The sequence below is a fragment of the Macaca nemestrina genome, chromosome 9, assembly GCF_043159975.1.
Source record: "Macaca nemestrina isolate mMacNem1 chromosome 9, mMacNem.hap1, whole genome shotgun sequence".
Lineage (NCBI taxonomy): Eukaryota > Metazoa > Chordata > Mammalia > Primates > Cercopithecidae > Macaca > Macaca nemestrina.
This window is the reverse complement of record NC_092133.1, coordinates 61,326,670-61,398,758: the sequence shown is the minus strand read 5'-3', so window position 1 is coordinate 61,398,758 and position 72,089 is coordinate 61,326,670. Positions and strand designations below refer to the sequence as shown.

Below are 72,089 nucleotides of genomic sequence, written 5' to 3'. Positions count from 1 at the left end.
GGAGAGGAAAGCACAGAATAGTAACATCAATGAATAAATTATGCCTTGAAGAATATCCTTAGGGTTCTTAGAGATACTAAGAAATCCAACAGTCTGTGCTTTGTGAACCTTGTTCTCTCTTGTTCACTTTATCACATGGAGAATGAATCACGGTTACATGTCACTGGGGCCAATCTTTTATTTTCCCCATTTGGGGGCTCTCTGGTAGGATGCTTTGGTCACACACAAGTAGGGTGTGACCAGAGTTGTTCTTAGCAAGGGAGTCAGGGGATAAAAAAATCTGATATAGCACTGATATATATTTCCATGGATAGACGGATAATTTATCATTTTTTAATTTAATGAGGCTTTTTAATTTTTTAATTTTTTTTTTTTTTTTTTTTTTTTGAGACAGGGCCTTGCTCTGTCACCCAGGCTGGAGTGCAGTGGCACAACCCTGGCTTGCTGCAGCCTTGACTTGCTGGGCTCAAGCAGTCCTCCCACCCTAACTTCCTGAGCACGCCTGGGCGTGCGCCATCATGCCCAGCTAGTTTTTATATTTTTTGTAGAGACAGGGTTTCGTCATGTTGCAGGCTGATCTTGAACTCCTGAGCTCAAGTTAACCGCCCGCATTGGCCTCCTAAAGTGCTGAGATTACAGGCACATACCACTGTGCCTGACCTAATTTTTGCACTTAAAAAACAGCATGACTGTATTTCTTATTTATTGTACCTTATCATATGTCTGTCATGTTTTACGATCTGTCATAATTACTAGAATTGTGTGAAGCTTTCAAGTTATATTAGGAGGTGAAGTTGGTGCACAGACACATCAGCTGCTTGTACATTCCAATCCCCCTGCTGTACACTTAGGGCGGGCATTGTGCTGAGCTCTGTGGATATGTAAATGACATAGCTCTTGAGAAAAATAATGTCACCTAACAAAGAGAAAGAAAGTGTGTTCACTTTGCCAAACATGGAAAAGACAAAGCACTCAATCAAGCCTCATGTTTCTCATGCTGCAATCGGGCTTATAAGTAACACTGGAAGCAATCCTTCAGGAGCTGGTATTATTCACCATTAGTATAAGAACAATAAAGGACTATCTATTGTTAAGAAAACATGCAACTGGGCAATAAAATGTTAATAGGATAAAGGACATGTAAAGCATACATAACAACTAAGTAATGATAGTTGAACGGAGAGGAAGAAGTCATCACAGGATGAAGTACAATATATCTTGACTGCCATTGACAATGAAACTACTGATCCCTTTGGGTATTTTATTCAGTTTTTCTAAAATTAGAGAAGTGTCTGTCATAATCTATTCTTATTCTTTATCACTTAATTTTTATGATGCATATTTGTGCATATCAACTTAGTTTCTAGAATATAAATTGTGCTCCTATAATAGAATATTTACTAGACCACCAGGAAATATAAAATACTTTTTCTACATTATACGGGACTGAATTAACTAACATAATCATGTTCATCATGAGATTCTGACCTCTTGATTCACTTGGTCATATGTAGACACAGGTGTTTTTTGTTCTTGTTGTTGTTCTTTTTTTTTTTTTTTTTTTTTTTTGAGACGGAGTTTGGCTCTTGTTGCCCAGGCGGGGGTGCAATGGCACAATCTCGGCTCACTGCAACCTCTGTCTCCCGGATTCAAGTGATTCTCCTACCTCAGCCTCCCTAGTAGCTGGGATTACAGGCATGCGGCACCACGCCCAGTTAATTTTTGTATTTTTAGTAGAGATGGGGTTTTACCATGTTGGCCAGGATGGTCTCAGTCTCTTGACCTCGTGATCCGCCTACCTCAGCCTCCCAAAGTGGACATAGGTGTTTTATCTTGAATGCAGTGTAAAGTATGTTCTGACAGGATATCACACTAACTAAACTCAAGGAAAAAAAAAAGCAAAGTAACTAGAAAAGTTTCCTTAGAATTGTGTGTCAAACTTGAATTTCACTCCTTTTACATCCCAGAAATTGGATAAGGAATAAACAGTCCCACCTTTCTCATCTATGTCTCTCTGCTTTTACTTTAAAACAGATGAAAAATTAAAATTAGTGGAAGGAAAATAGCGTTTTGTATCAGTGTCAATTGGAAGAACATGGAGTAGAAAGGAGCTTTCTATATACTTTTAAAAACACGTAATTCACACATTGAAAATGATCTGAAACCAGAGCTCTAACTACGATTTAATCCAGAGAATAATTTATAACAGAAAATGGTGTAATGATATATATCTCAATTTTTAATGTAATATAATATGGGTGCAATTCTGACAGGTAAATTTTCTTTTAATAAATGATAATTTAAAAGTTTTAACAATTCTGTTTTCTGTATTTATCTTTGTGTTTTTTTCCCTCCTTTCAGTCAGTCCCAGTTACTAAGTTGAAGACACCTCCAAAGGGATATCACTATACTGTAAATTATTGCATTATGCATGTTATACCAGCTTATAAAAAGCCACATATTAGACCCACACAAATATAGACAACTAACTGATCTTTGACTTAGGAGCAAAGGCAATATAATGGAGCAAAGAAAGTTTACCAACAAGTAGTCCTGGAACAACTGGACATCTACATGTAAAAAAAATGTGAATCTAGACAAGACCTTACACCTTTCTTGGAAATTAATGGAAAATGTATTACAGAACTAAATATAAAAGGCAAAACTATAAAAACTTCTAAAAGGTAACAAGAGAAAAATCTATATAAACTTCAGTTTGTTGGTGATTTTTTAGATATAATACTGAAGGTATGATCCATGTAAGAAATAATTGATAAGTTACGCTTCATTAAAATTAAAAACACCTGCTCTGTGAAGGACACCGTCAAGGGAATGAAAAGCCCAGCCATGGAACGGTTTACATTATTTGCAAAACACACATCAGAAAAAGCACTGTTATTTCAAACATGCAAAAAAAGTCTTAAAACAACCTGATTAAAAAGCAGGCAGATGATCTATAGATAATCAAATAAAAATGTTCAACATCATATGTCATTAGAAAGTTTCAAATTAAAACAATGAGACATCACTACACATTCATTAGAATGACTGAAATTCAAAACACTGACATCATCAAGTTCTGGTGAAGATACGGAGTAACAGGAAGACTCACTATTGCTGGTGGAAGTGGACCATGGTTCGGCCACTTTGGAAGACAGTGGGCCGTTTCTTACAAAACTAAACATCAGCTTATCATAGGATCCAGCAATTCTGTTCCTAAGTATTTACCCAAATGAGTTGAAAACTTATGTCTACACAAAAACTTGCACACAGATATTTATAGAAGCTTCATAATTATGAAAACTTGAAAGCAACCACGATTTCCTTCAGTTGGTAAAAGGATAAACTGGTACATCCAGACAATGGAATTTTATTCAGTGCTAACGGATATGACTGCATAGTACATTATTTATTTGTATGTGCCTCTTAGATATCACTAATATAAAATAGTGAGCTTAAACCTCTGTTCCACCTCCCTTACTTTAGACATTTTCTCTAAAGTTTCCTCAATTTAAGATGAAAATTTAGAACACCTGCATTATCCTACAAATTATCCTTCCATCATTTGTCTTTGCAACATTTGTTGCCTGTGCCTTTACTTGATGCTATTTACATTCCCTTCTGTGATGTAAGTCTTCTAGCTAATTAGTATGTTCGGATTACTTTTTCTCTCTTTAGACCCAACTTCACAAATCTTGTGCCACTTAAAGAAAATATTTCTAGTGTCAAAGCAAAATAAAATGTTGGCTTACTCTCCACCATTTACTTTAAATTGAAATCTATTGAATGTGTATTTTACATATAGATGATGATGCTCTTGTACATCTTTTGTTTCCTGGGACTTTTAATTGCCTTCTTTTCAAATGGCAAAATAAAATTTTCCTCATATCACAATACATCTGCCCTATCTGAAACCTCATTTGTTCCTCCAGTCGATTTCTCAGAGAAAATGCTTCCTAGACTTTCCTAGCTGGTATATGCTCTACTAAGATCTGTTTTCATTCTAAGGCCACAGCACAGCTTTCATTCTAAAATCTCCCTTCACCAGACTTCTGTCCTTAATTCATTCTTTTCTGAATCCCAGGTTATTTTCCTTTGTGATTTTTCTTTCTTGCTCTGAAGAAATAACTAAGAAACATTGTCTTTTAATTCCTTATTACATTTTAATTCTAATTAGATGTTGCTTTTTTTTCTTTGTAACTTCTATTTTCAAGAATTTATTTGTTCTATATTCTTAATTATGTTTCTACCTCTATTATGGAGTCAACATTTTCCCTTAGTTTTTCTTTAAATTTCTCTCTCGTGGTGTTACTTGATTGAGTGTTCATGGCAAAAATAAAGGATGCAGTTGATGTTTTTCCCATTATTGTGGTTTTCCTCTCCCCTTATGTAGTAATGCCAGAGTGAAGAGCACTTAACTCAAAGGTGTTAACTCCCATACTAGGAACCAAACATTTCACTGCATTTCTTCAAAGAGAGCCCCTTTATTTTTTTCAGTAGGATATTAAAAACTGGCTGCTCTGCTCTCATGTTCAGAAAGGAGTATAGAATGATTGAACTGTGTAGCCCTTCCAGAGTTCAACATCTAATCAGTCTTCCTTCTTTCAGCCCCACTTGCCTAGCCCATTTCCTGCATTGGGGCAGAGCACAAAATGTCTTTCTCAGTTGTATCTATCCTGGGCAGTGGCTTATTCCTCTCATTTTTATCCATCAACTTACTTTACATATTCTTCTTCCCAGAAATGTATTGAGAGTTCTCATCTGCTGATAACCACATCATATAGTTTCTGTTTTGTTTTATGAGTTTATTCCTTTTTGTGCTTTTTGCTAAATAACAATGGAATTTTATAAGAGAAAGAAGACAAATGCCTGCTCTCTCCAGCCATGATTTAAATAGGAAATTTTACATTCAGCTTTTATATTCTTATTTTGAATAGGAATAATATCAACATGCATACATCCAATATATACATTACATTTGTTATTATGAAAAGCAAAGTTTTACCCATTAACTTCACTCACCCCCTAAATTATTTGCATCAAAATATATTATTTTTAATGTGATGTTTTAAACTTAATGTGGGCTACTTTTCAACTAGAAGAGATGAGTAAGGATTCTGTTGGTAATCAATTTACTTGGCAAAATACAGCACTTCTGAAGTGATGCATTAAATTTGCATATTATTGTGCAATATAGTAAAATATCTCTTGCTAAAAATTATTTTAAAATATTTCCCCAGAAGAATGTTGGTTATTTCAGGGCATTACATGAAATTTGATGGGGTTTTTTTTTCTTTCTAAACAACAGAGTTCATAGATCAAGTTGATGGACCATCAAACAAACATTAATTAGTTATTATATAAACACATTTGGCAGCTACATTTATTCTATAAACAAAGGCAGGTCAAATATGTCATCACAAAAACGGATCTAAATTAGCTATACATAGCCTGCAATTTATTATGCAGATATGAAAAATGATTTTTGGTAATGAATTTCTCATATAACTAATCAAGTTTATTTTCTAAACTCTGAAGAAATCATTAATTTGCCTTGTTATAATAATCTATTTTAATGGGCCATTTCAGAACTCCCTATATAGCTATTAATGACTTTGAATATAAAAGTCATCTCATGTTTCATGTATTCCTAGTTTTATTTTCATTAATCATTATGGACTCATTGAAGCACTGACTATATATTTTTTTTACACAAATCAGCAACTGAGCACATTTATGAAGAATGACTTCTGTGAAGCGAAAGAGCCCTTTCCAGAGAGGAAAGAAAAGGCGGCTCCCCAGGCTGGTCACTCTTTGTCAAGGAGAACTTTAAGATAAACCTTCCAAATGTCATTTACTTGTTAGGTATTCTTAGTTCTCTGAAACTTTAGAGCTCAAAAACACTATGAATCCTCATTGGGAAGAAGGGTATAGAAGGAGGCTAGCTGTCAGTGTGCCATTTGTTATGGTACCATTTGGCCCATGATACTGTGGTGCTAACAAACATGACATCACCAATTCCCAACAATAAGCCTCCTGCTCAACTTCCTGGGTTACGCTGGTCTGTCTATTTTCTTTTGTCAGGGTGACTATGGTTTAATAAAAAATACATATTTTATTGCCATTATGCCACTTGAGCTTGATTATGGTCCTGCATCATTTATCTAGGACCGATTTCTGTATTTATGAAAGTTCCGTTGCTCTCCCAGATGTGCTTTTCTCAATAATGGATAAACTTGCCATACTTATTATTAAAATGTTGGTGATATACATTACATTTCAAACTTTCCTTTGTTTGAGATACTACCTCCATAATTTTATCTGTTTTACAAAATGAATTTTCAGGAAATAAAAACTAGGGTGAGTGTGTAAGTTTGAAAGAATTATTGTTTTCAAATTATACTCAATGAAGACAATATAATGTTAATATAATTTAGCATAGTATCCTTGCAGTGACCATTTTCCTTTACACATATAACAACTAACAATTTTGTTCGTGGATTATAATACTAAATCTAGTGTTATATGTCTTGTGTGCCCAGTGCCATTCTGCAGTGAGCCAGCTTCTCTTTTAGGCCCTGGAGATACAGGGATGCACAAATCAGACAAGGTTCCTGTCCTCATGGAGCTTATGTCAGTGAAGCTATATATTTATTGGTTGATGTCATGCTTTAAGACCCATCTTAAATTTCACTTTTTCTATAAAATATTCTTGAGATGATTTCTCCTTAACCTTAAACTTTCCTTAATAAATTTTATACAGCATTATATATTTCAATTGAGATGTAGTACAGTGTAATTTCAAGGGAGGGTCCTGGAACTATGGTACTCTAATTAGATTACTATCTCTGCCACTTACTAGTTGCATGTTCTTTTGTTTTTGCTTTTTTTTTTTTTTTCAAGAGAGGACCTTGCTCTCTCGCCCAGGCTGGGGTCCAGTGGTGTGGTTGTAGCTCACTGCAAGACTTGAACACACAACCAGACCTGGGTAATTGTTTTTTTGTTTTGTTTTGGTTTGGTTTTTATTTCTTATCCAGACAGGGTCTTGCTCTGTCGCCTAGTCTGGGGTTGGATACACTTCGCCAATATTTTATTTAACCACTTGGTGACTCAGGTATCTTACAAATGACATGAGGGAAATAAGAATACTTGCTTTATAAGAACTCGTGAGGATAAAATGAGTTATGCGTGCAGATAATGTACAAAAATGATATTACCGAAACACTAAAGAATGTGAGTTATATTTACTTTTACCATTACTGTTAATAGCATTATAATTGTATCACATTGTGGAAAGGTTTTATTCTCCAGGGAAAACAGATAGTTTGAAAAAAGAAGTAATGTTTTATTCATTTTTCTACTACCAATGCTTATCAGTGTTCTTGGCACCAAGTGATGCTCAAGAAAAAAGTTATTTATTTGGATTTAACTCTTACACATATTAAATTCAATCTATGCAATTAACAACACAAGAGGTAAGCTGTTACACAAGAAGACAGAGAAATGTGTATTTAAAAATGACGTATGAGTCCTTTACTTTGCAAGTAGAGTCTGAAAATAAGAAATGAAAGTGGTGGAAATTAAGAGGGTTTTGATTTAAGACTGGCTTCTCTGTGCCTGATACATTAGGCAAAGTCACTAAACTCTCTCACCTACCAGTGAGAGTTTTAATAGAAATAAATTTCATTATAAAATTGTTTTCCACAGAAACACAAACAATATAACACAAACAAACATTGCAACAGAAATCTATGTAACTTAAAAAGGTAAAGAATGCAATTTCATTCACTTAGCATATATTTCTTAAGAATGCATCATACATAAAACACAGAGTATTGTGCATCATGGGCTTTGGAGGCAGATTTATCCATGACACAAAACTACACATATGTCTTTGAAACGATTGACCATTTACTCCTGATATAGGAGATGCCAAAACCACCTAAACTCATTATGATTAGGGAGTCTACTTCTTCCATGTTGTCAAGGCACAGATCTGCCTAGACAACACTAATCCTACCAAATGTTCTTTTACCACTAGAGAAATAACATTTCAAATGTACTGATTTACCTCTTTGTATAATCAAGCTGAGGAAAAGTCTGCAAAAATGTAAAGGATTGAATGAGGCTTTTATCAACTAACAATGAGATCAAATCCCATAACATCACAGAAACTAGATGATCAATATAAATCAGAAGTGAATCACTGAGGGCAGTCTGTTTAGTTTATTGAAAACACTGCAGTAACTTAGTGGTAGCCAGGTCATTATCTCTGTTCCCTTTGAGTGAGTCTACCAATAAATCAATGATCTAAATATTTTGATATCTATTCACCTAATTTGGAATCCAATTGTTCATTTGCTCATTTGAAATTACATATTACTTCTGCAGCACCTGAGATCAAATTCAATATCCTAGGTATATCAAAACATTACTATTCAATTTTTGTCTAATCCTATTGCCACAGTGAAAGCTCATCAGCTTTTCCTAGACACCATAAGAGTAAACCCAAATAAGCTGAAGGTGTAAACACTGAATACATCACATCATCTCTTTTATAGATTTTTGTTCTTCTACCAGATGATCTCTGTAAAATTACCAGCACAGGAAGACTAAACTGCATTATATCCACGGGCGATATTGAAATAAAGAAAATTTCGCATCTTACATGCAAAACCTATGCTTTTATTTTAAAACCAAAACCAACACCAAACCAAACAAAAATACCTTCCATACATCTGCTGTGGAAATTACCTCTAAATATTACTCAACATTAATAAAAAAGTATAAGACAAATATATAAACTGCTAAGGAATTATCTGTTTTGTTTTGAAAGTCAATACGTAGAAATAATGATGATTGATGATGATGATGATATTGAGGCTGATGATGATAAAGATAATGATGTTGACAAAAAATTCCTGGTTAAAGGTAGAAACTTAAGAAGAAAAACCCAGAAGTTATCTGTTTCTGTACCCTGTGTTGACTAAAATGGTAATGTTTTAATAACAAGAGCAACAGTGATTATAGTTGGTGCAGTTTCTAAATTGCTCCTAAATTATTTTTTAATTTGGTTTATAATATGGCTATCCATTGGGATTTTATATATTAAGTAACATAATAAGAATGGAATTTATTCTTACTATTATTAAAGTTAGATATTTTGATTCTGAATATTAACCTTTTGTTTTCATATTTATTATTATTTTATTGTTTAGTTTCTTTTAAAATATTTATGGTTTGTATAAATACTCTGAAATTCCATATTTTATGAATTCAAAATGAAAAATTTTTCTGGCATTTCTTCCATCATTCATCATCCTTAGGAATTTCTTTGTCAGCAGATTCCTTTGAAATCTGAGAAATAACTATTTTCCAGCCTTTCCTAGCCAAATAATTTACCAGTATTTCCAAAATCCTGACTGGCTCCAAAATGATTGAACTATCATCCTTTATTTAGCATACAGACAGTTTTTGGCAAAAACTGAGTAGTAGTGTATTTATATACCTAGGATACTTGGATTTGCACTCAGGTACTGCAGAAGTAATATGTAATTTCAAATGAACAAATGAACAATTGGATTCAAAATATTCCCAATCTTGGAAGATTTATTATGAACAATGTTTCTGCTTGCTAAAACTTGCTAGCAGTATTCCTCTCTTAGAGGTTTATATTATATATTTCTATATTTGACAATGTAAAATGCTTGTGTTTATCTAGAATTTTCCAGAATCACTTGGATTTAGAGCTTTTATCACAATCCAACCCTCTTCTGAAGAATAATAAAAGCCTTTCTACTGAAGTCTCAAAGAACACACTTAGTCTGTTGAACTAGGTTTCATTTTAGGGCTAAGTCTGCATCTCCACTGATTGCTCTGTGAATTATTTTGTCAGTACCACCCTGCTCACTCAGTTTTAATTGCTATAGCTGTAAAAAGAAAATATTATCTTAAGAAGTTTGTCTGAAATCATTGATCTTTCATTTTTAATTTGCTTAGAGTTTTTCCGGTTTATTGAAAATTCCAAATTAATTTAAGAAACAAGTTTTTGCATTCCAGTGAAATGTCATCAGAATTTTAATAGAAATTCTACTAAGTTTTAATTAAACTTTGTAGAATTGTTATGTTTATACTATTTTGTCTTCCTTTACCATAGCATAGTATACTGTGGTATTCTAGTTATTAAAATCTACTTTTATATCTCTCAGTAAACTTTTAGTTTTCTTGATTTAGTTCCTACACATTTCTTGTAAGATACTTAAGAATATTTCACATTTTTCATTAATGTTGTAAATGGAATATTACTTCCTTCCTATTCCACCTTCTACTGGTTATTACTAGGATGTAAGAAAGTCATTAATTTGTGCATATTTTTCTTGCATCTAGGTGTTAACTAGACTTATTTTTAATAACTTATTTTCAGAATCTAAGATTCTTTCAGGACTGAGTATCTAATCATGATGACTGAAAAATGATAACTTTTTCTCCCTCTAATCATTTTAACTTTCCTATTTGTTTAATTTCTTACTGCTAGAAACTTTTAAAATAAATAGGAAATCATAGTGTTAGGTGACATAATTCTCATCCAAGTTTTAAAAATACTTTCTCTAGTGTGTCATTCTTAAAGATAGTTTCCCCACCAAAAGTTTATTAATGGTTTTCAGAAACTCTTTGAATGCATAAAATTATTTGCAACATTTCACATAATATATGCATTTATTTGGGAAGAAAATTCTTTGCTGTAATAGAATTTTAAAGGGGTTTATACACAAAAAGGAGATTAAGAACCTACATTAAGAATATGTTACTAAATATAAAGAATATTTTTTCTTAGTTTTGAATTAATTTTGATTGACAAAAATGTATATATTTACCCTGTACAACATGATGTTTTGGCTATCAAGCTAATTGCCATGTGCATTGACTCACATACTGTTTTGGGTGAGATTTAAAATTTGCTGTCTTTGCAATTTTCAAGAATACACTACATTATCAACGGTAGTCACCATTTTGTATAGTAGAACTTTTCAACTTATTCCTTCTGACTGGAATTTTGTGTCCTCATTCCTTATTAATTTTAACTTTTATAAACATGTTTATTATATTTATTTATTTTTTATTTAGAGATGGAATCTTACTCTGTTGCCCAGGCAGGAATACAGTGATGCTAGTATTGCTCACTGTAGCCTTGATCTCCTGGTCTCAAGCAATACTCTTGCCTCAGTCTCCTGAGGACCTGGGATCACGGGCATGTATCCCCAGACCAGACCAATGAAATTTCTTTTATGTAGAAATGCGGGTCTTACTATTTTGCCCAGGCTGATCTTGAACTCCTACCCTCAAGTAATCCTCTAGCATTGGTCTCCACAAGTGCTGGGATTATAGGTGTGCACTTGGCCAACATGTTTAAAATATATATAAAGTAGGATCAGTTTTCCTCCTTTGAACTTTGGTGATATTTAACAGAATGCATTACATCAATAGCTATATTATTCTTAATTCATTGGTTAATTGCTTGAATTACAAATACCTAGGTTGGTGGTTTGAAAATGAGAGTATGATTTGACTCAATTGGCATATAATTTAATTTTTCATGTTTTCATTATCAATTAAAGTTTTTAATTTTGATTTTTAAATTTAACCCTTTGTCTCAAATTTTTTATTTAATTGAATTTTACACTAAATGTTATAGATTTCTACATTCAAATTTTTAATAAAAGATTTATAAAAGATTATAACACCTGTTTTGAATTATAGTGCCCATTTCAAATTTTGTTTGTTTTTGGTTTTCAATTTAATTTCTTTGATGAGAACATTTAATTTCTTTGGTGACAAACAGATGTTTGTCGATTGAATTATTTTAATTCACCTGTCTTTTGATATACTCACGGTTTTATTATTTTTTCCAACTTACGACTCCTTATTTCTTTATGCTTTCCTCATGTGAGAATTTTTCTTCTGTCTAAATTTTTAAGATGAATGATAAATTATTTTTTCTTTCATATTAAACATTGAAATGGTTTGGGATTATACATTTTTCCCAAAGTACAGCCTTCAGTGCATTTCATAAATTTAGATACTTCATGTTTCCATTTTAGTTATTTTATTTGTACACTCTGTCATGAACATTTTCTGTTTACCCTCTCATATCCACTCTCACCTTTTTTCTGCTCTGTGCCCCAGTGTGAACGATCAGTGAGCATCCTTACCTTCCAGCTGCAGGTGAGTTCAGCCAGTGAGGATCAACAGCAGATAGAAAAGAGGGCAGAAAGTGAGAATGAGAAAGATGTCTCTGGATTTTTTTCTATAGGGTCATGATGAGCTGACTGTAGCTCTCAATCAAAAATCACAGCTCTTTTCTGGAAGTTCTTTCCCAAAAACCCTTCTGTGTCTGGTTTCTGATCACGTCTCTTCCCTTGCACTTTCAGGACAGGAGGGATCACAGTACTCTTGATGTGCTAGCCAGGGGCTGCCATATCTTATAGTTTTCCTACATTTTGCCCTCACTTTAAAAATAATTACCTAGGAAAACTCTTCTTAGATTATCCCAATTTGAGTGTGTAACAGTTTACATTCTGTAACAGTTTTAGCACTATTTTAATTTAAACTATTTTTTAATCATTGATTTTCTTCTTAAATCTGAAGGTACGTTTGGTTGTTTGGGTATGGTTTTGTATGATGATGTATTTTATTTATTCTCAATGGACTCAAATGTTCTGAGTCTTAATTTTTATGAACAGTAGCTTCTTTTCATTGTGATTAGAATGAATCACAGTCTGTTCAATTATTGTGTTTTCTTTCTTTTAATTTTTCTTTTAATTACTTAATTATAACCCTTTTGATTGAAAGCCCAAAGGATCCTTGTAAAGAGATCTGCTGCAGTTGAGTCCCTGGCCATTATCATTGAGACTTGTCATGGTCTCCACTTGAGAACTGAGACCATCTGTGTCAACATGCCTCCGGCTAGAACATTCATCACTTTGTGCCAAGCTAATTTGTTTCCGGCAAGTTTTGTCTCAGAAAGATGAAACTTTATACCATTAAGTAACTGCTTTTTGCTTCAGGATATTCTTACAAATTGATTTATTGCAGATAGCATTCTGCTTACCTGATGAAGGAGCTCATATACCAAGTCACTTTTACTTATCAAGGCTAGTTTCAAGATGCCACTTAGCTGTGCCTACTTATAGTAAACTATCATATCATGTGCTTTGCCCAATCCCAATCATTTATCTACCTTAACAAACCAACTTCTAACCACTTCACTTAAGCTTCAAAGTCCTATAACTACCTTACATCTGATTTCTCTCTTTGGAGATGCCATGATGATCACTAAAGCTGAAATTTTCCCTCATTGCAATTAATGAAAATAACCATTGTTTTATCTAATCAGCACATTGGTGATATTTGTGGGAGTTCAGCACAATTAGTCTTGGGAATTTAAAGAAAAGTAGAAGAACATCAGTAAGCCTGAATACAGAGACCGAGGGGTATCTTTGCCACCCTCAACATATGAAGCATGTGGAGAGAACTGAGACCTCCTTCCATGACTGAGTCAATCTGAAAGTAAATCCCCTCACTTCAGACAAGCCTTCAGGTGACTGAAGCTCTAGCTGACATTTGATGGCAACCTCAAGGAAGAACAGCCAAGCTTCTCTGGAATTTCTGAACCTACAGAAACTATGAAAGATAATAGATATTGTTGCTGTTAGCCAATGAATTTGGAGATAATTTGTCACACAGCAAAAGATAATACATACACTACATGTATTCTTCTATATTTTTTATCTGAGTTTTATTGTTGCCAATAGTGGTTCCCACTTTTCTACATCATACTCCATTATAACTAAAATTTGATTTTCCTTCTTGAGTTGGTCATTCAGATCTAGAACCATCATACCTTGAGTTTTTGAGTCAGTTAATTCCATGGTTTGAGTGTTCAAGTTGTCATTGATTTCAGTTGTCATGAAAAGGCAAGCAGATAGAAGTCCAGGATTCCAGATTCTAGATGATTCCATTGTATTTTTCCTTCCTTCCTTCCTTCCTTCCTTCCTTCCTTCCTTCCTTCCTTCCTTCCTTCCTTCCTTCCTTTCTTCCTTCCTTCCTTCTGTCCCTCCCTCCCTCCCTCCTTCCTTTCTTTCTCTCTTTCTCTCTTTCTCTCTCTCTTTCTCTCTTTCTCTCTTTCTCTCTTTCTCTCTTTCTCTCTTTCTCTCTTTCTTTCTTTCTTTCTTTCTTTCTTTCTTTCTTTCTTTCTTTCTTTCTTTCTTTCTTTCTTTCTTTCTTTCCTTCCTTCCTTCCTTCCTTCCTTCCTTCTTCCTTCCTTCCTTCTTCCTTCCTTCCTTCCTTCCTTCCTTCCTTCCTTCCTTCCTTCCTCCCTCCCTCCCTCCCTCCCTCCCTCCCTCCCTCCCTTCCTCCCTCCCTCCCTTCCTCCCTCCCTCCCTTCCTTCCTTTATTTTCTTTTCTTTCACAGGGTCTCACTCTGTCACCCAAGTTGGCTCACTGCAATCTCTAGTCCCTAAACTCAAGAAGCAATCCTCCCATCTCAGCCTTCCAAGTAGCTGGGACTACAGGCTCACGCCACCACACCTAGCTAATTTTTGTATTTTTTCTAGAGGTAGGGTTTTGTCATGTTACCTGGGCTGATTTTGAACTCCTTGGCTCAAGCAATCTTTGTGCTTCAGCCTCCTAAAGTGTTGGAATTACAGGCGTGAGCTGCTGCACCTGGCCAGAAATTGTTTTTGATAACTGAGCATAACAAGGTTTTTAATAATTCATAAGTATATCTGAGAGACAGAAAACCACTCAGAAAACTTTCTTACCTTTCAGTTCCAACATTTCAGACTCCATTTCCTGAAAAATGTTGATATTCTCCACTATTTGAACTAATTATGAATTGGGTCTAATTAAAGGCCTCCTGTGGTCTCTGAATCACCTCTACTGTCTTCATGAGAACAGCACATAGAGGAATGAATATTTACATATATTCACACACATATAAAAAAAACAAAAATTCATATTATGGCTGAAAACTGACTGAATGTAAAACTATCTTTAAACTAGTAAAACTTTCATGTATTATTCAACTATGTACAAACATAATGCCAGTTATTTAAAATTCAGTCATTTTCCAGTTTTATTCACTTTTGATCCTACTACACATATAGTATCATTTTAAAAGAGCAGATAAAGATAAAGAAAACTAAGATCTAAATTAGGTATGCTTGTTAAAGGCTTATTTTTGAAAGTAATCATTTTGTCTATAACAGTCAAAAAGATTTAAGTCATTAAATAGAATATTCTACTTGAAGTGCTTTTTTGTTTTGAAGAATTTGAGAGGTAACTGAGAAATTGTTATTACTAAAAATGTATAAGCAATTATTTTGGAAGAGACAAACAGAAAAAGTGTAGTCTGAAGGTGAATTCTTCATAAAAGTCTTGTGTGCTAAAATATTCATTTTGACCTGTTTAAAATTGGTTTCCTAAACACAATATTTGCCCAGATTCCACTACACACACACAAAGATTCCCGCATATTTTATAAATATTTATGATGACTGAAGGAAGCTATTCTGAAAGGACAAAAAGCATGAATTAAATAGCAATATGAAAAAAAAAAGATCTTTTTTCTTTCAATTCTATTCAGAAACTTGAACTGAGCTAATAAAGTGCTGTTTAATAAAATTCTATAGGGAATCTCTTTTACAAAAAGGTGTTTGAAAACAGTGTTTATTTTACCTTAAATGAATTAAGCATCTCTACATGCAAACTTGTGTATTCTATTTATTTGCTTAAGAACAAGATGGGTTTTCTGTGGCAAGATAAATGGGAAATTTTAGCCTATGCTTCCTGAATTTTTATAGCTTTAATAGTAGTAGAATCCTAATGAATCACATTCTAGGATTCTATTTAATATACAGAGGCTGACAAATGTACTGGTTAGGGATTTACTCTGAGTGTTAACTTGTACTGAAGCCAAATTGACTCAAAGAAATAGAGTAGATCTCTTCTCTGAGGTCCTTATCTGTTCCAGGTTAATACTATTTCCAGAATTTCACTACCCTCATTCCAGAGAAGCTTAAATGATTAAAAAATGGAAAATATAACTGTATAATTTGAGATGCATTATTTTGGTTGTTTCATACCCATTGTAAGATATAATTTATGGAGCATATAATCTACTTGCAGAGTGAGTTTAAATAATTTAAATAATAATTTGTTATTCAACCATACATATAAACAGCAAAGACTCATCATAAGTACTGTTACTAGGAAATTGCCATGACATTGCTGTAAGTGTCCAGTACAAAGGGCTACAATGACAGCACCAGCCAATCACTCACAGACTCTAGATCAAGCTTGCCCAAGTGGTTTTGAATGCAGCCCAACACAAATCACAACTTTCTTTTTTTTTTTTTTTCAGACGGAGTCTCACTCTGTCACCAGGCTGGAGTGCAGTGGTGCAGTCCTCAGCTCACTGCAATCTCTGCCTCCCAGGTTCAAGCGATTCTCCTGCCTCAGCCTCCTGAGTAGCTGGGACTACAAGCACGCATTACCATGCCCGATTACATTTTGTAGTTTTAATAGAGATGGTGTTTCACCATGTTGGCCAGGATGCTCTCGATCTCCTGACCTCGTGATCCACCTGCCTCGACCTCCCAAAGTGCTGGGATTACAGGTGTGAGCCACCGTGTCTGGTCTGTAAATTTTCTTAAAACATGATGAGATGTTTTTGTGATTTTCTTTTTTAGCTCACCAGCTATTCTTAGTGTTCATGAATTTTTTGTGTGGCCCAAGACAATTCTACTTCTTCCAGTGTGGCACAGGGAAGACAAAAGATTGGACACCCCTGCTCTAGATTTTCACTTTATTTTGCACCATGTTTAATTATCACCAGCGGCTTGTTGGATTTCTAAAAGATTTTTTTAAAATGCATAATCATATATCTTTTTTCCATCTAGTATTCATAAATAAACCTCTACTGGAGGTGGATACTTAATAAATCTCTGTTTTGGGGGTCAATTATGGTTGCTTGGCAAGAGAGGAGGCTTGGCACAGTGGCTCACACCTGCAGTCTCAGGACCTTGGGAGCATGAGACAGGTGGAGAGCTTGAGGCCAGGAGTTTGAACTAGCCTGGCCAAGTAGTGAGACCCCATCTCTAAAAAAAATAAAAAAATAAAATCATAGAAATAAAATAAAAGAAACCTTAAAAATAAGAAATCCTGTCATTTGTGACAATGAGGATGAAATTGGAGGAAAGTGAAAAGTCAGGCACAGAAAGACAAATCCCACTGATCTTATATGTGGAATCTGAAAAACTCAAACTCAGGAACAGCAAATAGAATAATGGTTACAAAAGAGTCTGGAGGAGGTGGGGTGGGAGGATTGCGGAGATGATGGTCAAAGGACACGAAATTTCAGTTAGATCAGAGGAATAAGTTCAAGAGATCTATTGTACATCATGATGACTATAGTTAATGACTCTATATTATGCACTAAGAAGTTGCTAAGAAAGTAGATTATTAACTATTCTCACCACAAAAGATGTGTGTGAAGTAATGCATATGTTAAATAGATTAATTTAGTGATTTCACAGTGAATACACATATTGAAACATCATATATAACAGAAATATATACATTTTTTACTTGTCCACTTAAAACAATTTAAAAATTGTGCTGTTTTTGTCCACTGTGATAATTTGTTATCATAGCAACAGGAGTTAATACAGAAACTAAGGCCTAAATTGGTTATGTAGCTTGTGCAAAGTCATGCAGACAGCAATTGGTATAGTCGGCTTTGAAGAGCAAGTGTCTGGCTTTAATGAATATATTCTGAACATCAAACTCTATTTAGTCTGATCCCTGTTTGATATACATAATATTCTAACAAAAAATAATATAGCACGTATGCCTCTCTGTGTGTGCATTTGTATGTGTGTTTCACAAACTTACATACTACTATGTTTCTTAAAATTCTCACCCAATAACCCAACAAGGATAAAGACCTGCACCGGAATCCTTTGCCAACTAAAACCAAAAGTAAGAGCTTAGCTACAATGACCTCATCTGCCAACAGGCCTCTGTAGGCCTTAGTGGCTGTTTAACTCATGAGAGATAGAAAGGTCAGGGCAGGTAAAGTAGTGAAATACAAGAGCCTTCTGGACAGTTCAACACCTTCTCAGGTTATCCTCTTAGTGAATTTTGAAAATACTCTCATGGTATATGTATGTGCAATAAAAAATTTGGAAATAGAAAAAATCTATTTAAACAATATTAGTCTATTATTATAAGTTAAATAGGGTTAACTTTAGAATATTTAAAATTGTTGTAAGCAGAAACTTATTCAAATGACAGTGATACTGTCTACATGTACTAATGAAAAAGTCATTCATCTAAACTTTTATTTATTCATTTATTCAATAAATACATATTGAGTGCTCCAGTCAGTGGAGATACCAGTGATGTTACATTCAATGGGAAAGATATTCATAAATGAAAAACATGTGCCATGTATTAAGTTTTATGAATAAATGGAGTTATCTGGGGATTCAGGTCATGCTAGTTTATAAAGGGTAATTAGAAAATACCTCTTTGTTAAGGAGAAATTTTAATGAGTTGTGAAGCAAATGAGGGAAAGAGCAATGTGGCTATGTGGTGAAAGATACTCCCAGCCAAGGGAATAGGATGCACACAAGCCCTGAGTTGGCAGCCTGCCAAGTTATTATATTACGTATATTAGACACCAAGTGTCTATTTTAATAGCATACAGTATTTCAATTGTAGATATATTTTATATACCCTGCATTATAATCATATATTGTAATTACATATCAAAGATATATATGGTCAATACTACCAGAGAGGTTGATCCGATTACTAGAAGGTACTCCCCGCCATCAGCATTCCCAATCTGATAATGTGGATGCCTTTAGCTCGATTATGACTTTTATTAACTAATATTAAGATTTTATTAAGATAATTCTTCTGCAATTAATTTTCTATGGAAATTTCATCCTCCTTCCATGATGACTCTTCTGAGTTTTAGGTTAGAGCTAACTTCAGGGATGCCAGAGCTGTGGTGTACGCTTATGTTCTGTAGGCAGTAATCAAAGAGAACTAATTACAACTAGTAACCTATACCCTTATTGCATTAACTAGTTTCAATGAAATAAACTACTAAAATGGGTTGTCCTGTATTACGACTAATATGTGTTCAATCGCATCACTAGCAGCCAATTGTATTATTTATTTTTGATTTTTTAAACAAGAAATATATTTCAATATCTAGTTTCATTTTTAGATTAGAGGTGTTGGACAATGTTTTGTAATTTAAAATTTATTATCAGAGGTGCAGAAAAAATTAACAAGCTGTTAAATACCAACAGTGAATAAAATTATGGGACTATGCATTTATAAATCCATGTTTGATTTTACAGAATTCCAGTTATACCACTGAACTGAAAGAAATGTCCTTTAACTCTTTACTTCTAATTATAGCACATATTCATTTTGATATAATTTATACTTTTAATTAATGACTATTTTCAACAAAATGTTTTCAATTTTAAATATTTCTTTACCACTTATGAAGTATGACTTAACTGTTACTCTTTAAGAGTTCAGTAAAAGAAATTTGAAATATTAATTTTCATTTTGAACCAGTTTGACCAAAAGTATCGTACATCACTACCACATGAGTTAAAACGAAGAACGGAATATAAAGAAAAATTGGTACCTATATAATGAGCAAATGATCTGATAAGACATTTTGATTATTTCATAGTTCTATCTAGCATAAGAATAAACTGGTTCCAAGGTACCAGAGTGTTTGCCATTTTTACTGGAAGCTATAAATTATAATGTTATTCTTCTCAACCAGTCATCTCTAAGGAAATGGCAGTAAGTAAAAAATTGTTATATCCAATAGGTGGTCTTCTACATAGTCAAGATAAGGTAATTTTTTATAAAATTAGGTTTTAAAAAATGCAGACTATCTTGATAATTTTCAGTGGTCTCAAATGCTAAAGTCAGAAAAATTTAGCAAATAGAAATACTCATTATTATTATTATTATTTTGTTTTGAGAAGGCCAGAAATGATTTCAGTCTAAGAAATAAGCAATAATGATAAAACATGCAATTAGTATAGTGCATCTCTTTCAAGTCAAAGCACACTTTTCACCTCAGGAGAGGACAAATCTGACTTTTACAATCTTAATTTTCTTTGTCCAGAACATGACCCCATTTTAGATGGAATTTATTTGAATAGAGTTAACAACCTAAAGTCATTTTTCTCCACAGGATGGCAAATGGCTAAGTCAGTTTATAAAGAATTTGTATCATAATAAATGCTAATTGACAGTAATTATCAGTAGATACCAACAAACTTCTATACCCAAGTCTAAAAGTTACTGCAGTATTGAGGTTAGAACTAACATGATTCTTCCTGTTGGTCAAATCTCATCTACTCAACATGACTGCCAAGAAATCCAAAGAAGAAACCTCCGTGGGTCCCTCCAAAGCTGCGTGATTTTTTTAAATGATTTTCCTCTGACTAAAGAGCCTGTTCATTCCTTCAACCATTTTGTAGTCGTTAGCTATATCTTCTTAACATTTTTGTGTCTTTTTTGTTGTTGTCCCTACTTCCTGTCCTCAATCATTTTGGCCAATTTCAAGACGGTACAGCACTTGGTAGGTACAATGGAATGGGGGCAAAAAGGACTCTTGCAAGGAAGCCATACATCGGTCCTTTGCAGCTGATTCCACCAGATACTTCAAACCTTTGTATCAAACACCTTCCTGGCCCATAGCAGTGTGAAAACGTGATTTGCTGAAAATGTCACAGCCTCAAAATATGATTGGACCACTGAAATGGAAAACATAGCTGTCTGAAAATGTGATCGGCTAACTAAAAATACCAGGACCGAGTTAGAGATCACTACTAAAGCTTTTCTATTACATTTTCAGATGCCCCTTGATTGCTTGTCTTCTTTAGTTCTACCACACTTCTGACATAAGGTTTCAATTTTCAACGCGGCCATAAAAGCAGGGGAGCCATGTTCACGCCTGCCCCCTCTGCCTAGGCAAAACACAGGCCCTGGGCAGGACTCGCAAATCTAGGGTTCCCAGGGAATCCGGGCGGGGTCCTCCCACGCCTTGCGCAGCCTGCACTGCAGCAGCCTCTGCTGGGCACAGGGACAAAATCATGCAGTAACCGCCACCAGCCTCCAGGGATTAGGACCCTACTTCAACTCACCACGAGACTGGAAACTGGCCTACTGTATTTAATTATCCAGACTCGAGTTAGAGCCCATACTTAAAATAACAAGGGTAGAGGATTTGCAGAATTACAATAGTAATGGTGTTTGCAACACTATTTCTCTCATCATCATTATGTGAGGCATATTTGGTAGAGTGAAACTAGGAATGGGAGGATCATTTACACTCTAAGTTACAGAGTTTTTTACAATTTTTGTAATCAACATGTATTTGTTAATTAAGGAGATCATACATTGGGAGGTTGGATTAACTTTTTACAAATATCATACAATCCTGACTATTCTATTCTCAAGACTGGAGACCACCATCAGGGGCGTGACTGTACCTGGAATCACGCAGAATCACTGTTCTAGGGGTTAAGATGTTAAGTAGAAGGCTTGCACCATAAGCACAGTCAACTCAATTCACGAATGGGTCTTTCTTTTGCCAAAGGCTTTCTTCAATCATCCGATATCTGAGAGGGAGATTGAGGACTGCATTTATATTTCATTCTCTTTTGATTTCCATCTTATTTACCTATATAAAGTACAAGTAGTACAATGGAAAATAATTGGACCACATCATGTCACCTCCCCACAGAAATATCTTTAATATTTTAATATTATTTTTATTAATAGTTTAATAATATTTTAATATATACATTACCAGCTAAGAGCCAATAAAGACAGTGCTCATTGAAAGAACTCATCTGCATTTTTTTCCAAACATTATGACTGAATGTATTGTCTACTATTTATGCAAACCTGACATGACACCTCCTGAAATTTTACTGTATTACAGTCTTATTAATAAATGCATATGAAGCAAAAGGAGACAGGTAGGAAGTGAAAATGAAATTATGTCTTAAAATCTCAGTTCTACTGATAAATACATAAATTGTTCAGTGAGATATTACTGTATTTAAAAATAAAACTGTATTTATATAATTTTCCAATCTCTGCATATACTAATATGGGAACACCATTATAAAAATACAGTGTAAGGTACATAACCTATAAATAATTCTAATGAAAAAATTATTTTACTGTGAAGAGGGCATCTATAATAAATACTAGCTGTAGGAACAAATGTTCCTCTTAGCCTCAGGTTATCAAAATTTAAAATAACCATGCAATACACTGTAAAGCAATGTCTCAACCAGATGTAACTGTGAGTAACATAGTTACAAACACCTGAGTAATTATTTTAAGCCGCAGAGAGTAAAATACGAGGTAATCATGCAGGCTGTGTTTCCTCGTAGAAAACAGGCTCAGTGGCCCTTCTATGTGAATGCCCTCCTCACCAAGCTCTCTATGACATCAAGATGGAGGCCCTCCTTATCCTGTGATAAGGATACCCAACCCATGCTACTCACCCACTCTAGGGACACCATCCTCCTCCTGCTAAAACTCCAACATGTCACTCTTGACCACCAAAACTACTATTTTCACTGATACTTATTTTTCTGGACCTCACCTAAAGACTTCTTGACTAAATTCATCTGGAAGCAAAGAGAAGCAAAGAGGAAGGAGAAGAGAATAAGAGTTATAATAATTTTTAATTTTTATTTTTTTGAATTATGATAATTTTTAACATTCTATAAAGCAAAGTAAGAGGGAGTTTTGTGAAGTTAGGAAGTCTATTTCAACAAAGCCTTCTACAAATTCAGAAAATTAAAATGTATGTAAAAAATTACATAGAATTAGTACAGTCAACTCCCTATACAAGTTAATATAGGAAAGAAAAAAATAAGGAATAGAATATGTCTGCACACAAATAAAGCATGAAAGAAAGGTATGTTCAAAACCAGAAAACCTCAGAAGCAAGGTTTCAGAACTCAGGAGAAAATCGGCAATAAAAGGGGATCACAAGCTTGAAAGTATATTAAGATAAATCACATTTTGTGTTTTGTGTTCAAACTCTTTATAAAATAATAAGCACTAGTAGAAAAGGGTAGAATCACGGGTGCAACAAGAAATAAGTTAGACAAAACAATGGCAAAATAATATTGACTCAATAGCATAAAGACACTAATAAAATAGTTATAAGAGAAAAGGATCTCAACATCCTTTCATAAACAGGAAAATGCAGTTAATTATGAGTCTAGTAGAACAAATAGCATTCTATTTAAGAAGGTATATACAATTACACAGAAGTTGGAAAGAGACTAAAATGCATGTAATACTTTAGAAATCTATTCAGTTCAAAGATTATGAGAATGTTCAATTGATGAGAATTATTAAAATGAAGATAAACTCTACAATGAAAGTAAATTAATGAAACTAATGAAATAATTAAAACAGGCAACATGGTTGGTGTAATACCCAATTCTACTATAAATAAATTCTCAATAAGAAGCCCTATTGTTAATCACTATTAAGAAAATAAGAATTTAAAGATGAATTTGGTATTGAATTTTAGTTTTGGGGAAGAAAATGAATTAGATTGGTAAAAGTTAAAGACAATAAATAAGTGTAATATAGAATTTTTTTTTGTTTTTATTTTTTTAAACAACAATCCCAGACCACAATAGGATGTTCTTTAAACATTTACTTAGTTCTTAATGTATTTTCTTATTTGGGAAATAAGTAATCAAGATGACTTTATCTGAAATGACAAAAAGTCAATTAAATGCCAATTTTCTGAAATGACATAATTTTTTAAAATGTATTTTCTCAGATTAGTCTAATCTCAAGGGCAAGAGTGAAAGTTCCTCTCTCCAGGGTCCCCTTTGTTCTTACTTGGTTACAGGGGACCCAGTGAGTACATTGATGGAGAAACTAGGCAAGGGGAGGGAAGACTGGCTCAGGCATGGGCTGTTAGGCATCCATCCCCTCTGGACCTGTCTGGTAAGGTATCTCCTGGGACACAAAAGGAGAAGACAGTTTTCCATGCAGAGTAGATAGACCAGCACAGGCATGAGATAAAGGTTTTGTGAAACTGCATTGGGTTATGTGATGTGAGTGTTTCGCTGCTCAGGGCTTCTGGCTTCTGGGCTATCCACTTTGCTGCCAGCTTCCTTGGGTTTTTGCTCTGCCTTTTTTGTGCTTCCTCATGACACTCCTGTCATTTCTAACCACCCAAACCATCTTCTTGGGCCATTTAAGATGTACTACATATAACTTAGTAAGATGTGAACCCAAACCCACCAGGGTTGAAAACAGATAATCATCCCCCTAGGGAAAGCTTATGAAGCATGGTGGTACTTGAACTCCATGCTGGGGAAAGTCTTTTATCCATAAAATGAGCAAAGAAAACCCGAACAAGTTAAATTGTCCAAATCAAAACAGGTAAGCATTTACGTTCTGCCATAGACATATTAAAGCAATTAAGAGAAGGTTTAAAAAATAATAATAAAATGTAAGTAGCAACATGTAATTATAGAGAAGTTCTTTGACATTTATACCCATTTATTTAAGAGAATTATATTTCATTTGCATAGGACTTTATGATTCATAAAAATTTGACATATTTTAGCCTTGTGAATATTTGGGAGTTAGAGGAGACAAGTGCTATTTACATATCCATGAGTAGCACTGGAGTGCTAATTGTTCCCAGTTGAACAGATTTACCCCCCTATTCTGTCACCACATAGCTATGTGATCTTAGGTAATAATACTGGCTAATATTTCTACTATGTTTAATAAATATCTGGTACTTTTCTTGTCTGTCACATGTCTTTACTCATTTGATTCCAAACCAGTGAAGTAGGTATTTTTTTCTTTCTTTCTTTCTTTTCTTTTTTTGGAGAGAATAAGTCTTGCTCTGCTGCCCAAGCTGGAGTGCAGTGGCACAATCTTGGATCACTTTAACCTCCTCCTCCCGGGTTCAAGTGATTCTCTTGCCTCAGCTTCCCAAGTAGCTGGGACTACAGGCATGCACCACCATGCCCGACTAATTTTTGTATTTTTTAGTAGAGACAGGGTTTCACTATATGTTGGCCAGGCTGACCTCAGGTGATCCGCTGACCTCAGGTGATCCACCCACCTCGGCCTCCTAAAGTGCTGGGATTATAGGCGTGAGCCACTTCACCTGGCTAGTATTATTATTTTCATATCCCTTTACTGATAAAGCAACTGAGGCACAGAGAGATGAAGAACTTTTCGAAATTCACATAGTCTTTATTTGCTGAGCTGATTTTGAACCTAGGCATCCTGATTGTAAAACTCCCATTTATGAGTGCATATTCTGCTTACCTTCCTGATTGGTTACCTCCTTTCTGATCTATTTTTCTCTTCTATACAAAAAAAAAAATAGGCTTGTGAGGAAAAATGATAAGAGACATCATGTAAGGCAATTTACACTATGTCTGGTATATGATACACTATTATTAAATCATTGATCTAGCATTCTTTGGGAATCTAAAGAAATTACAACTCAGAAATTTGTTTTAAAGTAAATTTAAGGAAGTTACATAGGTGAAAGTGGAGTAGCTTAATCTAAAATTTTAGTTATATAGATTAAAACCTAGTTCTCCAAAACACATTGAATTTTAATGCTGATTGCAGTTTTGTTGTAAGAGCAGTAACATGTTAGCAGATAGATGTGTTTTAAAGGATAACCCCAGGCTGAGAACCTCAGTGCTGGAAAATAGTGGATGAATGCCAGAAGTATGATGTTTCTTGTGAAACCTCACAAGTGAAGACCTACACGTATATACAGGTAAAACCTTAAGCGTTAGTGGTCAAACAGAATGAAATGCCTTGAGGCATCATTTCTTTAGGTCTCTGCCGCTTTAGTTCACTGCTGGGGCACTTACTCCCTTTGATGTAAAATGTCTTTGAGTTCTGCCTGGAAACTTGGCCAGGGATGCTTTAGTATGGAAATCAGTTAGTTTTTCTGAGGAAGCAAGACACACCAGAAATGAGTACTTGGTTGCTTAGTCTTTTATGTTATTCTATTATTTCTTATCAGGGGACAAACGTAATTTTTTAGATGTAAAGCAAAAAACAAAAAGCAAAACAAACAAAAAGAAGAAAGAAAGAAAAATATAAAAGAACCAGGTTTCTATAAGATTGTATGTATATTTCCTTTCTGAGAAAATTGAGTTGGTGGCTTCTCAGTAAAGAGAGTCAGGAGTCAGAACCAGAAAAGTAATATAATTAACTGATCATTAACTTCCTTGACAGCAGTGAAAAGATGTAAAGCTCCTAGTGATGATAACAGAAAAAAGAACAGGCCTTCTTCCAAATGTTACATCAACTAGTTTCTTGAAGAAAATTAATGAACAACCCGTGGGTCAACATAAATCCACACTGTAAATGCACCATATAGAGAACTTTGGATTTTCATTTACATGATGACCTTCAATGTAATACAAGTTTATTCTGGAGTTTTTGGCGAAACCTTAAAATTAGATACTAACAGGCATCCTTTAATTTTCATATGTATGTAGATTCATTTGGGATCCAGTACTTAAACTTGCTATGATTAATAAAGGAAAAACCTAGACAGGCTCAATAACTAAGTAATATGTTGGAGGTCAAAAGAAATTATTGATTAATATATGATACTGTACACCTGATTCCTAATACAAATAGAAATAATGTTAATAAGATTATGGGATTAAAGGGAATGAGATGCTCTATCAGGCCATGACCTCTTTGTTGGTTTCGTTTTGTGGAGAGAATTTGGTGGTTTAAGAAATTATAAAATAAAGCTGTTACTATAGGTTCATTTTATAGTTGTATGTAAAAATCCATTCAGAATTTTACTTCTATGTTCTAAATCCAATGTGTTGCAAATTTTATTTATAATACATTTGTGTGGGTTATGTTATTATCAGACAAGAATATTTTAAAAATTGCTGTCTCAAATGGAGAATCCTAGTAAGATTAATTTGTTAAAATTTGATTAAACTAATCTACTTATTAAGTATATTTCTTATATGAGGCTAATTTTGTTTAGAGACACTTAAATTTACAATGTAGAAAAGGCAAAATAAATAACTGGAATTATTACTTGCTTCCAAAAGCAGAAAATTAGCAGTGACAGCAAGAAATAGGTGTGTCATAAGCAATTTATGAGAACAAGAGATGAATAAATCTCAGTGATTGAGTCGCCTCAAAAATATACTGAAATATCTAATATTGGTTTGAGTATGAAAACTACCCCAGGATTGTTTTCTCACTTAAAGTTGCTAAGCAAACAAAAATATCTAACGGCAAATTAACTGATCGGGGAAAAAAAGAATGAGAGAGACAGAGACTGAAACAACTCAAATCTGCCTAGAGCAACAGACAGATGTTTTATTTAAGGTGCTGCACTTTGCTGCCTGTCTCTGATGACTGATGTGATAAAGATTGCTACTGAATCCTAAACTCCAAGTTTTAATAATGACAGTTGTCTTTGTCAGCAAAAAAAGGATTCTTTCCCTGATATTCTTCACTTTTAGTTTCTGCCAGGTGAGGGCTGAGGGTGCTTACAGTTAGTACTAGTTATCATGATTAATTTTATGTCCAGATATTTAATCTGGAGTGCCCAGATATTACATTAAATATTGTTCTGGGTGTGTCTATGAGGGTGTTTCTGGACAAGTTCAACACTTAAAATGGTAGGCTAAGTAAAGCAGATTACCCTTCTCACTGTGGGCTGGCCTCAACCAGTTGAGTGAAGGCTTGAATAGAACAAAGGCTAAGCAAGAGAGAATGAGCTCTCTCTGCCCAGTGTTCTTCAGGCTGGGATATCAATCTTCCCTTTGTATTTGAACAAGAACTTATGCTACCATTTTCTTTTTTTTTTTTTTTTTTGAGACGGAGTCTCGCTCTGTCGCCCAGGCTGGAGTGTGCAGTGGCGCGATCTCGGCTCACTGCAAGCTCCGCCTCCTGGGTTTACGCCATTCTCCTGCCTCAGCCTCCTGAGTAGCTGGGACTACAGGCGCCCGCCACCGCGCCCGGCTAATTTTTTGTATTTTTAGTAGAGACGGGGTTTCACCGTGGTCTCGATCTCCTGACCTTGTGATCCGCCCGCCTCGGCCTCCCAAAGTGCTGGGATTACAGGCGTGAGCCACCGCGCCCGGCCATTATGCTACCATTTTCTTCTCAGGCCTTTGAACTCAAGATCTTGGGACTTCTCATGAGTCCTAATCACGTGTCAATTTCTTATAATACATCTCTTCATGTATGTTTTTTCCTCACAATATAACAATATTAAATCTTTCTTTTAATTTCTTAAAATTAGTCTATATATAGAGGGAGAAAGGAAGGGATCACTATCTATCTATCTATCTATCTATCTATCTATCTATCTATCTATCTCCATCTACCTTTTTTTTTTTTTTTGAGATGGAGTCTTGCTCTGTCACCCAGGCTGGAGTGCAGTGACGCGATCTCAGCTCACTGCAACCTCCGCCTCCTGGCTTCAAGTAATTCTCCTGCCTCAGCCTCCTGAGTAACTAGGATTACAGGCACACACCACCATGCCCGGCTAATTTTTTTTTTTTTTTTTTGCATTTTTAATAGAAACAGGGTTTCGTCATGTTGGTCAGGTTGGTCTCGATCTCCTGACCTCATGACCTGCCAGCCTCAGTCTCCCAAAGTGCTGGGATTACAGTTTTGAGCCACCGCGCACGGCCTTATCTATCTATTTCTATCTATCTATTATCTATCTCTCTCTTAATGGTTTTTTATCTGGAGAACCTTGACTAATATACTAGTGTTACTTAATCTATTTGAACTCCTGTACTTTTCTACGATGAAAATCTGGGAGATACAAGATAGCTTATTCACTGTAACTTTATACATACACACATGCACTCATTTGTGTGTAACATATGATATAGATATGTGTTTATAAATGTGCATATATGAATATATGTGTATATAAATACCCTAATTTGGCCAGGAAAAGGAACTCCTCACTAGATAATTCAATTGAGATAATTTTATATGGGGACTTATTTACAAACGTATTTAGAACAGTGGAGAGAACGAAAAAAGAATATGAGGCAAAATCAATTTTGTTAGGCCACTACCCTCCTTAGTTATAGATGGGCAAATGGAAGAGGATACTGGAACCTAGGAGCCTGGGTTACCAGGTAGGAGGAAAAAACTCAGTGGGGCCACCTAATGGGACACGGAAACAACCGCAGAGGTGAGACCACTGCTGATGACGCTACTCAAAGCAGATAAATAAAATTAAAAATACCTTGGCTTCTCCCATTGGTTAAACCTAGCATCGAAGCCTGAGAAACAAAATTAGCCGAGTTCAGTTTCTGTGACTCAGAGCAAACAAGGGAATGGGTAAAAAATGATTCTGAAAACAAGCACATGGTTAGCATATATAAATGTATATGCATTAGTATGTTTACATATCATATATATGCATAATATATATAATATGTGCAGGTATATAAAATATGCATGCGTATATTTGTATATACACACATACTCCAAAATTTTATAATGGGGAGAGTTTTTAAGAAACACTCAGATACTATTTTCAGAGTTCCTTTTGCTCAGAAGCTTTGCTTTCTCCAGAAATGAGAAATATCTGGGCATCACGGGTCAGGACAGAAAAAAATGATGGATCAAATTCCTAAGGCTATTAGGACCTGGACATTGAGACTACTCAATGGGACTGCCAGTTACTCTAGCCAAAGTAGTTAGAAAGAACAAGTATGCATAAAACTGAAGTTGAGTTTCTTTAGGGAATGATTTATTCCTTACCACCAATTAATAAACTGTTATTATTCTCTTTTTTTTTTTGTTAAAAACTGAGGCTTAGAGAATCTAAGGTACTAAAATAAAGTACTTAATGTTACAGCATCAACTTGAGTTCACTACAAACCTTTCACTGTAACAGTCTAAATCTGTGAGAAATTACTCTGGAGTGTAAGGGCAGGTCTGGCTTTGTGGGTGTTCAACCTGTGCATTGCACAGAGGCACATGCTCAAAATAGCCCCATCCCGATTCAATGTTTTGCTATTGCCCCCTTGTAATACTGTTATCTATAAACTGTCTATAGGCTATAAAACTATTTTACAGTTTACAAACTTTTGTAAGTGAATTCTGATGAAACAATGGAGTGTGCATAAACAGAGGTGATATAAACAGTAGGTGCATCTACTACCATTTCTTGCATATAGTCTTCATGCTACCTCCTGAGCACAGAATTCTGTTGAACTCATGATAGCAAGACTCAAAGTGGGCAGTATTACATCTGCGACTGAAACGGGGCACTGACAGTCCTAAAATGCCACACTCTTTATTCAAACAAAAACATGTTTAGGACACAAAAAGAAGGTAGTGCATGGCTTTCTGAAATGCAAGAATGGACCAGGCGCAGTGGCTCGTGCCTGTAATCTCAGCAATTTGGGAGGCCGAGGTGGGTAGATCTTCTGAGGTCAGGAGTTCGAGACCAGCCTGGCCAATATAGTGAAACTCCATCTCTACTAAAAATACAAAAATTAGCTGGGTTTGGTGGTGCGTGCCAGTAATCCCAGCCAGTAAGGAGGCTGAGGCAGGAGAATCACTTGAACCTGGGAGGCAGATGTTGCAGTGAGTCGAGATGGGGTCACTGCATTCTAGCCTGGGCGACAGAGTGATACTCCATTTCAAAATAAATAAATAATATCAGGCGTGGTGGCTTACGCCTGTAATCCCACCGCTTTGGGAGGCCGAGGCAGGCATTCGAGATCGGCCTGGCCAATATGGTGAAATTTCATCTCTACTAAAAATACAAAAATTAGCCGGGTTTGGTAGTGCACAGCTGTAATCCCAGCTACTCAGGAGGCTGAGGCAGGAGAATCGCTTAAACCCGGGAGGCAGAGGTTGCAGTGAGCCAAGATCACGCCACTGCACTCCAGTCTAGGCGACAGAGCAAGATTCTGTCTCAAAAAATAATAATAAAAAATAACTATACATGGGGTAGCTTCTGCCTGCTACTTCAATTCAAGCAGAATCTGAAGAAAAGTTCAAGAGTTCACTAGTAAAAAATGCGGTTATTTGCTTGTAAAAATAGCATGTTTAATTGTTAAATTGAATTATTAATTTGCCTAGCCATAAAGAAAATAAATTGGCATTTCCATGTTTTATTATTTTTAATTCCTAATTAAATAATTCAGGTGTTGAAAGTTTGATTCAAGCTTCTCTTGACAAAAATTTTTAAGCAGATTCAAGAGCTGTTTAGACTCACAGTTGACAGAAAAGATGGTGTTTTTGTTCCTGCGTATATATCTCCTGCCTGTCTCTAGAGCTTCTTGATATGGATTTTGTTTCTCTTCCCTGTTATTTGTGGAGGACGAAAAGTTAACAAGATGCAGCTATGTAGAAATTTAAGAGACGTTTATACATTAAAAAGAAAGAGTAACCCATTTACAAAAATCCAGGGAATTCTTGGAGTTTATTTTTAAAACAGTTAAAAAATTTTTAATCTTTTTAATGACATTAATTTCCTAAAATGAACATTCAACCCCATAAATATCATAAGGGTGACTATCTCCCTTATTAATAATATGCTTATTCTTTATTTCAGAGAAGAGCCATTAAAAATGAATCTTTTAAAAAGTTTAATTATACACAATGTCTCTTACTATACAAAAGTTAATAATAGATATGAAAAATAGATGTCCTATAGGCAAACAAGTGTGGGGAACATTTAAACAGGGTTCTATTTGGTTTTGATTTATTTATTTTTCCCTGTAGGCTTTTTCATAGCCTATAATGTGCAAATATGCATTCAGCATCTCCAAGACACTTTTGGAGCGAGTACCAGGAGTATCCTTTCTTCTCTCTGGTGATTACTTCCCACTGAAGAAGTGGCCAGTTCAGTTGGATCACATATCTACTGAATGCTCCAAATGTAAAACAGATATTATTACGTCTCTTCTCTAGCCTCTTGAATATGCCTGCAGCCAGGCCTATGGTCTCATCTCAGTTTGTGATTCAGAGGGTAAGTCAGGTAGGTACCAACACATATTTTCGGTTCCAGGGATATGATGGAAGAAGAATCCCTCTTTGGGCTTCAGATTTAAAGCCAGATTTAGATCTAGGTCCCCACCAAATCTCATGTCAGATTGTAATCCCCAGTGTTGGAGACGGGGCCTGGTGGGAGGTGGTTGAATCATGGGGGCGGATTTCTCATGAATGGTTTAGCACAATTCCCCCTTGGTACTGTCCTTGCAACAATGAGTGAGTTCTCAGGAGACCTAGTTGTTTAAAAGTGCATGGCACCTCCCCCCTCACTCTCTCTTGCTCCTTCTCTGGCCATGCAACATTTCTGCTCCCCCTTTGCCTTCCACCATGATTGGGAATGCTCTGAGGCCTCTCCAGAAACCAAGTAGATGCTGCCATGTTTCCTGGACAGCCCGCAGAACTGTGAGCCAATTAAACCTCTTCTTTATAAATTATCCAGTCAGTTGTTTCTTTGTAGCCATGAGAGAATAAACTAATACAGAAAATCATTCTCTAATTTATTTTGTCAAAATTATAAAACCAATATTTGACTCTTGCCTGCATAGTAGGTGTTCCTAGACTGTAGTTCCTTCTATTCAGCTCAGACAACTTATTGAATAAAGCCTAGGAAAAAATACCCATTGTATTTGAATGAGTATTTTTAAGGAACATCTTGGTTATTAGTTATAATGTGTACTGATACATGCATCATGAACTAAATTAAATTATTCTTTGAGAAAATAACTAATGTTCTTAAACATTTTAGATCTTTTGATATAAATTTTCAAGATTACATAGCAAAATAAACAAATTTATAGTTTTTGTTTTCCATCTTTTTAAAGCAATTTCAAATAGTGCATGCTCATTATCGAACATTTAAAAGTGCTGAAATCAGGAATGGACGATGAAAATTCTCCGTTATTACTATTCCCATAGATGACAAGTTGAGGTAAATACTTCCAGAGAGGTTACAATTATACACATTGCACATATGTATGTGTGTACATGTGCATATATATTAGTAAGGGTTCTCTAGAGGGTCAGGACTAATAGGATATATATATATATATGTATATATATGTATATATATATGAAACTAATATATATATAACTAATATACATAAACTAATAAACTCCTTTTCATATATATATGTACACAGAGATTGCATTGAATCTGTAGATTGTTTTGGGCAGTAGGATTATTTTAATTAATTAATGCTTCCAATCTATGAGAATGAGATATTTTTTCTATTTGTTTGTGTCATCTACAATTTGTTTTACAGTTTTCCTTGTAGAGATCTTTCACTTCCTTGGTTAAATATATCCCTGGATATATTAATTTTTTGTAGTTATTGTAAATGAGATTGCCTTCCATATTTGGTTCTCATCTTAATCATTATTGATATACAGAAATGCCTCATGTAAAATTTGTTTTTAAAAAATGCTTAAACATTTAAAACATACAAAGATTGTTTTTATTAAATCTATAAACTTTGTTCATTTATGTTCTTTAGGATGACTTACTTATAAAACAAAATATTCAGTTGACATATTTAAAATAAACAGGAATATGTAATGTAATACATATACATTTGTATATATGTAAATATATACAAATATCTTTTGGTATCCTCAAAGGATTAGTTTCCAGACCCCTGTGGGTTCCATAATCCAAGGATGTTCAAGCACCTAATATAAAATGGCATAGTAGTTGCATATAACTTATGCATGTCCTCCCATATACTTAATATCATATCTACATTACTTATAATGTTTAATACAATGTGAATGCCATCCAAATGGTTGTTACACTTTTTTTCATCTTATTTTTTACTGTTGTGTTGCTATTTTAAAAATACTTTTCATTTGCAGTTGGTTCAATTCATGGATGCAGAACCCATCGATAATAAATGGAGCTGGTTTATTACTCCAAAATAGGCTGAATAAAATCCTGTTTAGAAGAAAGTTAGTGCAATGAGTTATGCTTAAAAAAACAGTACTGGATATGTGGCTGGCAGAAAGAATCTTCTGATTATACAGCTGCAGCAACTCTACTGGACTGAACAAAAGGATTAGAGCTGATAGCATGGGGAATCTAAGCCAAAATTGGGATTCCTTATTAGCAAAAGTTGCCACATGGCAATTTAGGTAATTTAAACCACTAGTGCCAAGCAAAGTGTTAACAGAGCCATCCGGGGAAATGAAGAATCAAAGAATATCTGGCAATGAGATGTCTCTGAGACTGAGGCAAAGTACTGTACACTTTAACAAATGGTCAATTGCAACATTTCATTTAAACCAGAAGAAAAATACAGCTTACTCTTATAATATATAGAGTACTATGTGGTAAGGTTGATATATAGGGCCTTAAGAGACTCATTTAATTGAATAGGTTTTCCCTTCCTGAAAGCAAATCCCAATAAAATTCATTTATTTATTTAAACATAACAGGCTACATTTACAATAAGTATAAGTTAGGGCATGTGAAAGACAATGCATGGATGCTTTTCATCTCAAAGAAATTTGGGGCCAAAAGTCAGGGTAAATATAAACATATAGTCCTCCAGGATACTCCTGAGATTACTCTGGACAACCCTGCTCTATCTACCCAGATTGATGCTCTTCAAGATGATTCCTATTGATTAAGAAATACATTTTGAATTAAATGCTCACGCTGTCATACAGCAGAGCAGAAAGTCTACAGAGAATGAAGCAGCAGTGATAAATCAGCTTTCTGTCATAGACTGAGTATCTGTGTATTTTCTCTACTCTCTTTCTAAATAAAATTGATGTCCTTGCAAACAGACATGAATTTTGAATTATAACTCTTGAACCAACTACTAAAGAAGCTGACTTTTGTTTTTATGAAAGTATTTGCTCTCATTTTTATTGCAGGTATTCTAAAATACACAAACAATAGCTAAGCAATGAGAATGATGTCTACATTCTATAAGAAACATGAAGGACAATACATTTTTAATTATTTTTTCATTACTTTTTGAATACATTCTCATGACCCAGTGGTATTTTACACTTACTATATCATGCACATGTTGAAAACAATGCTAAAATGATGCAGAATGAATGTTAAGCATTTGTTGAGAAATGGAATTAAGAGTTTCTAGCATCTTGGCATAGTGCCTTCACATAATAGGAAAACAAAATAGAATTCAGCAGTTTAATTCAACAAATATTTATCTAAACTCCTACAGTATGCCAGATAATGTGTAAGGTTAAGGAAGCAAAAATGAATAAGGCATAGTTATGCTCCTCCAGGGGTTAGGACATGAAACCTAAAGGTGGGTGTAATGATAAGGAGTACTTAAAAATTTCTTATGAGAAGGAAAATTCACCTGAGCTCTGTCCTGATTGAGGAGAACATATTTCCTCTGTCTGATGAGTACATATTTTCACTCAAGTCTAACAATGAACTCCTTCCAAAACATACTAAGTTTACTCCATTTCATGTTTGTCATCCCTCTATTCTTTCAGACCTGTATTAATGAGCTCAGGTTGCCATGATAAAATACCATAGACTTGGTGGCGTACACAACATGCACAGTTTTGAAGACTGAAAATCTGAGGTCATGATGCCCCCAGAATGGTGGGATTCTGGAGAAGTCTCTTCCTGACTTGCAGATGGCCTTTTTGCAGTGTCTTACGTGGCAGACAGAGGGGGCTGCAGTGAGAGAGAGAAAAACTTTTCGGAGTTTCTTCTTACAGGGGCACTACTTCCATCATGAAGGCCAACCCCCATGACCACTATTAATCCAATTATCTCCCAAAGACCGTCTCCAGATGCCATTACATTAAGAGTTAGGACTTCAACATATAAACTTTGGGGGAGAACAAAACTCATTTCATGACAATACCTCTCTCTTTATGGTGTCTCTGACATTCTGAGTGCCAACTAGAGTGTTGGCAGTATTTTCATTGTTCAAAATCCCTTGAGTTTTGCTTTTGTTTTTGCAAACAGTTGAGTAAACAAGAAATAAAACTTGAGGCCAGGCGCGGTGGTTCACGCCTGTAATCCCAGCAATTTGGAAGGCCGAGGTGGGCGGATCACAAGGTCAGGAGATCGAGACCATCCTGGCTAACATGGTGAAATCCCGTCTCTACTAAAAATACAAAACAATTAGCTGGGTGTGGTGGCAGGTACCTGTAGTCCCAGCTACTCCGGAGGCTGAGACAGGAGAATGGTGTGAACCCAGGAGGTGGAGCTTGCAATGACCACCCCTCATATTATGTATGCAGCATCAGAAGCCTAGGAATATTAAGCAACTTTTCTAAATTCACCCATTTTTAACTGCAAAGCAAGGACTGAGTCCTTTAAGTTCCAACTTAGACTGCTGGCCACTTGACTCATTTACTTCCAAGTGCAGGGAAAACGATTAAGAACATAATTCCGAAGAACTGAATTGGGAAACTATTCAGTGTTACAGTTTTAAGCATTCAGAGCCTGAATTCAGCATCTCACATACAATGATTGTTCCCATCAACAAATAAAAGACAGCATACTACCACTTCTCCCTTTTTCTTTGTTTCTGTTTTCTCTTGTGTGCTGTTAGTAGGTTTTTACTAGAAACAAACCGGAATAACTCCTGTTGGACTTCATTTCCAGCTTTTAAGTACTGGCTTACAGGGCAGGCAATACTTCAAAGGGAGTCAGTCTATAGAAATATCAATCAACCAGAGAAAAAGTCCACTCACTACATAGAGAGAGGAAATTGTTCCAATCAGCAAGCAGTGTTCAGCACAATAAAAAGAAGTGAGTCTAAGCAGAACACCCCGACTTACATTACCTTAATTTAACTATTGGAGAATCGAAATAGGAAAAATGAATGGTACATCTAAACTGTGATAAGACTGAATAAGCTGGACCAAAGTGTTTGAATATACTTCTACTTCTAAGTGATGTAGAAGTAGAGAGATGACTACCACCTAAGTGCTATGTGAAACAATATCAAATTATTTTTGTTAGGTAACTGTTACCCTGAGGCTTGAACAATCCTGAGAGATTTCATAATGAATTTGAAGTTCTGAGTAAATTTGGATATTTTAAAAGCATTTTTTCACTAACATCAAAGTGAATTTAGAGTTTCCCTCAAATATGAATGTTGGCAACAAACCATGACTATTAGCAGTTATCTGTTAATTTTCACCAGCCACAATTACAGGTATTTCTCAATCACATCATAGCTGCTGCAAGTATCTTGACATATCATTAGGTAATTACAGTAGCAATTAAGTCCACAATTAGATCTTATTAATTAGTTAATCAAAAAGCAACATATTTTAACATATTATATTTATTAAAATACAGTAAGAACTATATTTCAATGTATTGGTTTTCTTTTACATTTGGTTTACTTCCAATCTATATAATTATTTTATGCATTTTAAAACATTATTTTGAATTTTAGGAGGGTACTAGCAGGACACTTTTAGTTTTCAAAGACAATTAAACACATTCACACACATAGATTTGAGGACTGCCTTTCAAAACCAGACATAACCAATTTCACACTTGCATCTGACGTCCTGGGGCCTCAGTAATGCAGACAAGTCCGTTGGAAGGAGTAGGAAACCGAATGCAGAGCAGAAGTTGGTGTTGGCTTACCCCCCGAGGGCACCTCTGTATGTATGGCACAGTCTGCGCATCCACCTGGCAAACTTAAATGTGGTTCAGGGTGGATTTGTTATGTGAAGATGTCCAATCCAATGAGTAGATTACAACAACAGGAATAAGGTCAGCAGAAAATGTTTGAAATATTGTGTCATCAACAGCATCTTAGCTCTGGGTAATCATTCCACTCAAGCAAATGACTCCAGCCAATGTCTGTGGGATACTTGGATCAAGGTCCAGTCACCATGACACCAGAAGGACAATAAAAATATTTTACATGACCTACCCTAAATAAATACTATTTATAATAATTATAAGGTATAATTCAGATTCTAAGAGGGAGCCACGGTAATACTTATTGAGTGTGAACCATGTGTACATACTGCCCTTTGTCTGTATTATCTCATTTAGTCAAAATAATCACTTGAGGAAGATTTTCTTCTTTATCCTCATTTAATGGGTGAGGGATTTGAAACCGGAGAGATAAGTAGATTAACCAAGGTAATAAAATTGTAAGTGGAGTTGCCAGAACTAGAGTTTAAATCTCTCAGATTCCAGAATTCATGGACTTACCGCTCTAACAGATCCTTTTCCTGGACCATAGCCAAAGGATTCTTAGGCAATCCCAGGTTCAGTGGGCAGCTGAAATGCTAAGCATAAGAAATCAAGGAGAAGCACAAACTGTGCAATGTCAGGATGGCCAGATAGCCCTCCACCACAACATGGGACTAATTCCATGGGTCTCATCCAGTTACTATTTTATCCCTCACCTATAGGAACATTTGACACTATTTGGATACTTTTTTGGATACAAATAAATTGAAAGTATGGTGCTACCAGCATCTGGGGGTAAATTTGCTAAACCATTCTACATCACCCTGAAGAGTGTCCCCTGCTCCCTGAGAATTACTGACCCTACCAGTGCTGAGGCTGAGGCTGAGAAACTCTCGGTTGATCTCATTTACTTCAGGCACTCCCTAGAAGCTGGTCATATTTTGACTCCTGCCTGCTGAGCGTGGGTCTGAGTCATGACAAGAAAAGCCTTGGCATGTGGAGCCAGGCTGTGCCCACACAACATATGCAGCATGCGTGACTCTACTTTGGAGGGCCTGAATGAGGAAGACTCTAGTGCCAAGTGATGAAATGAGAACAATTAGTAGAGAGCTCACTAAATTTAGCTGCTTTTCCAAAGCTTACAAGAATTTTAAAGGTTTTCCATAAAAAAACAGAAGTCTTACAATATATATTGTTAGATTTTCAAGTGTATCAGCCTTTAATACTTTCAGATGTCTTAGGATTCATCTGTAATTATTATGCTTTATTACCTAGTCTTATTTTCATGAACCCCTTCTCACAACATGGCAAGTTACAATATTCTATGGAAGTAAATGTAAAGCATGTTTTATTTGCTATTCTTGTGCATCAGTATGATATGGAATTAGCTACTAATAAATTCATGGCTTTCACAGGAAAATAATTAGGCAATGAAATTCCACACTTTAAAAAATTTATTCTGTGTGCATAGCATTATATTGTTACTTTATATTAATGTTAGTATTTTGAGTTAAGCTCGTCTCATTAATTATAATCTTCAAGAGAGTGTGGACTAGGTCTTTCTCATACCTTATACAAACCCACATAGATACAAGTAGAAAAAAGGCTGGTTAAATACTGGTCAAGTTGTAATCTAAGCATTGAAATACATTTAATTTCTGTTCAGTAATTTTCGTCAATGATAAAGAACAGGCAATGATGTTGTGATGTTATATTCATTTGATACTATAAAAACACTGCCTCAAGTCAGTGAGCTTTCCAGGGCCTTACTTAAATAAGTGACATAAAAATATATGTTTACTCCAGAATACCAAAAGAGCACTTAACAATGAAAATTAATTACTTTAATTACATTTCAATAATTATAGTACCTAACTTCATTAATTATTAATACAGTGTTTCCAAATACATCACATTTTTCTTTGCTTACCAAGAATGTCTTTGCTTATAAAGACCTAACAAAATGTTTTTAAAGACCAAGTTGTAAAAATAATTTTATCTTTTCCATCAAAAATATATTTAGGAGGGAAATGTGATATACGATGAAACCTTTACAATGTCCAGGGCCTCGAGGGCCTTCAAGTGACAACTAAATCTAAACCTTTGTTTGCTATTCTGCCTCTTTTTATTATTTTACTGAGGTTACCTCCTAAGATGACAAGAAAGACTTGCTGCTAAAATTTAAATAACATTAGCAATTTCACATATCAAATGCTGAAGTGAAACCTGTAGTCAAAAAACACAAACTCTCTCTCAAGCCTCATTGGGAACCAGAAAAAAAAATTATTAATGATGCTTTTCTTTTTCTCCCCTGTAGAAACTATTATTACATTCTGAATCAAGAGTCAATGTCTTTTATTGACAATGCATAACACATCCATGCGCGCTTGATAAATCAGGAGTTAACCTTTGTTTCTTTATAATTAGGTTATATCTCTAGTCCAGGAAAAAACGATTTTTGAATGATAGGTTAATTACTATTTGCTTGTTTGAATGAATATATCAAATAAAAAGTAGTGTATTAAAATATTCATGTCCCTGAATAATTAATTAGCTAGTTAGAATGGTAGATCATCTATGTCTGCAGAGAACCTGAGCTGATAGTCAAAGAAAAAAGAAAACAGAAGCAAACAGAAGCAAATGTCAGGTAGAGTTGTGATTCAGAATTATATGAATACAGCCAACCCTTATAACTTACTTTAAAATGTATCCTAGCCTACCTTTCTGAGGAAATAGAGCTTAAAATGAGTTTTAGAAAAAAAATCAAGTGTTAACGTATATTGGGTGTAACAATTTTTCAGGGCAGTAAGAATGAGGAAAATATACAGTGAAAGGGAGAAAAATGAGAAGCAAAAGAAGGTGACTTATTGTCGCTGTAGCCTTCAAGACAAGCTACAAGGTGCATTGTGGAAGAATAGAGTGGTAATTTATACGTCAGTAAGTCTGATGATGGTTTCCTACTTCCCATTAGTCAAAATTTGCCATATAAATATTTACCCAATCTTCAGGTTGTCTCAACTGGCCTCTTGGCAACTAGTGGGCAAATGTCACTTTGCAAAAGCAGTAATAGCAGGGGAGACACTGGGCGCCCCACTTGAAGATTGGCCTCCATCAGACTAACAGTGCTGGAAATGTGCCACTCAGACAAGTAGCTGAGGTGGGCTAACCAGGCACGTATATAGGAGACAAAGCTGAGAAAATCTGAGGACACATATATAATTACTGAGAGAGGTAAAGCTTTTGTGAGTTGCATCACTCATAGTATACTTTTGTTATGTATGAATGTGTATGCATGTGTATAATTATTATTATTTTTTAACAATATGGAACATGGTAACTGCCCTTGAGGGAGGGACATTGACAGAGTCAGACATCTTTAACTTTACAGGGCCTTGTGGATATAAAAAAAAAACAATGACAGGTTTTGAGTCTGCCCTCAAGGGTATTACAGTGAAGCTGAAAGGAGGAAAAATGTTTTTTAAAGTAAGAAATTCTCACAGATTGCTGACTACTAAAATGATAACAAAAGACGTAAGTCCCATAGCGTTACAAATGTGATAGACAAATTCAAATGTATTAAGTGAGTCCTTTTCAGTAAGCAAACTATTTTTCAGGAAAACGATGTAACTAATATGCCATTATGCCATTAGGTTATCCATAAGTAAAGTCCTTATCTAGTAGTCTGACAGAGCTTAAACATACCAGATAGAAAACCAAAACACTCAACAAGTGTTTTTTTCTATTTTCTTTCTTCTTTTTTTTTTTTTGAGACGGGCCAGGATGGTCTCGATCTCCTGACCTCGTGATCCGCCTGCCTTGGCCTCCGAAAGTGCTGGGACTACAGGCGCCCGCCACCATGCACGGCTAATTTTTTGTATTTTTTAATAGAGACAGGGTTTCACCATGTTAGCCAGGATGGTCTGGATCTCCTGACCTCGTGATCCGCCCGCCTTGGCCTTCCAAAGTGCTGGGATTACAGGCTTGAGCCACTGCGCCCGGCCAGCACTATTTTCTTCACGTAAAAAATATGCTAAATGTGAGTAGATTATTTTAAAGGCACTATATCTCTGCATTTAACAAATGAAAGAAAGGCTGGTTTTTACTTTGCTGTAAGCTTGGATTAACAACTTAAAAATATTTGTGATTGTCCATTTTCTGGTGGTATTATGGTATAACATTACCTAAAAGTTTGAAAAGTTACAGAAAGGATAGTTCATCTCAGTAATTGCCTGACTTACGTTTCCATGTGGATGTTTTATTTATCATTACAGGCCTAACTCTATGTCATTAGAGAAAGAATTACATATTACCTTAATTCAGTAAATGTAAAACATTGATTTAAATAATCATATCTACCAAACCCATCATTCAATTACACATACAGTGGGTGTGCACACACACAAACATACACTCAGCCATTGGGAGTGTATAAATTATTGACTTAAATTTTATTGTTACCCTTCTGAGTAAGTGTATATATATGCCCCTGTTCGATATATATTATATACTAGGGATATGTATATGTGTATATCCCTAGTATATATATATGTGTATATATTTAAAACATATATAACATATAAGCAAGGTATACAACATGATGTATGAGACACATATATATAGTAAAATGATTACTGTAGTGAAACATGTTAACGTATCCATCATCTCACATAGTTACCCAATTTTTCCTCCTGGTGGCAAGAGCAGCTACAATTTACTCATTTAGTAAAAACCCTGAATACAATATGCTATTATTAACTACAGTTCTCATTGTGTACACTAGATCTTTAGACTTGTTCATCCTACACCTTTGCTACTTTGTGTCCTTGGACCCTACCGTGTTTTCATTTTCTCTCTGCCCCAACCCTGCTCCTTGTAACAACTGTTTTATTCTGTATCACTGCAGAAATGCAAATCAAAACAATTGTGACATATTACCTCATGCCCATCAGGACAGCTATTATCAAAAGACAAGCAACAAGTGTTGGCAAGAATGTAAAGAGAAGGAAACGCTTGCACACTTATGAGTAGTACCATGCATCAGGAGCATAGGTGAGATTATGAAGTAAAGCGATGAGAAATCTGAAGAGACTAGCTCCTTGTACAAAAAAAACTGTAAAATCACACATTCACAAAATCTTTGCTCTATTTTTAATGCATAATTTTAGAACACTTCTATATTAGATTCTCTAGCTTACTTTAGAAATTTTGAGTTAAGTGATGGTTGTTTTTTGCCTAAGGAAATTTGACAATACACGGGGAGGCCCACTTGGTGGCCAGAGCAGCGTGTAAGAAGCAAAGGTGGCTGAGCTGGACATCTACGTGAGGGTAGGGTTGCCTGACTTAGCAAACAAAATACAAAATCCTCCGTTCAATTTAAATTTCTGAAAATCTTTGTATAATTATGTCCTGGGCAATATTTGGGGTAAACTCATATAAAAATAATTAGCTTATATGAATTAAAATTTTACTAAACATTTTGTTGTTTTTATTTAAATCTGATATTCCTACATGAGGGTCAACCTGGTGTAGAGAGTCCAGCCCAACCACTGGAAGAAGTGTGTTCTTTAAGGTGTGTTAACCCAGCACGCAAGGTCAAAGTCCATTTCCAGGGGGCTGATGTGAAATATCAGAGCCTGAGTAGAGTGGAAAGAATCTCTATATGCTCAAAAATACGATTTTCTAAGCACTGTTTTCTAAATATTATTTCCCACTAAAAGGAACTAGGGCTATTTGGGTAAATAACTAAGAGAAACATGCAAAAGTATTTTGGGATGATGGACCATCAAGGTGGAAATGTTCTCTAATAGGGTCCATTTTTTTAAAAAAAGGAAATCAAACCTCTTTGTACTGTACCTCCACTCTTATTTAAACAATTATGTTTGTGATTATTTTAAAATGAAAGAGAAGAGGCATAACATTGCATAGGCATATATAAAAATTTGGAAAATACAACAGATTATAGTAATTCCGTTTAATAGCAAGTAACAAGCAAATTACATATTTTAGATAGGTTCAAAACTATGCTTAAATAGACAAATTAACAATAGTAATTGGGGATTTCAATACACTAATTTCAACAATTGTTGGAACAACTGGACAGAAAATTAGCAAAGATAAACAAGTCTTCAACAATATCAAAAACTTGACCTACTAACTAGATCTGCTCTACAGATGTCAAACTGACATTTATAGAACACTTTATCCAATTCCTACAGCACAGCACATACATTCTTTTCCAGCACACATATAACATTTTCCAAGATATGCTATGTGCTAGGGCATAAAACTAGTCTCAATAAATTTTTAAAAATTGAAATAATGCAAATGTTCTTTGAGAGCCATGAAACTAGACTCTGCAATAGAAAGAAATCTTAGAAGCCCCACATATTTGGAAATCAAGTGACATACTTCTAAATAAACTATAGGTTAAAGAAAAAAATCAAAAGGAGAATTAGAATATATTTGGAATTAAATGTAAACAAAAACACCACATCAAGAGTAACTGGAAGCAGTTAAAACAGTGCTTGGTGGAAAAATTTAACTCTAAATATGTATATATTTTTTTCAAATCTCAAACCAGTTACCTAAAAGGGATTCCTCACTAACTCATTTTATGAGGCCAGCATCATCCTGATACCAAAACTTGGCAGAGACACAACAAAAAAGGGTAATTTCAGGTCAATATCCTTGATGAAAATCGATGAGAAAACCCTCAATAAAATATTGGCAAACCGAATCGAGCAGCACATCAAAAAGCTTATCCACCATGATCAAGTGGGCTTCATCCCCAGGATGCAAGGCTGGTTCAACATACACAAATCAATAAACATAATCCATCAAATAAACAAAACCAATGACAAAAACCACATGATTATCTCAATAAATGCAGAAAAGGCCTTCGATAAAATTCAACAGCCTTTCATGCAAAACACTCTCAATAAACTAGGTATTGATGGAATGTATTTCAAAATAATAAGAGCTATTTATGAAAAAACCCACAGCCGATATCATACTGCATGGTCATAAGATGGAAGCATTCCCTTTGCAAACTGGCACAAGACAAGGATGCCCTCTCTCACCACTGCTATTCCACATAATATTGGAAGCTCTGGCGAGGGCAGTCAGACAAGAGAAAGAAATAAAGGATATTCAAATAGGAAGAGAGGAAGTCTAATTGTCTCTGTGTGCAGATGACATGATTGTATATTTAGAAAACCCATCATCTCAGCCCCAAATCTCCTTAAGCTGATAAACAACTTCAGCAAAGTCTCAGGATACAAAATCAATATGCAAAAATCACAAGCATTCCTATACACTAATAATAGACAATCAGAGAGCCAAATTATGAGGGAGCTCCAATTCACAATTGCTACAAAGAGAATAAAATACCTGGGAATACAACTCACAATGGATGTGAAGGAGCTCTTCAAGGAGAACTACAAACCATTGCTCAAGGAAGTAAAAGAGGACACAAACAAATGGAAAAACATTCCATGCTCATGGATAGGAAGAATCAATATCGTGAAAATGGCCATACTGCCCAAAGTAATTTATAGATTCAATGCCATCTGCATCAAGCTACCATTGGCTTTTTCACAGAATTAGAAAGACTGCTTTAAATGTAATAGGGAACCAGAAAGGAGCCTGTATAGCCAAGACAATCCTAAGCAAAAAGAACAAAGCTGGAGGCATCATGCTACCTGACTTCAAACTATATTACAGGTCTACAGTAACCAAGACAGCATAGTACTGGTACCAAAACAGATGTCTAGACCAATGGAACAAAACAGAGAGCTCAGAAATAACACTACACATCTACCACCATCTGATCTTTGACAAACCTTACAAAAACAAGCAATGGAGAAAGGATTGCCTATTTAATACATGGTGTTGAGAAAACTGCCTAGCCATATGCAGAAAACTGAAACTGAACCCTTCCCTTACAACTTATGCAAAAATTAACTCAAGATGAATTAAAGACTTAAACATAAGTCCTAAAACCATAAAAACCCTACAAGAAAAACCTAGGCAATGCCATTCAGGACATAGGCATGGGCAAAGACTTCATGACTAAAACACCAAAAGCAATGACAACAAAAGCCAAAATTGACAAATGGGATCTAATTTAATTAAAGAGCTTCTGCACAGCAAAGGAAACTATCATCGGAGTGAACAAGCAACATACAGAATGGGAGAAAATTTTTGCAGTCTATTAATCTGACAAAGGGCTAATATCTAGAATCTACAAGGAACTTAAACAAATTTTCAAGAAAAAAGCAACCCCGTCAAAAGTGGGCAAAAGATATGAACAAACACTTCTCAAAAAGAAGACATTTAAGTGGCCAAAAAGTATATGAAAAAAAGTGCATCATCACTGGTCAGTAGAGAAATGCAAATCAAACCCACGATGAGATACCATCTCATACCAGTTAGAATGGCAATTATTAAAAAATCAGAAAACAACAGATGCTGAAGAGGATGTGGAGAAATAGAAACATGCTTACACTGTTGGTGGGAGTGTAAATTAGTTCAACCATTGTGGAAGACAGCGTGGCAATTCCTCAAAGATCTAGAACCAGAAATACCATTTGACCCAGCAATCCCATTACTAGGTATAAACTCAAAGGATTATAAATCATTCTACTATAAAGACACATGCACATGTATGTTTATTGCAGTACTATTCACAATAGCAAAGACTTGGAACTAACCCAAATGCCCATCAGTGATAGACGGGGTAAAGAAAATGTGGCACGTATACACCATGGAATACTCTGCAGTCATAAAAAGGGTCGAATTCACATCCTTTGCAAGGACATGGATGAAGCTGGAAACCATAATTCTCAGCAAACTAACACAGAAACAGAAAACCAAACACTGCATGTTCTCACTCATAAGTGGAAGCTGAACAATGAGAACACATGGACATAGGGAGGGGAACATCACGTACCACGGCCTGTCAGGGGGTGTGGGACTAGGGGAGGCATAGCATTAGGAGAAATATCTAATGTAGATGTCAGGTTGATGGGTAAAGCAAATGACCATGGCAGATGTATACCTATATAACAAACCTGTACATTCTTCACATGTATCCCAGATCTTAAAGTATAATTAAAAAAAAAAAAAAAAAAAAGGAAAACAAACTAAAGGAAGTCGAAGCAAAGTGGTAAAGATCAGGTGTAAATTAGTGAAATAACAACAGAAAACAATAGAAAAATAAGTGAAACTGAAAGTCAGTTGTTTAAAAATATATGAAAAATAGACAAATGTTTAGGCAGATTGACAAAGACAATAAGACAAAAATTCCTAAAATTAGGAATGAAAGAAGGAACACTGCACTGACTATAAGTAACTAAAAATATTTTAAGGTAGTATTGAGAATAAATTTATGTCTACATATTATAGTACTTATATAAACTGAAGAATGCCTAGAATAACAAAACCATTACCAAAACTGATTTAAAAAGTGATAATAGGCCAAGTGTGTTGGCTCATGCTTATAATCCCAACACTTTGGGAGGCCAAGGAGCACTGATCACTTGAAGCCAGGAATTCAAACCACCCTGGCCAATATGGGGAAATCCCACTGGCCCAATAAAAATAAAAAATTAGTCAAGAGTGGTGGCTCGCGCCTGTAATCCCAGCTACTCAGGAGGCTGAGGCACAAGAATCACTTGAACCCAGGGGGCGGAGGTTGCAGTGAGCAGAGATTGCACCACTGCACTGCTGCCTGGGCAACAGAGAGACTCTGTCTCAATAAATAAATAAATAAATAAATAAATAAATAAATAAATAAGCAATAATAAATATGGGTTTATTTATAACAAGTAAATACATTAAATTTAGAACAAAGTATTCCTGCAAAGGAAATTTTATACCTTAAAGACTTCATTGTGAATTCCATCAAATATTTAAGAAACAAATAATATCAGCTTTGTAAACTGTTTCAGAAAGTGGAGAGAGCATTTCCCCACTCATTTATGATCACACTGATAAAAAGAAAGGCAGTTCAATAACCCACGAATAAAAAAAATTAGAGATCAATACTTCTTAACAACATAAGCCCAGAAATCCCTAACAAAACATTAGCAAAATGAATCATCAACACATCAAAAGGATTATACAAAATAAACAAGTATTATTTATCCTAGAAATGCAAGGTTGATTTAACATCCCCAAATCAATTCATGTAGCACACCATACTAATAGAACAAAGGACAAAAGCAGATGGTAATCTCAATAGATTCAGAAGGAAACATTTACCAAAAATAGAACATCTATTTATAATACAAATTCTTAACATACTAGGAGTAAAAGGGAACTTCTTTCAGCTGACAAAGGAAATCCACAAAAACCTGTCACTAGCACCATAATTAATAGTGAAAGACGAATGTGGAACAAGCTAAGGATGTCTGCTCTTACCACTTTTATTCAACATTGTGCCAAAGAGTCTACCACATGTAATAAAGCAAAAACAACAAGGAAACAACAACAACAAAGAAACACAACTTACTGGCGCTCAAATTTAAGAAAAGAAGTAAAACTGATTTTATTCTTATATAGCCTAATCTTTTATATAGGAAATCCAAAAAAATCTAAGATTACATTATTATTGTCAATAAAGAGTTTGGCAAGCTCATAGGATATAAGATCTATATTTATATATTAATTATGGAACAGGAAAAATCAATTGTATTTTTATATATTATCAACTAATAATCTGAAAATAAAATCCGTTTAAAAACCTTTTGTTTTTAATAGTGTAAGGAGATATCAATTACTAGAAATAAATTTAACAAAAGACATACAAAGTTTATATAGTGAAAGTTAGTGGTAGTGGTGAATGGATAGACGTAAGGTGCTATATCCATAGGATGGAATATTATTCAGCAATAAAAATAATTGAAATATTGTTACAGATTCATGCCATAAGATGGATGATCTTCAGAAACATTATGCTAGGTGAAAAAAGCCAGACACAAAAGACTATATATTATAAAAATATCGTATGTAAATAAGAATGAAAAATGCCCCCACAAATCAAGTTTATAGAGACAGTGTAGATAACTGGTTGCCTGGAACTGGGGATGGGAGTAGGGATTGAATGCAAAAGGCTGGGAGTAATTTGGGGGTTTATAAAAACATTATTAAGCTGGATTGAGGCGATAGTTGCACAAATCTAGAAATTTATTTAAAGTCATTTAATTTTACATTTACATTGGTTGAATGATATGATATTTAAATTGTACATTCATAAAGTTGATTCTAAAAAAGGATGTTTTTCCGTAACATATTTGCTAACATTTTCTTCCAATATGTGACTTGCCTTTGAATTGCCATAACTGTGCCTTTCACAGAGCAAGACTTAAACACGTTTAAATAAACTCCGATTTATCAAATTTTTATTTAAAAATCATAGCCTTGGTGTTGTATCTGTACCTCATTGCTAAACACAAAGTTGCAAATATTTTTCTTTTTCTGGAAGTTTTATAATTTTACATATTGAATTTAGAGCTACGATTTATTTTGTGTTAACTTTGTATAATATGTGAAGTATTGGTTGACTTTTCTTTTTCCCTTTTTTGCATATGGACATACGATTTATTCATTATCGTTTGTCTAGAAGACAATCTTCCTTCAGTGAATTTTCTTTACACCTTTTTTTACAAAATAGTTGGCTATATTTGGCTGGGTCTATTTCCTGGCTCTCTATTCTGTTTCATGGATCTATGTGCAATCCTTTTGCCAGTATCACATTTTCTTAATTACTATAGATTCACAGTAAATCTGAAAATTATGAAGTGTTAGTTCTCCAACTTTTTCTTTTTCTTTTTTTTTAAAAAAAGAAAAAAAGGCTATCCTAGTTTATTTTTTCTTATATATTTTATAATCAGATTTTTAAAAATCACAAAAAAACTTGATGGAAGTTTGGATTATAATTATGTTAATCTATATACTAAATTGAGAATAATTGATATATTAAGAGAATTGAATCTTCCAGTGTAACCCATACAGAAATGATGGAAATGTCTTAGAGATGATGGGAATGTCCCACAATGGTCAATCATGTGGCTGCATTCGAATCAGTTTGGCAGTTCCTCAAAATATTGAACATCATATTACCCAGAAATTTATTTATTTATTTATTTTTGTTTCAAGTTTTAATCAAAGCTTGTATATAAGATTACTTTATTCCTGCATCTTCTCAATTGTTTTTCCCTTGTATTTGCCCTTTTCCTTTCCTACTTGGAGAGATTTGGCTTTCCGTTCAAGGATCTTTTTGCGGTCTTTGTCCAGTTTTAGCCTAGTGATAACCACCTTGCTGGGGTGAATGCCTACGTGGACTGTTGTGCCATTAGCCTTTCCCCGCTGCACCCATTCAGTGTAGATAACATATTTCTTCCTGTAAACCTGGACTACGTTGCCAATTTGCTGACCTTTATAGTGTCTGCGTACAAGCTGAAATTCATCATCCTTTCGGATGGGCATGGATGGCACGTTGTACTCGTGTCTCAGCTCTTTGGAAAGAGGGGAAGACATAATCTTCCTGCGAATGTGGGAAGGTGCATTGAAATGCCTTTTGCGATTCTTGCTTCGGTAGGAAGTCACAAAGGGATTAAACTGCATTTTGGCCGCTCCCGCTTCGGTGATGGCCGCAAAAGGGAAGAGCCAGAAATTTATTTTTTATGTCTATAATCAAAAGAGATAAAAACATATGTTCACACAAAAATGTATACATGAATGTTTACAATAGCATTATTTATAACAGCCAAAAAGTGGAAATACACAATGCTTAAAAATAGATCAAAATATAAATACAATGTGATAGGTACATCTGTAAAACTGAATTGCATTTTTAAATAAAGCATAATATACTGAAAAATGCTACAGCATGGATGATCCTTGGAAACGTTATACTAAGTGAGAAAAACCACTTAAAGGACCATGTTTTGTATACAATGTCCAGGATAGGTAAATCCGTAGACAGAAGTAGATCCGTAGTTGCCTAGGGCAGCGTGGTTAGGAGTAAATGAGGAGTGGCTACTAATGAGCATGGGACTTCTTTATGGCATGATGGAAATTTTCTAAAATGGATTGTGGTGACTGTTGTACAATTCTGAGTATACTAAAAATCTATTAAATTTTATACGTTACATGAGTGAATTACATCTTAATACATCAGTTTAAAGAGGCCCAGGTGAATGTTTATACAACTTTGTTCTTAGTCACCAAATACTGGAAACAACCCAGGTATCCTTCAGCAGATGTGTGTAGATGAGCAAGTTGGAGTATATTCACAAAATGGAACACAGGTAGAAATAAAAAGGAACATATCATTGATTGAATCAAGAAAATTGTAACTCAAAATGTTTTTTGGTAAATAATAGAAGCCAGACACAAAAATCTATATATTTAAAAATTCCATTTATATGACATTTAGAAAACTCAAAACTGTAAGAACAATGAAAGAAAATTCAGCAGTTGCCAAGATTGGGAAGGGGAGAGATGTTTTCTACAAAGACATCACACAGATAAATTTTAATGATAATAGAACAGTTGTGCAAAGTTCTGTAGTGGTGGATACATGGTTCTATGCATTTTCCAAACTCTATAGAGCTGCATAACATAAAGAGTGAACCCTACTATGTGCAAATTAAAAAAAAAAAATGATAAAAACAGAAAGTCTGAGAAACTCAAGGTGGAATGTGACTGTGACAAATTATTCTAGCTGTATTGTAAAAGGATGACATAACCACTCTGAAGGGGCTGGAAAAAAATAGCTGACCTGAGTCACTTTGGAATGCTGTGTTTGACTTGATTCCACAGACAAAAAGAATTCTACAAAAACACTGTACTCTGGTTGCTAAAGGTATTTCTTACATATTTACAGAATAACAATTCTGAATATATCTTTCTTGTATATGATTATATAATTATATACTTTCTTGTATATAAGGGTTGAAAGAATAAGCAAATATTTGTAGATAATGAGAATGAAATAATCACTGTCAGAAGGAAGTTACAAATAACCACTAGAGTAATAGTAGAATAAACCCTTTGACACTAGACTAGACTAGGAGATAGCTGTGTAAACCTATGATTTCGATTTCCAAATACAATTTTTTGGGAAAAAAGCCAGAGCTCCTTGGAGAAATGGCAGGTTTTAGGTAGAGTGGGAAAAGGGGAATATAAGATGAACCTGGGGCATCTTGTAATGTCAGAAAACTAAAAGGTCTAAAGAAAGTGCTTCAAAAAATGAAAGAACAGATACATGTTGAAAAAATACATGAACCAGTTAGAAAAAGTTCCTAATGGCCCATGTTAGAAGAATTTGAAAGCAAAATAAATATTATATATTAGATTATGACCATAGACTAAAGTAAATATCTATGATTCTACTGATATAAATGACTGATTGAGTAAAGAAATGTGGATGAATTATTTCTTACAAAATAATTCCAAATTATAAATGGAGAAGAGAATCACAGAAACAGATGCTGCAGGTAAATTAAATAAAAAATGTAAAAATTAGTGGGCAAAATGTTAAGAAGAAACAAAATATTTTGTTTGTTTGTTTTTGTTTTTGTTTTTTTGAGATGAAGTCTCTCTGTGTCATCCAGGCTTGAGTGCAGTGCCACAATCTTGGCTCACTGCAACCTCCACCTCCCAGATTCAAGCAATTCTCCTGCCTCAGCTCCCTGAGTAGCTGGGACTACAGGTGTGCACCAACATGTCCAGTTAATTTTTGTATTTTTAGTAGAGATGGGGTTTCACTGTGTTAGCCTGGATGGTCTCAATCTCCTGACCTTGTGATCTGCCCACATAGGTCCACAGATAATTTCGTATTTCTCTCTCTTGCAAGTGAACTTAAATACCCCTTTTCTTGAGTGCAAACTGGACTTAGTGACTATTTTTAACACACAGAGAATGGAAAGGGAAAACAGTAACTTTGCAATGGAGAACACCTGGTAGATGGCATATTATCCAAGTGATTCAAGTTAATGTCACCAGGATTAAATTATGTTGATATTCTGTACCCCTGATATAATATGATAAGCAGAGCACTTCACCTTTGTAATTTTTTAAAACTCATAATCCCAGTCTAATCATGATAAAATATGGATAAGTCCTAGTCTACAAAATAGTTGACTAGTTCTTTTCAAGTGTTAAGGTTATGGAAGACAAGAAAAGACCAAAAAACCATTACAGATAACAGGAGACTAAAGAGACATGAAGTAAAATTGTGCCTACATTTTGAATTACTAAGAAAATTATTTTCAACCAAGAATTTCATATCCAAATTAAACTTTATAAGTGTAGGGGAAATAAGATCATTTTTAGACAAGCAAATGCTGGGATTTCATTACCACCAGACTTTCCTTACAGGAGGTCCTAAAGGGAACACCAAACATGGGAAGGAATCACTACAAAAGCATACTTAAGTACATAGACCAGTAACACTATGAAGCAATCACACAGTCAAGTCTGTATAATAAAGAGCTAACAATATAACAGGAACAATCTGCACATATCAATACTAACCTTGAATGTCAATGGACTAATTGTCCCAATTAAAAGGTGTAGAGTTTCGACTTGGATAAAGAAACAAGACCCAACAGTATGCTGTCTTCAAGAGACCCATCTCACATGCATTGATACCCATAGGCTCAATGAAAAGGGATGGAGAAAAATCTACCAAGCAAATGGAAAACAGAAAAAAGCAGGGATTTCTATCCTAATTTCAGACAAGCAGACTTTAAACCAACAAAGATCAGAAAAGACAAAGAAGGAAATTACATAATGGTAAAGAGCTCATTTCAACAAGATCTAAATATCCTATACACACACCCAGTACAGGATCACTCAGATTCATAAAGAACTAGGAAGAGACTTAGGTAACCACATAAAAATAGTGGAAAACTTCAACACCCACTGAAAGTGTTAGACAGATCATAGAGGTAGAAAATAATAAAGATGTTCAGAACCTGAGTTTGACATTTGACCAAATGGGTCTAATAGATATCTGTAGAGCATGCAACCAAAAGACAACAGTGTATGCATTCTTCTCATCTGGACATGGCACATACTCTAAAATTGACCACACAACAATCAAACATAAAACAATCCTCAGCAAATTCAGAAAACCTGATATCATACCAAACACAATTGAACACAGTGCAAGGAAAATAAAAAATCAATACTAAGAAAATTGCTCAAAACCATATAATGACATGGAAATGAAATAACCTGCTCCTGAATGACTTTTGGATAAGTAATGAAACTAAGGTAGAAATCAAAAAATTATTTGAAATTAATAACATACCAGAATCTCTGGGATGGGACACAGCTAGGGCAGTATTAAGAGGGAGAATTATAGCAGTAAATGTCAACATCAAAAAATTAGAAAGAGCTCAAAGTAACAACCTATTATCACAGCTAGAGGAATGAGAGAAATAAGAACAAATCAATCGGAAAGCTGATATATGACAAGAAGTAACCAAAATCAGAGAGAAAACTAAAATCAGAGAGAAACTAAAGAAAACTGAGATAGGAAATGATGGGAATGCCCCACAATTGTCAATGATGTGGCCATGCTGGAATCAGTTTGGCAGTTTCTCAAAATATTAAGCATCATATTGCCCAGAAATTTATTTTTATGTCTATAATCAAAAGAAATAAAAACATATGTTCATACAAAAATGTATACATTAATGTTTACAATAGCTTTATAATAGCCCAAAAGAGGAAATACACAATGCTTAAAAATGGATCCAAATATAAATAAAATGTGATAGATACATCTGTAAAACTGAATGTCATTTTTAAATAAAGCATACTATACTGAAAAATGCTACAGCATTTTTCTGTCTTTATGATGAAAAACCATATGAAAGATCAATGAAGTCAGGAGTTCGTTGTTTGAAAAAAATTAATAAGACAGATAGAGTGTTAGCTAGATTAATAAAGAAAAAGAGAAGAGTCAAATAAACACAATTAGAAATGACAAAGCAGATGTTGCCATTGACCACACAGAAATACAACAAAAAATCCCAGAGACTACTATAAATACCACTACACACACAAGCCAGAAAATCTAGAAGAAGAAGACAAGCTTCTGGACACATACAAACTCCAAAAACTAAACTAGGAAGAAATCTGAACAGACTAATAATGAGTTCTGAGATTGAATCAGTAATAAAAAAGCCTGCCAACCAAAAAAAGGCCTGGACGAGACAGATTCACAGCTGAATTCTTCCAGACATATAAAAAAGAGCTGGTAGCGTTCTACTGAAACTATTCCAAAAAAATGGAATTGGAGAGAGAGACTACTCCCTAACTCATTCTATGAAGTCAGCATCACCTCAGTACCAATATCTGGCAGAAACACACCAAAAAAATAGAAAACTCCAGGCCAACATCCTTGTTGAATATAGATGCCAAAATCCTCAACAAAACAGTAGCAAACTGAATTCAGTAGCACATGAAAAACCTAATCCACCATGGTCAAGTAGGCTTTACACTTGGGATGCAAGGTTGGTTCAACATACACAAATAGTAAATAAGATTCATAACATAAACAGAACTAAAAACAAAAGCCACAATTATCTCAATAAATGAAGACAAAGCTTGTAATAAAATTCAACATCCCTTTATGTTAAAAACCTTCAACAAACTAGGCATTGAAGGAACATTGCTCAAAATTATAAAATCCATCTATGACAAACCACAGCCAACATCGTACTGAAAATATGAAAGCTGGAAGCATTCCCTTTGAAAGTCACTACAAGACAAGGATGCCGTCTCTCACCAGTCCTATTCAACATAATACTGGAAGTCCTGGCCAGAACAATTAGGCAAGAAAAATAAATGAAAGACATCCAAATAAGAAGAAAGGAAGTCAAACTATTTTTTGTGCAAATGATATGATTATATACCTAGAAAACCCCATAGTCTCTGCCCAAAAGTGTCTTGATCTGATAAAGAACTTTAGCAAAGTTTCAGCATACAAAACCAATGTACAAAAATTCATAGTATTCCTATACACAAACACATCTGAGAGCCAAATCATGAATAAAAATCACATTCACAAGAGGTAAAAAAAAGAATAAAATACCTGGGAATACAGCTAACTAAGGAGGTGAAAGACCTCTAATTTATTTACTTATCAAATAAATTAGAGATGACATAAACAAATGGAAAAATATTTCATGTTCTTGGATAGGAAGAATCAATATTGTTAAAGTGGCCATATTGCTCAAAGTAATTCATAGATTTAATACTATTCCTATCAAACCACCAATGACATTCTTCACAGAATTAAAAAATTTCTAAAATTCATATAAAACCAAAAAGTAGCCCAAATAGCCAATGCAATCTTAAGCAAAAAGAACGGAGCTGAGGCCATCAGGCTACACAACTTCAAACTATGTACAAGGCTACAGTAACCAAAACAGCATGGTACTAGTAGAAAAACAGACACATAGACCAATGGAACAGAATAGAGAGCCCAGAAATATAGCCGAACACCTACAACCATCTGATCTTTGATGAAGTCTGTAAAAACAAGCAATGGAGATAGGACTCTCTTCTATTCAATAACTGATGCGCAAAACTTGCTAGCCATATGCAGAAGATTAAAACTGGACCTCTTCCTCACCCCATGTATGTAAACCAACTCAAGATGAATTAAAGACTTAAATATAAGACCTAAAACTATAAAACCCCTAGAAGATGACCTAGGAAGTAGCATTCTGGACATAGGACCTGGCAAAGATTTCATGATGAAGATGTCAAAAGTAATTGCAACAAAAACAAAAATTGGGACATGTGTGGGAACTCATGCCTATAATCCCAACACTTTAAGAGGCTAAGGTGGATTGCTTGAGCCCTAGAGTTTGAGACCAGCCTAGGCAACATGGTGAAACCTCATGTCTACAGAAAATACAAAAATTAGTCCAGCGTGGTGGTGCATACCTTTAATCCCAGCTGCTTGGGAGGTGGAGGTGGGAGGATTGATTGAGTCCAGGAGGTCAAGGCTGCAGTGAGCCATGATTGCATGACTGCACTCCAGCCTGTCTCAAAAAAAAAAAAAAAAAAAAAAAAAAAAAGACAAATGAGACCTAATTAAACTACAGAGCTTCTGCCCAGCAAAAGAAGCTATCAACAGATTAAACAGACAATCTACAGAATGAGAGAAAATATATGTAAACTATGCATCTGACAAAAGTATCATATTCAGAATTATAAGGAACTTAAGTTTACAAGCAAAAAACAAACAAAAAGTGGGCAAACGGCATGAAGAGTTACTTCTCAAAAAAAGACATACACAGCTGGATGTGGTGGCTCACATCTGTAATCCCAGCACTTTGGGAGGCCAGAACGGGTGGATCACCTTGAAGTCAGGAGTTCCAGACCAGCTTGACCAACATGGTGAAACCCCATCTCTACTAAAAATATCAAGAATTAGCCTGTAATCCCAGCTACTCAGGAGGCTGAGACAGGAGAATTGCTTGAACCAGGGAGGCGAAGGTTTCACTGAGTTGAGATCGCACCATTGCACTCCAGTCTGGGCAAAAAGAGTAAAACTCCATCTCAAAAAAAAGAAAAAGACATATACTTTGCCAACAAGTATATGAAAAAATGCTCAACATCACTAGTCATTAGAGAAATGCAAATCAAAACCACAGGGGGGTACCATCTCATACCAGCTAAAATGGTTATTATTAAAAAGTCAAAAAATAACAGATGTTGGCAAAGTTGTGGCGAAAAGGAAACACTTACACACTGCTGTTAGGAATGTAAATTAGTTCAGCTACTGTAGAAAGCAGTTTTGCAATTTCTCAAATAACTTAAAAAGGAATTATCATTCAGTCGAACAATCCCCATTATTGGTAAATACCCAAAGGAATATAAATCGTTCTACCATAAAGATACATGCACCATTCATCACAGCACTATTCACAACAGCAAAGACATGGAATCAATCAATGATAGACTGGATACAGAAAATATACCACATATACACCATGGAATACTATGCAGCCATAAAAGAGATTGAGATCATGTCCTTTGCAGCAATATGGATGGAGCTGTAGGCCATTATCCTAAGTAAATTAACACAGGAGGAAAAAACTAAATATCACATTTTCTCACTTATAAGTGGGAGCTGAACATCAAGTACCTATGGATATAAAGAAGGAAACAACAGATGCCAAGACCTACTTGAGGACTGATTGTGGAAAGAAAGCGAGGATCCAAAAACTACCTATCGAGTACTACGCTTATTACCTGGGTGATGAAATAATCTGTACACCAAACCCGAGGACATGCAGTTTACATATATGACAAACCTGCACATGTAGCCTTAAACCTAAGAAAAGGTTTTTTTTTTTTTTAAGTCTGAACTAAATACACATGGTATGCTGAACTCATCATAGGACAGAACAAGCATATTATTGGAAAAACTAACAAAATGTAAATAATGCATTTAGTTTTGTTAGCACTATTTTAGCAATTTAAATTTTAGTGTTGATAATTGTTACATGATAAGTATGTAATGTTTTACAACGGGTGAAGCTGGGTTAATGGAATATGGAAATTTTCTGAACTGTCTGTATAACTTTTCTATAAGTCTAAAATTATTTCAAAATAAAATAAAAATAAAGTAAACAGATTCTAAATGTTCTGCTCTTATTTTTTCCACATAAAATAAGGTTCTATATTTATTATATAGACATATTACATGATTTATTTCCAAATTAAAATCAACAAAATCAGGAATCAAAGACAATAAATATAATTTCTTCAAAATATGTTTTTTCAATTCTGTAATTTTTCCTCAATATTCTGATATTTTCCCACTGAAGTTTCCATTAATTGTAAATGAAATACATGTTATCAAGTTATTAATAATAAGGCCTGTGCACATTTTAATTCATAAGCTGAGCATGTATTATCAATCAATAGATTTCTAAAATTGATTTCACATGCTGAAGTAATCGTTATTTCATAACTGCTGTTATTTAACATGGTTTGGAATAGTAGTCTGCTGATCAGCTGAAAGAATTAGAGGTAAATAAAAAGATAAGCATGTACATTAAACACTTTATCTTGCCAAAATATAAATGTACTTTGATTCTGCAAATTTAGGAGTATATTCAAGGCCTCTTCTTTGTGCACACCTGCATTTAGATACCCACATAATACATATTCATAATAGTCTGTGATCTCCATTTCAATGTATTCTATATGAGTAATCCACAGATAAGATTGGAATATTCCTTTACATGTCCATACATTTTTCCTACTAGTTGAATCACTCATCCCAAATTTGATAGGAATGTCTTAACAACTCTTCATTTAGTTTTTCAAAGTATTTAACTTATTTTTTCATTGAAGCAACTCTTTTTTTGCAGTCATATTGTATCTTAACATAATATATAGTTGAGTTATTCAACTGCAGGTAACTGCTGGAAAGACAGGTGACTGCTGGTGAGTACATGAGTCAACATGCAGAACTAGAAGTGCTCATACTCAAAGGAATGACTTATCAGAAGACAGGGTGCTGTTATGGCCATAACTCAATGTGATTATGTGAGAAAGGAAAAACTTCAGCTAATCCAGTGAACTGTTTGACTGAATATCAGTTAGGGGCTAGAATGTATATCCTACTGTAAAAACTTTCACATGACACAGATAAACAAAGAGTTCTGCTAGAAATATTGCTTTACTTATCCTATCTGTAGACTTCTCTTCCCACAAGTAACTGTAATCAGTTTGATATGTGTCCTTCTATATTTTTTCGATGAAGATGAGCATACACAAGACATAAATACATTTGTGTATTAATTTTCATACAAACGGAACATAAATTATATACATTATTTTAAACTTTTGAGCATTTTAATTACATTGCTGGGAAGAGGTTTTATTTGTAATTGGGTAAAAGTCAGTACTAAACAGTATCCAATTATTTTTGCAATAAAAATATGGGCAAGAACCAGGGATAGAACGAGATTGAGAAAAAGGAAATAGAAAAGGGAAAATGCAGACACTATTGCAAAATAAAATTGCCTGAAATTACCCTATGTCGTTGGATAAGTGAGAAAAAAGATCATCTAGAATAAATATCAAGTTTCTCATTTGGGTAACTGGATAGATAGTTACGTGTGTATGAGAAAATTGGATGGTTTTGTTGAGGAAAAGAATTTATATTTTCCCCATATTGGATTTTGTATGCTTTTGTCATATGCAAGTGGAGGCAGTCTGAGAAATAAGAGAGACATATGGACTATTGTTGTAGCTATAAAATTCAGAAATCCTTTTGTCCACTGCACAATGTTTTTGCAAAGGTCTTTGTAAAATGCTTTAAACTTTTGCTACCCAGTGTTGATAGTATTCTTCTGATCAAATTAGCTAATGGTCTTTCTTAAAAGGTAAATAAATTTAGTTTAACATTATAGTTATAGCAAACAGGTTAAACATCAAGAGTCATGCTTTTGACAGTTCCAAAATTAGGCGTGTAATTTTAATACATTTTTACAATTTTACAATATATACTTTCATTGAGATTATTTCACCATGTTATAAATACTTGAAATAATTTGCAGTAAAATATGTTACCTTTGGATAGTGTGGACAAAATCCAGAGCCCCAAACTATCGATCAACCTGTTGATGCTCCAGTTTTCTGAATTTTACTATTAACATCAACTTCATTTCAGTAAAACCAAACTATATACACATACACATAGATTTGCATGCATGTATGCATACATACATAAATGGACACATATACACACATAGTCCTTGAGTCTTTTTTATTGTTTCTCTATATAACTATTTGTTTATTCAAAAACATTTATTGCCATCTACAGGAACTAAGATCTACTGTATACAGTAATTGCCCTGCAATGATAGTTTAGAATCATCAGTGAACAGAGCAGAAGTGATTGTTGTGGACCAGGAAATGTATGGAAACTACTCATTCCATTGATTTTCATTTAAGGCTTTGCTTGTCTTAGCAAAAATATTGTTTAATCTATTTCATGTGTGAAGGATCTAATTTAACATCAATATTCTCAGTAAATCTTTGATTCAGATTGGTGTTCTTATATTACAGAAGAGCTTTCTGCAAACCTGAAAACAAAGAAATCCACAGAAAATAATAAACGTACATATTTACTGTGTTATGTGCTTAAAGGTTATTAGGCACTGGACTAAGCATGCAATTTCTCACAACTCTATGGTGTAGGCACCTTTTAATTATCTTAATTGTGATGGAAATTAGGTTCAGAAAGTTAGATAAATTAACTAATGTCACACATATTGTATAAGTGGTGTGGCTGGGTGATACAACTCTAAGAAGTGTTCTCTTAGTGACTATACATACTGCCTTTGTATGTAAGTTTTGTAGAAGAAAATCTTAAAACCTTTTTATTGCTTTCCATTCAGAGGAATATAGCTCTTTTTTCATGACTACATAAAGGAAGGAGAGAAAAATATCAGTAGAGTCAGTGAGAAATGTATAAACAAATCAAACTTATTTGTAGGAAAATTCAATTAGGTATATTAATTTAAAATGAAAATTTTGAATTATTTATATTTTTAAAAATAATTGTTCTGTGAGATTAATCCTTCACGTTTTTCAATCTTTTTCACTCTATCAATTATCAAGATTCACTTAGGTGATGATAAGAAGTGCTGAAGTGGCTGAGACACTAAATCAGCAATGCATCATGTACTGTATATTTCAAGGTGATGAATTACAGGCTGAGCAATCATGCTGATCACTGGATATCACCACTGATTGGCTAGGGTCGGTCCAAAGTCATCCAGATATCTTTGAACATTAATCAGTGTATATCTCTTAGGTTTAGAGATGAAAAGAATGCCACCGATAATGAATAACCATCTTATGTATTGACTATTTAAATTTATCAGTAGAAAAAATAAAATAAAATAAAATAAAATGAATATCTGAGAAAATTACTGCAATATACCATTATTGTCTTCTGTTTAGTCCAGAGTTTTATCCCTGGAAAATTTTAAAGACGTATATTACAAGTGAACAGAATATAAATTATATTCTAAAATGTTTAACCCCTATTTAATTTTTCAATTTAAAAAAATCAGATATTATTTACATACAGTGAAATGCACAGATTGTAACTAAAATGTTCAAAAAGTTTTAACATTATATAGATATATGTATATATAAGATATCAGTATAACCACTATCAAAGTCAACATATGGGATATTTCCATTACCCCATAAAATTTCCTGGTGCTTTTTTGTAGTCAATCCACACTTCCTTCCTATTCTTCTCCATCTCCACTATGAACCCTGGTCCCAGGCAACCACTGTTCTAATTTTTTATCAAGTTAGATTAGTAATGCCTGCTGCCATAACTGAATAATTTAATTTTCATTGTTTTGTGTCTGGCATTTTTTACCCAGTATGATGTTTTGGAGATTAATCCATGCTTCAAGCCTCAGTAGTTTGTACTTTTTTATTGTTTAATGTTTTTTCATTCTATTAATATACCACAATTTGTGCTTGATCCTGTCAGTGATCATCTGGATTTTTGTTTAGATTTACCATGAATACGTCCACTGAGATCTTTCTTGTAAAACTAGTATTGTGTATATACATTTTTATTTATTTTGCTTAAATATCTAGATGTGGAATTACTGGGTCATATGGTTAATGTGTGTGTAAATTTATAAGAAACTTCAATATAAGATCATTCCCAAAATACATAATCATCCGATTCTCCAAGGTCTAAATGAAAGAAAAAAATGTTAAAGGCTGCTAAAAAGACAGGTCAGGTCACTTAGAAACGGAAGCCCATCAAAATAACAGCAAACTCCCAGCAGAAATTCTACAAGCCAGAAGACATTGGGGGCCAATATTCAACATTTTTAAAGAAAAGAAATTCCAACCCAGAATTTCATATCCAGCCAAACTAAGCTTCATAAGCAAAGGAGATATAAGATCCTTTTTAGATAAGCAAGTGCTGAGGGAATTCATTACCACAAGATGTGCCTTAGAAGAGCTCCTGAAGGAAACACTAAGTAGGAAAAGGGAAGATTGCTATAAGGCATGAAAAAAACACACTGAAGTACACAGACCTATGACGCTACAAAGCAACCACATAAACAAGTCTGCAAAATAATCAGGTAACACCATTAAGAAAGGATAAAATCCACATATGTCAATACTTACCTTAAATGTAAATGGGCTAAGTTCCCCCAATTAAACAGCACAGAATGGCAAGCTGGATAAAGATCAAGACCCATTGGTATCTTACATACAATGACACACATAGGCTTAAAATAAAGGAATGGAGAAAACTTTACCAAGCAAATGGAAAACAGGAAAAATCAGAGGTTACAATCCTAGTTTCAGATGCAACAAACTTTAAGTCAACAAAGATAAGAAAAGACAAAGAAGGACATTACATAATCGTAAAGGGTTCAATTCAACATGAAGATCTAACTATACTAAATATACATGCACCCAACGCAGGAGCACCCAGATTCAGGAAGCAAGTTCTTAGAGATATTCAAACAGACTTAGACGCCCACACAAAGATAGTGGGAGATTTTAACACTCCATTTACCATATTAGACAGATCATCAAGACAGAAAACCAACAAAGATATTGAGTAGCTGAATGCAGCATTTGATCAAATGAACCTGATAGACATCTATAGAACTCTCCACCCAAAAAACCAAAATATACTGTCTTCTTATCAGCACACGCACTTACTCTAAAATTAGTCTTATAATTGGTAGTAAAACACTCCTCAGCAAATGCAAACTATCTGAAACCACAGCAAACAATCTCTTGGGTCATGGTACAATCAAATTAGAAATCAAATCTAATAAATTATCTAAAAACCATATAATTACATGAAAATTGAATAACCTGCTCCTGAATGAGTTTTTGGTAAATAACAAAATTAAAGCAGAAGTCAAGAAGTTCTTTGAAACTAATGAGAATAAAGATACAATGTACCAGAATCTCTGAGACACAGTTAAGACAGTGTTAAGAGGGAATTTTATAGCACTAAATGCCCACATTAAAAAGCTGGAAAAATCTTATCAGCAACCTAATATCACAACTAAAAGAATGAGAGAACCAAAAGCAAACAAACCCCAAAGCTACCAGAAGATAAGAAATAACAAAGATAAGAGTTGAACTGAAGGAGATAGAGACATGAAAAACCCTTCAAAACATCAACACATCTGTGGGCTGTTTTCTTATTTTTAAAAAAAATTAATAAGAGATAGACTAATAACACCAGCTAGACTAATAAAAAGAAAGGAGGAGCAGTCAAGATGTGTGACTTCACTGAGGACCACACTGCAGAGTTCAAGGAGGCTTTCCAGCTGTTTGAACAGGTGATGGCAAGCTCCTGTACAGTCAGTTTGGGAACATGATGAGGGCCCTGGGCCAGAACTTCACCAACACTGAGGTGCCCAAAGTCCTGGGGAACCCCAAGAGTGATGAAATGAATACGAAGGTGCTAAACTTTCAGCACTTTCTGCCCATGCTGTAGATGGTGGTGGCCAAAAACAAGGACCAGGGCATCTATGAGGATTATGTCAAAGGACTTCGGTTTTTGACAAGGAAGGAAATGGCACTGTCATGGGTGCTGAAATCTAACATGTTCTTGTCACACTGGGTGAGAAAATGACAGAGGAAAAAGTAGAGATGCTGGTGACAGGGCACGAGGACAACAATGGTTATATTAACTATGACAAGCTCATCTGCATGGTGCCGAATGGCTGAGGACCTTCCCAGTCTCCAAAGAGCCCATGATTTTCCCTGTGTTGGATTTTTTATGTATCCTGAAGTCTCCCTAGACACTCTTGTCATAGTACCTTTCCCATCTTGTCTCTCTTGGATGATGTTTGCCATCAGCATTCACCAAATAAACTTGCTGTCTGTGCCCCCCATCTAAAAAAAAGAAAAGAGAAAAGATTCAAAAGAACACAATCAGAAATGACAAGGGGGATATTACCACTGACCTCCCTGCCAGAAATACAGTTATCAGAGAATATTATGAGCACCTCTATGCCCATAAACTAGAAAATCTAGAAAAAATGAAGAAATTCCTGGACACGTATACCCTTCCAAGACAGAATCAGGAAGAAATTGAATCCCTGAACAGACCAATACAAGCTCTGAAATTCAGTTAGTAATAAAAAGCTTAAGAACCTCCAAAAGCCCAGGACCAGAAGGATTCAAAGCTGAGTTCCACCAGATGTACAAAGAAGAGCTGATACCACTCCTCCTAGAATTACTTCAAAAACTGAGGAGAAGGAACTTCTCCCTAACTCATTCTATGAAACCAGCATTATCCTGATACCAAAACCTAGCAGAGACACAATAAACAAAGAAAACTTCAGGCCGATTTCTTTGATGAACATAAATGCAAAAATCCTCAACAAAATACTGGCAAACGAAATCACATCAAAAACATATCCACCATGATCAAGTAAGCTTTATCCCTGAGATTCAAGGTTGATTCAACATATACAAATCCATTAATGTGATTCATCAAATAAACAGAACTAAACACAAAAATCATGTGATTATCTCAATAGATGCAGAGAAGGCTTTTGATAACATTCAACAGCCATTCATGCTAAAAACTCTCAAAAAAGCTGGGTATTAAAGGAACATATCTCAAAATCTTTAGATTGGTGCAAAAGTAATTGCAGTTTTTGACATTATCTTTAATAGTGCCAACCTAATAATAAGAGCTATTTATAACAATGCTACAGACATCTTGCTAAATAAGAATAAGTTGGAAGTATTCTTTTGAAAAACTAGCACATGACAAGGATGTCCTCTCTCACCACTTTTATTCAAAATAGCACTGGATGTCCTGTCCAGAATAATCAGGCAAGAGAAAGAAATAAAGGGGATTCAAATAGAAAGAGAGGGAGTCAAACTATCTCTGCTTGCAAAGGACATTGTCTTTATCTAGAAAGCCCCATAGTCTCAGCTCAAAAGCTTCTTAAGCTGATAAACAACTTCAGCAAAGTCTCAAAATACAAAATCAATGTGCAAAAATCATTAGCATTCCAATAAACCAACAACAGTTAAGCCAATAGCCAAATCAGGAACCCAATCTCATTCACAATTGCCACAAAAAGAATACAATACTAGAAATACAACTAATTAGGGAGGTGAAAGATCGCTACAAGAAGAACTACAGAACACTACTCAAAGAAATTGGAGATGACACAAAGAAATAGAAAAACATTCCATGCTTGATATGATTTGACTGTGTCCCCAACCAAATCTCATTTTGAATTCCCATGTGTTGTCGGAAGGACTTGGTGGGAGGTAATTTAATCATGGGGGCAAATCTTTCCCATGCTGTTCTTGTAATAGTGAATAAGTCTCATGAGATCTGATGGTTTTAAAAAGAGGCATTCCCCTGCATAAGCTCTCTCATTTTTTGCCTGTCACCATCCACGTTAAGATGTGACTTGCTCCTCCTTGCCTTCTGCCATGATTGTGAGGCTTCCCCAGCCATGTGGAGCTGTAAGTCCAATTAAACCTCTTTCTTCTGTAAATTGTTCAGTCTCCAGTGTTTCTTTATCAGCAGTGTGAAAACAGACTAATATAGTAAATTGGGACCAACAGAGTGGGGTGCTGCTGAAAAGGTAACTGAAAATGTGGGAGCGACTTTGGAACTGGGTAATGGGCAGAGGTTGAAACAGTTTGGAGGACTCAGAAGAAGACAGGAAACTGTGGGGAAGTTTGGAGCTTCCTAGAGACTTGTTGAATGGCTTTGACCAAAATGCTGATAATAATATGGACCATGAAATCTAGACTGAGGTAGTCTCAGATGGAGATGAGGACTTATTCGGAACTGAAGCAAAGGTGACTCTTGTTATGTTTTAGCAAAGAGGCTGGAGGGATTTTGCCCCTTGTCCGTGCCCTAGAGATTTGTGGAACTTCCGTTCCTTCCTTCCTTCCTTCCTTCCTTCCTTCCTTCCTTCCTTCCTTCCTTCCTTCCTTCCTTCCTTCCTTCCTTCCACCCTCCCTCCCTCCCTCCTTCCTTCTTTCTTTCCTTTCTTCTTTCCTTCCTCCCTCCCTCCCTCCCTCCCTCCTTCCTTCCTTCCTTCCTTCCTTCCTTCCTTCCATCCTTCCTTTCTTCCTTCCTTCCCTCCCTCCCTCCCTCCCTCCCTCCCTCCCTCCCTCCTTCCTTCCTTCCTTCCTTCCTTTTTTTTTGGAGTCTCACTTTTGTCACCCAGGCTGATGTGCAATGGTGCAATCTCGGCTCACTGCAACCTCTGCCTCCCGCATTCAAATGATTCTCCTGCCTCAGCCTCCTGAGTAGCTGGGATTACATATGCATGCCACAATGTCCAACTAATTTTTGTAGTTTTTGTAGAGACAAGGATTCACCATGTTGGCCAGGCTGGTCTCGAACTCCTGACCTCAGGTGATCCACCTACCTTGGCCTCCCAAAGTGCTGGGATTACAGGCATGAGCCACTGCACCTGGCCTGTGGAACTGTCAACTTGAGAGAGATGATTTAGGGTATCTAACAGAAGAAATTTCTAAGCACCAAAGCATTCAAGAGGCGACTTGGGTGCTGTTAAAGGCATTCATTTTTATAAGGTAAACAGAGCATCAAAGTTTAGAAAATTTGCAACCTGACAATAGAATGGAAAAGAAAATTCCATTTTCTGAGGAGAAATTCAAGCTGGCTGCAGAAATTTGCATATGTAAGGAGGAGCCAAATGTTAATCACCAAGACAATGGGGAAAATGTCTCCAGGGCATGAGGTCTTCCCACCAGCCCCTCCCATCACAGACCCAGAGGCCTAGGTGGAAAAAATAGTTTCATGGGCCAGGCCCACTGTCCATGTGCTGTGCACACACAAGGGACTTGGTGCCCTGCATCCCAGCCACCCCAGACATGGCTCAAAGGGGCCACTGTAGAGCTGCAGACCAGGGCTTCAGAGGGTGTAAGCCCCAAGCCTTGGCAGCTTCCATATGGTGTTGAGACTGCAAGTGTACAGAAGTCAAGAATTAGGATTTAGGAACCTTTGCCTAGATTTCAGAAGGTGTATGGAAATGCCTGGATGCCCATACAGAAGTTTGCTGCATGGGAAGGGCCCTCATGGAGAACCTCTCTGCTAGGGCAGTGCAGAAGGAAAATATGGGGTAGGAGCCCCCATACAGAGTCCTTACTGGGGCACTGCCTAGTGGAGCTGTGAGAAGAGGGCCACCATCCTAATGACAAAATAATTTGTACAACAAACCCCCATGACACAAGTTTACCTATATAACAAACCTGCATATGTTTCCCTGAAGTTATAGTTAAATTAAAAATAATAAAAAAACTGGTAAACAGTATTCCAAAGTTGTTATATTATTTTACATCCCTGCCAGCAGAGCATGAGAGTCTTGGTTATTCTACAACATAACTGTTGTGAAATATTTAATTTTGTCAGACTTAACAGTTTAGCTATTCTACTGGAAATGTCGTGGTATCTGATTGTGCTTTTACTTTGTATATTTTTATGACCAATTATGTTGAATATCCTTTTATGTGCTAACTGGCTTTTCATACAGTTTTATTTTGAAATTCTGGGCAAAAATTTTGTTCACCTTTAGTAGGCTGTCTTCCCATTATTATGTAGTAGGAGATTTTCATTTATTATGAATGAGTCCTTTATTAATGCATATATATTTTCTAATCTGTAATTTTCCCAATATATCTTGCATTGATTTGAAATCTGTTTGCCCACCTCAACCCCCAAATATATTTTTCTTTGTTTAATTCCAGAAGCCTCACAATTTTTCCTTTTATATTTAGGGCCATGATCCATCTCAAGTCATTTTTTGAACACGAGTGGGATAAGAATCAAAGGTTTTCTTTTTTTCTTTTAAATACAGATATCCAACTTTCCAGTATCATTTGTTAAACAGCCTTTCCTTTCCCCATTGAATTGCTTTTGATGTCTTAGATCTATTCCTGGACTCTCTGTTCTGTTCCAACATCAAATTGTCTACTCTTATGCCAACATCCAGGGTAAGTTTTGAAATCACATAGGATAAGTACTATGATTTTGTACTCTTTATGAAGCTATTTTGGCTTTTTAAAGTGTTTTATGTTTTTACATGAATTGTCTAAAGACCTTGTCAATTTCTATGAAAAAGGATACAGAGATTTAATTTATATTTTTCATGATATTTTAAAATTTTTAAAGATCATTATTAATCTTTCTCAGTTATGTTTTATATTTTTAGGTAGATGTCTAGCATATTTTTCCTCAAATATACTTCATGTATTTAATTAATTTGATGTGATGTAAATGGTATTTTAAAAATGTTATTTTGTAATTATTCCTTGCTGGTTATGGAGAAACAAAAGATTGTTTTTTTTTTTTTTTTCTATTCTTCAGCTTCACAATTTTAAACTTATTCTTAGAGTAGACATTTAGATTGTCAAGATTTTCTATGTGTGAAATCATGGAGTCTATAAATGAAGACATTTCTATATCTTCCTTTTCAATCATTTTGTCTTTTCCTTGCATTTTTCCCCTTATTGTACTTGCAAAGACATCTAATGAAATGTTAAACAGAAGCAATGAGAGCAGAATTTTTGCCTGACTCCCAATCTCAAGGGAAAGTGTCAGTGGCAATATTAGAATGAAATGTTATCTATAGTGTATGTTTCTTTATATTTCATCATTTTTTGGGGTTGAGGAAATGTCCTATTTCCAGCTTTTTGATAATTTTTCTCAAAATAAATGTTGGGCTTTTTAAAAATTTTTTTTGCCTCTATTAAAATGACCATATGATTTTTTTCTTCAGTTCTCTTAATTTAACCAATAGTATCGATTTATTTTCTCATATTAAAACAAACATTAAGTCCTGTGATAAATGCTACTTGCTTATAACATATTATCTTGTTTATATGTTGCTGGATTGAATTATCTAAATTATTTTAAGAAATTTTGTATCTGTGTTCATAAGCGGTATTCTTGGTCATTTTTTCCTTATAATATTTATGTGTTGTTTCAGCATCAGAGTCATGTGGCTCTATAAAATAATTTTAGAAGTATTAACCCTATCTGTATTTTCTGAAAGGTTTTGTGTAAAATTGTTATTTTTTTTCTTCTTAAATGTTGCATTTAGTTCCCCTCTGAAGCCATATTAGCCTCAACTTTTCTTTGTGGGAAGATTTTAAACTACAAATTTAGTATTCTTAAAATATAGGGCTATTCTAATTTTCTATTTCTTTCAATGTAAGTTTGATAATTTGTCTTTAAGGATTGTGCCAATTTTATATGTTATTAAATATTACTGACAAAATGTTGCTCATAATATTCCTTTATTTTTCTTTTGTTAGCTTTAGATTCTGGAGGGATCCATTCTCTTTCAGTCTTGAAGCTGGTAACATGTGTTTTCCTTCTTAATTTCTGTATCAAATTAGCTAAGTTTTTTTTCAATAATAAAAACTTTTTTAAAGAAACCATTTCTGGTTTTGTTGATTTTTTGTATTGTTTGACCATTTTCTCTTTCACGGTTTTCTGCTCTTAACTTTATAATTTTCTTCCTTCCTCTTGCATTTATTTTGCTATCTTTTCCTAGTTTCTTAAGAGGAAGCTTAGATCATCAGTTAAAAAATTTTGTTTTCTATGACATTTTAAATCCCTGTAAGCAGTATTTTAGTTGTTTTGTACAAATATTGGTATGTTGTGATTTTATTTTTATTTAGTTAAAAGATTTTAAAACTTTGTAATTTATATTTTATCATGGGATTTTTGGAATTGTGTAGCTTAACTTGAAAATATTTGGGGATCTTTTTATTTTTTGTTATCAAGTTCAAATGTAATTACATTTGAGTACAACATCTATAAATGATTTTATTTTTAAAAAAATTAGTGAGACATTCTATGACACAGTATATGAAATATTTTATTGAATATCAATTTCTCTGGAAACAAATGTATATTCTACATGTGTTCAGTTTATTGTCTTGTAAATACCAATTTGGTTGGCAGTGTTGTTCAAACTTTCCATATCCTTTCTAATCTTCTGTCTACTTTTGCAACTATAAGCATACCTCACAGATACTGTGGTTTTGGTTTCAGACCACCACTATCAAGCAAATAGTGCAATAAATTAAGTTACGTGGTTTTTTTTTTTAGTGTATATAAAAGTTATGCTTACACTCTAATGTAGTCTATTAAGTGTGCAATAGTATTTTGTCCAAAAATTTGTATACCTAAATTTTTAAAAGACTGTACTGCTAAAAAAATCCAACAATAATCTGAGGCTTCAGTGAGTTATAATCTTTTTGCTGGTAGGTAGTCTTGCTCTGATGTTGATGGCTGCTGGCTGATCAGAATGATTGTTGCTAAAGATTGGGAAGGCTGTGGTGATTTCTTAATATAAGCTGACAGTGCAGTTAGCCACATTGATTGATTCTCCCTCTTACAAACAATTTATCTGTAGCATGTGATGCTGTTTGACCACACTTTACCCACATTAGAACCTCTAATTTAAAGACTAGAGTCAATCCTCTCAGACCCTGCTGCCACTTCTTTACCAACTAAGGATACAGAGTATTCTAAATATTTTGTCGTCATGTCAACAATGTTCACAGTAACTTCACCAGGAATAGATTCCATATTAAGATATTATTTATTGGCTTATCCATTAGAAGCAACTCCTCATCAATCCATTAATATGGTATATTATATTTTTTGATTTTTAAAAAATGTTAAACCAAACTTGAAATCCTGATTAAGCCCCACATTTTGTTCTATAATGGTGGGGTAACTTTTTCTCCCTCATGGGTAAAAAAAGAAGTCAGCCATTTAAAATGCGTTCTGCTGAAAGTTACATAGCTTTGACATGTTTCAATTTCTCTCTTACTTAAAAACAACAAACTAAACAACTAAATCTTTCCCTCAATCTGTGCTTTACCATATTTTGTACTTCACTCTGTTTAAAATTATCTTTCCATATTTGCCTATTGAAATTATTATTTGTCTTTTAAGATATACTCAGAATAACACAAACCTCCTCACTTCTTTCTTTATTATCTCATTCCGAAATGTTTTTGCATACCTGAGAATTCTTGGCTTACGCTTGTGCCACTCTTGAAATCATATAACATGTTGTCTTGTTTTGTGTTTATGTATATTTTTGCCATATTTTAGCTGCCCTTTGGCCCTGTATTTTTCCCCTTTATCCAACATCTCATCCTC

General features: G+C 34.7%; 1 protein-coding gene and 1 pseudogene across 1 annotated transcript; one reads left to right on the top strand and one right to left on the bottom strand.

Annotated features, from left to right (window-relative positions):
- Positions 1-50,017: 50,017 nt before the first annotated feature.
- On the bottom strand, positions 50,018-50,474 carry LOC105466147 (large ribosomal subunit protein uL24-like). The gene has a single exon (XM_011715122.3). It carries the CDS (start codon positions 50,453-50,455, stop codon positions 50,018-50,020), a length of 438 nt encoding a protein of 145 aa, XP_011713424.1. The 5' UTR covers positions 50,456-50,474.
- A 13,699-nt stretch (positions 50,475-64,173) lies between these two features.
- On the top strand, positions 64,174-64,627 carry LOC105466148 (myosin light polypeptide 6-like; annotated as a pseudogene).
- Positions 64,628-72,089: the final 7,462 nt, after the last annotated feature.

Bases quoted from the DNA above. Each gene is read 5' to 3' on its own strand.
- LOC105466147 (XM_011715122.3), bottom strand. From the start codon at position 50,455: ATGCAGTTTAATCCCTTTGTGACTTCCTACCGAAGCAAGAATCGCAAA.